Source organism: Wyeomyia smithii, chromosome 2 (assembly GCF_029784165.1).
Source record: "Wyeomyia smithii strain HCP4-BCI-WySm-NY-G18 chromosome 2, ASM2978416v1, whole genome shotgun sequence".
Lineage (NCBI taxonomy): Eukaryota > Metazoa > Arthropoda > Insecta > Diptera > Culicidae > Wyeomyia > Wyeomyia smithii.
The window spans coordinates 141,431,018-141,503,106 of NC_073695.1; the positions used below are offsets into that span (position 1 = coordinate 141,431,018).

The 72,089-nt window shown below is 40.9% G+C and overlaps 1 protein-coding gene across 1 annotated transcript; it reads left to right on the forward strand.

The window, feature by feature from the left end:
* Positions 1 to 30,888: 30,888 nt before the first annotated feature.
* On the forward strand, positions 30,889 to 37,259 carry LOC129724659 (probable serine/threonine-protein kinase clkA; the record flags this gene model as incomplete). The annotated part of the gene is made up of 2 exons (XM_055679736.1): positions 30,889 to 31,366; positions 36,949 to 37,259. Coding segments are annotated over 2 exons (789 nt in total), but the record flags the coding sequence as incomplete, so codon positions are not given.
* Between the last annotated feature and the right edge of the window lie 34,830 nt (positions 37,260 to 72,089).

The window sequence follows — 72,089 nt, forward strand, 5'->3', positions numbered from 1 at the left end:
GCGGTTTTTCAATGGTGGTACTCCAGCTAAGACCTCCAAACTCATCGTATGGGTCGACTGCATGCAACCCAAGGCGATACGCAAACAACGATATTGTATTCGCTCCAGTTTGATCAAATGTGTGTTTGCTGCGGAAGCAGAAACACCCGTATTCAATAACAGACAATATCGTTGTTTGGTAAAGCCTTATAGGTCTCCTGGGTGGGCTCCCCACCATTGTCCGGTTATTGTACGAAGAAAATTCACTCTTTGTTGACATTTTTTCATCAGATACCTCACGTGACAACCCCAGGTGCCTTTAGAGTCGAACCAGATACCAAGATATTTGTGTACCAAAACCTGAGAAATCGTTTTACCCATTAATTGTGTTTGAAGCTGAGCAGGTTCATGCTTCCTAGAAAAAACTACTATCTCAGTCTTCTCCGGAGAGAATTCGATACCTAGCTGTAAAGCCCAAGCAGACAAATTGTCCAAGGTATCTTGCAATGGTCCTTGCAAATCGGCAGCTTTGGCTCCTGTAACAGAGATTACACTGTCGTCTGCAAGTTGTCTTATCGTGCATGAATTTGCCAGACATTCGCCGATGTCATTTACATAAAAGTTGTAAAGAAGAGGGCTTAAACATGAGCCCTGGGGAAGACCCATGTAGCTATTGCGAAAAGTTGCCAAATCGCCGTGCGTAAAATGCATGTGCTTTTCGGACAACAAATTGTGCAAAAAATTGTTTAAAGTTGGAGAATATCCTTGTCGGTGAAGTTTACCCGAAAGAATGTCAATAGAAACGGAATCAAAAGCCCCCTTAATGTCCAAGAACGCAGACGCCATTTGTTCTTTGCGAGCCTACGCCAGCTGAATATCTGTTGAAAGCAGCGCAAGACAATCATTCGTCCCTTTGGCACGGCGGAAGCCAAATTGAGTATCCGATAGTAGGCCATTTGATTCGACCCAATGGTCTAAACGACGGAGTATCTTTTTTTCCATCAATTTCCGGATACAGGATAGCATTGCAATCGGCCTATAAGAGTTGTGATCAGCAGCTAGTTTCCTGGTTTTTGGATGGCGATCACCTTCACTTGCCTCCAATCCTGCGGTACAATGTTTTGCTCCAGGAACTTATTGAACAAGTTCAACAAGCGTCTCTTGGCATTGCCGGGTAGATTCTTCAACAAGTTGAATTTGATTCTATCTAACCCAGGCGCGTTATTGTTACAGGACAGGAGGGCAACTGAAAATTCTGCCATCGTAAAAGGTGATTCTATCGCGTCTATCACCGACTTGAAGACTCCTCGCTTTCGTTGACCGTTACGCGATTCCGCATTCTTCGGGCTGTGTTCCAAAGAGTGCTCATCGATGTCTCCCTCGACGTCTCGTTCACGAACCGACGCCAATATCCGCGTTTCTTTGCTTTAGCCAAACTTTTAAGCTTGGTATCAAGCTTCAAATACCGTAAATAGTCGCCTGGTAAACCTCCCTTCTGGTAGGCCAAAAACGCGTCGGATCTTTGCGTGTAGACATCGGAGCACTCTTGGTCCCACCACGGAGTGGGAGGCCGTTCTTTAATCGTTACGCCGGGATATTTCTTCGTTTGGGATTGCAACGCGGCGTCGAGAATCAAGCCCGCGAGGAGGTTGTATTCTTCAAGTGGTGGATGATGTTGAATCGAATCGACCGCTTTTGAAATCATTTCCTCGTATAACTTCCAATCGACATTCCGTGTGAGGTCATACGGAATGTCAACTGGTCGCATGCGAGTTGACCCGTTATTAATTGAAATAAGAATAGGCAGATGGTCGCTACCGTGAGGATCGAGGATTACCTTCCATGTGCAATCCAACCGTAGCGACGTCGAACATAAGGATAGATCCAAAGCGCTTGGGCGCGCTGGAGGTTTCGGGATACGTGTCATTTCGCTTTTGTTTAAAATAGTCATGTCGAAGTCATCGCAAAGGTTATAGATTAAAGAGGAGCGGTTATCATTGTAAGGGGAACCCCAAGCCACGCCATGAGAGTTGAAGTCTCCCAAAATCAAACGTGGCGAGGGAAGAAGTTCTATTAAATCAAAGAGCAGCCGTTGCCCAACCTGTGCTCTGGGAGGAATATATATTGAGGCAATACAAAGCTCTATACCTTGTATTGTCGTTTGACATGCGACAACTTCGATGCCTGGAATTGAGGGGAGGTTAATACGATAGAAAGAATAGCACTTTTTAATCCCTAAAAGTACTCCTCCATATGGGGTGTCTCGATCAAGGCGAATAATATTAAAATCATGGAAGTTGAGATCAATATTTGAAGTAAGCCAAGTTTCACAAAGGGAAAATGCATCGCATTTGTTTTTATTTATCAAAACTTTAAACGAATCAATTTTTGGTAAAATACTTCTACAATTCCACTGTAAGACAGAGATAGAATCCTTCGTATACGCAGTTGAATTAGGCATCGAAGGATACAATCGCGGCAAGGAGGGGCCATTGGGCAGTCTACTGCTTCAAAAATGATCTAACTGTTGAGAGGAATGCTGTAAGAAAAATTTTAATTGGATCGGGTACATTGAAAGTTTCAAAATCCAGTCCACAATGTCAGAAAATTTCACTAATCCAGAGTTTGTTTCATCAACTGTGGGGTGCAAAAGGAACAACTGGGGTTTTAGATGTTCCTGACAGTGCTGGGAACTCCTTCTGGGGCTTTAAGTTTGCAAGCCCAGGGGGAGTTTGCTTCGGTTTTTCCGCAGCACTGTTTGGTTTGTTTGTAACTTTCATTTCACTTTGAGAAATCTTAGGACCTGTTCTGGGAAGTTTAGGAGAGGAAATATTTTCCTCTTTCTAGACTCCCCAGGATTGGCGTAAGATGTTCCCGCTGGTGAATCGTCAGAATCGGTTTCATCAGAGGACAACAGATCAAAAGGGTTTGATGTAATGGAGGAAGTGGTAACGGTCTTCTTCAGCATCTCAGCGTAAGAACGCTTCGAACGCTCTTTGAGAGACCTCTTTATTTTATCCCTGCGCTGCATGTACACCGCACATGTCGAGAGCTCATGCTGACTCTCCCCACAGTGAATGCATTTTTCAGTTTTTTACTGCAGGAATCATCCGCATGATTCTCCCCACACTTGCCTCAACGTGCCTTATTGCAGCAGTAGGCGGCGGTGTGGCCTAACTGCTTACAATTCAGGCAGTTCATGACGCGAGGCACATATAATCGCACAGGGAGACGAACCCGGTGGATCGAGACGTAGCTTGGTAGCGCTGACCCGGCGAACGTAACTCGAAACGAGTCTGACGGAGTGTATACTGTTTTGCCACCGGTGATCGATGCTGGCCGCAATTACTTGCAGTCGAGCACCTTTACATCGGGACAGGTTTTGTTCTTAAAGCACCCTTTGGCACTTTTCAGTATACACTCGACGGACAGACTCGAATCGGTTATGACACCGTCGATCTCCACGTCTCGTGCGGGTATGTAAACGCGATACTCGCGTGTGAAGAGCTCAGAGCAAGCTATATCGTTGGCCTCTTTCAGGTTACTGACCACGACACGGAGTTTGTTAGGCCGGACCTTGGAAATTTCGGTCACGCCCTTGTACTCCTTCGTCAGGTCTTTAGAAATCTGCAAGAAGTTCAACTGTTTCGATTTCGGTCCCACCTTTGGCCGAAAATAGACAGTATAGCTGCCCTGGGCTCCGTCTGGGTAAAGCCTGGGGCGAGGGGGGACTGAAGAATGAACAGGGGAGGGGGTAACAGAAGGGTCAGGGTCAGAGGGGTTCGGGGATGGAGGCGCGGGAGGCGAGGGATCTACATCCATCCCGCTAAGTCTAGCGCACTAGCGCCAACAAGAGCACGTACCTTTTTACTTCTCCCTTCCAGTAAGTTTGGTTGTCCGATCGTTCGAAGTTGCAGCCGTTACAGCCAGCAGCACCAATACAGCAGCACCAAACAGCCACCAGCAGCGAGCCAGGTGTGAGATCACTCCACACAGCGATACAGCTCAACTGTCAACTGATGGCTTCTTCTTTTTCCTCTTTTGTGTCTCGTCCACTGCTGTAACACAATTCAGCCAGCAGCCAAATCGGCTTACGCACCAGCTGGCAGTCACGATGCGAAACAGTTGCACAAAGGCGCGACCTTGAACCCGGATTTATTTTACTCGACCAGGCAAACAATGCCAACACTTGTTCACACGTCTTTTGTTTTATATTCTATCGGAGCGATCACCAAACACGCCCGATACTGATGCGTGTTCGGCGCAGAAGGATCATTATTATTATTATTATTATTATTATTATTATTATTATTATTATTATTGTTATTATTATTATTATTATTATTATTATTATTATTATTATTATTATTATTATTATTATTATTATTATTATTATTATTATTATTATTATTATTATTATTATTATTATTATTATTATTATTATTATTATTATTATTATTATTATTATTATTACTATTATTATTATTATTATTATTATTATTATTATTATTATTATTATTATTATTATTATTATTATTATTATTATTATTATTATTATTATTATTATTATTATTATTATTATTATTATTATTATTATTATTATTATTATTATTATTGTTATTATTATTATTATTATTATTATTATTATTATTATTATTATTATTATTATTATTATTATTATTATTATTATTATTATTATCATTATGATTATTATTATTATTATTATTAGTATTATTATTATTATTATTATTATTATTATTATTATTATTATTATTATAATTATTATTATTATTATTATTATTATTATTATCATTATTATTATTATTATTATTATTATTATTATTATTATTATTATTATCATTATTATTATTATTATTATTATTATTATTATTATTATTATTATTATTATTATTATTATTATTGTTATTATTATTATTATTATAATTATTATTATTATTATTATTATTATTATTATTATTATTATTATTATTATTATTATTATTATTATTATTATTATTATTATGATTATTATTATTATTATTATTATTATTATTATTATTATTATTATTATTATTATTATTATTATTATTATTATTATTATTATTATTATTATTATTATTATTATTTTTATTTTTATTATTATTATTACTATTATTATTATTATTATTGATCAATCATTCATTCTGTGCCGAACACGCATCAGTATCGGACGTGTTTGGTGATCGCTCCGATAGAATATAAAACAAAAGACGCGCGAGCAAGTGTTGGCATTGTTTGCCTGGTCGAGTGAAGGTTCAAGGTCGCCCGCCTTTGTGCAACTGTTTCGCATCGTGGCTGTTTGCTGGTGCGTAAGCCGATTTGGCTGCTAAGTGATTTGTGCTACAGAAGTGGACGAGAATCTCAACACAAAGGAGGAAAAAGAAGAAGCCAACAGTTGACAGCAAGTTGTGTCGCTGTGCTGAGTGATCACACACCCGGCTCGCTGCTGGTGGCTGTTTGGAGCTGCTGTATTGGTGCTGCTGGCTGTAACGGCTGCAGCTTCGACCGTTCGGACAACCAACCCTGCTGAAAGGAGAAGTAAAGAGGTACGTGTTCTGTCGGCGCTAGTGCGCTAGATTCGGCGCGATGGGTGTAGATCCCTCGCCTCCCGTGCCACCATCTCCGAACCCCTCCGACCCTGTCCCTCCTGCCAACCCTTCCTCTGTTAATTCTCCAGTCCCCCCTCGCCCCAGGTTTTACCCGGACGAATCTCAGGGCAGCTTTACTGTTTTCTTTCGGCCAAAAGCAGGACCGAAATCGAAACCGTTAAACATCCTGCAGATTTCGAAAGACCTGACGGAGGGGTAGAAGGCCGTGACCGAAATATCCAAGGTCAGACCCAACAAGCTCCGGCCGGTGGTCAGCGACCTGGAACAGGCCAACGCTATTGCTCGCTCCGAGCTTTTCACACGCGAGAATCGCGTTTATATACCCGCACGAGACGTGGAGATCGACGGTGTCATAACCGATTCGAGTCTGTCGGTCGAGTGTATCTTGGCAAGCGGTTTTGGCTGCTTCAAAAATGCTTTGTGTCACGACGTAAAAGTAAAGATCATAGATTGCAAGCAATTGCGGTCTGTGTCTCTTGTCAACGGCACAAAAGTGTACACTCCGTCAGACTCGTTTCGTGTTACGTTCGCCGGATCTGCTCTCCCTAGCCACGTCTCGATCGATCGGGTTCGTCTGCCTGTGCGATTGTATGTACCCCGTATTATGAATTGCACCAATTGCAAGCAGCTAGGCCACACAGCCGCCTACTGCTGCAATAAGGCACGATGTAGTAAGTGTGGAGAAACTCATGCGGACGATTCTTGCAGTGTAAATGCTGAAAAATGTATTCACTGCGGGGAAAATCAGCATGAGCTCTCCACATGCCCGGTGTACATGCAGCGCAGAGATAAAATCAAGCGGTCACTTAAGGAGCGTTCTAAGCGATCCTACGCTGAGATGCTGAAGAAGACCGTGACCACTTCTACCATAACATCGAACCCCTTTGATCTGTTGTCCTCTGATGAAACCGATTCTGACGATTCACCAGCGGGAACAACTTATGCCAATCCTGGGGCGTTTAGAAAGAGGAAAAATATTTCCTCTCCTAAACTTCCCCGAAAAGGTCCTAGGATTTCCCAAAGTGAAATGAAAGTTACAAAAAAACCAAACAGTGCTGCGGAAAAACCGAAGCAAACTCCTCCTGGGCTTGCAAATTTAAAGTCCCAGAAGGAGTTCCCAGCACTGCCAGGAACATCTAAAACCCCAGTTGTTCCTTTTGCACTCCCAGTTGATGAAACAAACTCTGGATTAGTGAAATTTTCTGACATTGTGGACTGGATTTATGAAACTTTCAATGTACCCGATCCAATTAAAATTTTTCTTACAGCATTCCTCCCAACAGTTATATTATTTTTTAAGCAGTTGACTGCCCAATGGCCCCTCCTTGCAGCGATTGTATCATTCGATGCCTAATGCATCTGCGTATACGAAGGATTCTATCTCTGTCTTACAGTTGAATTGTAGAAGTATTTCACCAAAAATGGATTCATTTAAAGTTTTAATAAATAGAAACAAATGCGATGCATTTTCCCTTTGTGAAACTTGGCTTACTTCAAATATTGATCTCAACTTCCATGATTTTAATATTATTCGCCTTGATCGAGACACCCCATATGGAGGAGTACTTTTAGGGATTAAAAAGTGCTATTCTTTCTATCGTATTAACCTCCCCTCGATTCCAGGCATCGAAGTTGTCGCATGTCAAATGACAATACAAGGTAAAGAGCTATGTATTGCCTCAATATATATTCCTCCCAGAGCACAGGTTGGGCAACGGTTGCTCTTTGATTTAATAGAACTTCTTCCCTCACCACGTTTGATTTTGGGAGACTTCAACTCTCATGGTGTGGCTTGGGGTTCCCCCTACAATGATAACCGCTCCTCTTTAATCTATAACCTTTGCGATGACTTCGACATGACTATTTTGAACAACGGTGAAATGACACGTATCCCGAAACCTCCAGCGCGCCCAAGCGCTTTGGATCTATCCTTATGTTCGACGTCGTTACGGTTGGATTGCACATGGAAGGTAATCCTCGATCCTCACGGTAGCGACCATCTGCCTATTCTTATTTCAATTACTAACGGTTCAACTCGCATGCGACCATTTGACACTCCGTATGACCTCACACGGAATGTCGATTGGAAGTTATACGAGGAAATGATTTCAAAAGCGGTCGAGTCGATTCAACATCACCCACCACTTGAAGAATACAACCTCCTTGCGGGCTTCATTCTCGACGCCGCGTTGCAATCCCAAACGAAGAAATATCCCGGCGTCACGATCAAAGAGCGGCCTCCAACTCCGTGGTGGGACAAAGAGTGCTCCGATGTCTACACGCAAAGATCCGACGCGTTTTTGGCCTTCCAGAAGGGAGGTATACCCGACGACTATATGCGGTATTCGGAGCTTAATACCAAGCTTTAAAACTTGGCTAAAGCAAAGAAACGCGGATATTGGCGTCGGTTCGTGAACGAGGCGTCGAGGGAGACATCGATGAGCACTCTTTGGAACACAGCCCGAAGAATGCGGAATCGCGTAACGGTCAACGAAAGCGAGGAGTCTTCAAGTCGGTGGATATTTGATTTTGCCAGGAAAGTATGTCCGGACTCTGTTCCTGCGCAAAACTTTGTTCGCGATACGTCTCCGGGTCACGACGCGATAGAATCACCTTTTACGATGGCAGAATTTTCAGTTGCCCTCCTGTCCTGTAACAATAACGCACCTGGGTTAGATAGAATCAAATTCAACTTGTTGAAGAATCTACCCGGCAATGCCAAGAGGCGCTTGTTGAGCTTGTTCAATAAGTTCCTGGAGCAAAACATTGTACCGCAGGATTGGAGGCAAGTGAAGGTGATCGCCATCCAAAAACCAGGGAAACCAGCTTCTGATCACAACTCTTATAGGCCGATTGCAATGCTATCCTGTATCCGGAAATTGATGGAAAAAAAGATACTCCGTCGTTTAGACCACTGGGTCGAATCAAATGGTCTACTATCAGATACTCAATTTGGCTTCCGCCGTGCCAAAGGGACGAATGATTGTCTTGCGTTGCTTTCAACAGATATTCAGCTGGCGTATGCTCGCAAAGAACAAATGGCGTCTGCGTTCTTGGACATTAAGGGGGCTTTTGACTCCGTTTCTATTGACATTCTTTCGGGTAAACTTCACCGACAAGGATTTTCTCCAATTTTGAACATTTTTTTGCACAATTTGCTGTCCGAAAATCACATGCATTTTACGCACGGCGATTTGGCAACTTTTCGCAATAGCTACATGGGTCTTCCCCAGGGCTCATGTTTAAGCCCCCTTCTTTACAACTTTTATGTAAATGACATCGGCGAATGTCTGGCAAATTCATGCACAATAAGACAACTTGCAGACGACAGTGTAATCTCTGTTACAGGAGCCAAAGCTGCCGATTTGCAAGGACCATTGCAAGATACCTTGGACAATTTGTCTGCTTGGGCTTTACAGCTAGGTATCGAATTCTCTCCGGAGAAGACTGAGATAGTAGTTTTTTCTAGGAAGCATGAACCTGCTCAGCTTCAAACACAATTAATGGGTAAAACGATTTCTCAGGTTTTGGTACACAAATATCTTGGTGTCTGGTTCGACTCTAAAGGCACCTGGGGTTGTCACGTTAGGTATCTGATGAAAAAATGTCAACAAAGAGTGAATTTTCTTCGTACAATAACCGGACAATGGTGGGGAGCCCACCCAGGAGACCTATAAGGCTTTACCAAACAACGATATTGTCTGTCATTGAGTACGGGTGTTTCTGCTTCCGTTCCGCAGCAAACACACATTTGATCAAACTGGAGCGAATACAGTATCGTTGTTTGCGTATCGCCTCGGGTTGCATGCAGTCGACCCATACGATGAGTTTGGAGGTCTTAGCTGGAGTACTACCATTGAAAAACCGCTTCTGGAGCCTGTCTTCTCGCATTCTTATCAAATGTGAGGTCTTGAACCGTCCTGTGATTGAAAATTTTGAAAGGGTAATCGAACTTAATTCTCAAACCCGTTTTATGACATTGTATTTCAATCACATGTCCCATAATATTAACCCTTCTTCGAATATTCCAAATCGTGTCGACTTAACAAATACTTCTGATTCTACTGTGTTTTTCGATACATCCATGATAGAAGAAACTCGTGGAATCCCGGATCATTTACGCGTGCAGCAGATCCCCAAAATTTTTTCCAATAAATATCGAAACATCAACTGCGACAATATGTTCTACACTGACGGATCACTTCTTGATGGGTCCACTGGCTTCGGTATTTTCAATAACAATTCAACCGTCTCCCATAAGCTTGATAATCCTGCTTCTGTTTACGTCGCAGAATTGGCTGCAATTCAGTACACCCTAGGGATTATCGAAAAAATGCCCACGGACTATTATTTCATCTCTACGGACAGTCTCAGTTCCATTGAGGCTCTCCGATCGATGAAAGATGTTAAGCACTCTCCGTATTTCCTGGGGAAAATACGGTAACATCTGAGTGCTTTATCCGAAAAATCGTATCAGATTACCTTAGCGTGGGTCCCTTCTCACTGCTCGATACCGGGCAATGAGAAAGCGGACTCTTTGGCTAAGGTGGGCGCAACAAACGGTGGAATTTATGAAAGACCAATTGCCTTTAATGAATTTTTCGCATTTGTACGTCAGAATACGATCATCAGTTGGCAAAATGCTTGGACCAGAGGGGAATTGGGAAGGTGGTTACATTCCATAATCCCCAAAGTATCGACGAACCCGTGGTTCAAGGGGTTGGATGTAGGTCGGGATTTCATTTGCGTGATGTCCCGGCTTATGTCCAATCACTGTAGATTTGACGCGCATCTCCGTCGTGTTGGGCTCGGGGAAAGTGGTATCTGTGCCTGTGGTGAAGGTTATCACGACATAGAGCACATTGTTTGGTCATGCCCTGTACACCGTGACGCCAGGTCTAAATTAATAGCTTCCCTGCAGGCCGAAGGTAGGCAGTCGGCTGTTCCTGTTCGTGATGTCTTGGCGAGCCGTGACCTATCCTACATGTCCCTTATATACGTTTTCCTGAAATCCATCCACGCCCCAGTTTAGTCCCACCCCAATCCGCCTGCATCCAGCCTAACGACAAGAACACGTTAAGACCCCGGATCCGGAAACAGCAATCAGACCCGCACGATACTCTCAAGGCCCGAGGGAGACAACCCAATATGCCAGTCCGTAATATCTTGGCCCAGCAGCGGAGCAAATTTAATATGCTGCTTACCTATGGCAGTGGAAACCATCAAACAGCAAACCTGTGCTTTTAATGCAAAATATTCTAGCTTTAAGTTTCATTTAGTTTCAGCTCGTAGACGGCAGCGAGGATAAAAAATTTGCTTTTAGTTATTAAGATACTTTAGAAAGTAAGCTACCAGATATAATTGGCGCCGTTAAACATTAAATTGTATTTGTGCCGTGTCAAATAAATTATAGATGAACAAAACAAAAAATTATTATTATTATTATCAGTGCGTCTTGAACTGTCCTACAGATCAGACGTTTTTCGGTTGCTTGTGGACTGGTCTTTGACTGCCTATAGCTTCAAAGTTTGTGTTTTGTCAGTGTGTCTTTTAAAGACTACCTGAAAGTTATTTCCCATCAGTCTTTCTCAAGACTACCTACATTTGAATTTAACATTTGTTTTAACTTTTTTCGTATCACCTGAAATGGCTGGACGGAAAAAGAAACCCCGCATCGCTGTGGGGAGGAAAAGAGAGGCATCTCTTTCTGACACTTCGAGTGTCTGTAGTGACAATCCTTTTGATATTTTGCCTGAGCAAGAAGCTGGTGAAATGGAAGTTACCAATAATGAAACTATACAAAATATAAAATCTTTAAAAAAGGAGAAAGTTCCACCTATTGTGGTAACTATTTCTTCTGAATTTAATATATTCAAAAAGGAACTTTCAACGTTTGTTTCTGACGTTAAAGTTACCTATCAAATTGGCCGTAGAGGTGAATGCCGCTTATTAGCCGACTCAGTAAAGGGTCGTGATCGTCTTGTTCAGTATTTAACTGACAAGATGTACAAATTTTTTCCATATGACACCAAGAACGCCAAGCCGTTCAAGGTTGTCTTGAAAGGTCTCACCAACGATCAAACCGTTGATGAGATCAAACTTACTTTAACAGAATTACTTGGCATAACCCCTACCCAAGTAATTCTAAAGAAACAAAAATCACGAGGCGAAAACAGTCAGAGAACTAGAATTTCCCTTGTTAATTATTTAATTCATTTTAACCGCAATGAGGTTAACAACTTAAATTTTTTTGAAAAAGCACATGCTTTGTATAATGTGCGTGTAAAGTGGGAAATTTATAGGAAGTATGGCGGAGGTGAAAAGCATATCACCCAATGCCGTACTTGCCAACGTTATGGCCATGATTCCAAATTCTGTAACATGGACCAAAAATGTCTTAATTGTGGAGACTCTTCTCACAAAAAGGACACATGTCCTGTGAAAGAGAGTAAAAATTTTCGCTGTGCGAATTGTAACGGCAACCATATGTCAAATTTTTATCAAAGCCCAGTCCGTTTAGCAATAGTTAAGGCAAGGCAAGGTAAACAAAATTCAATTTCTCAATTAAAACCAACTTCAAAACAAAATTCTCCAAGCGTACCAGTGACGCATAGTGGGGCCTATTACGGCAGGTAAACTTTCTTTTTTGCAACAGGCAATGTTCGATCTTATGAACGCCATGTTGCAGGCAAAATCAATGTTTGAAGCCATTCAAATAGGCACAAATTTTTCTATTAAAATTGTTTCTAATTTAAAATTTAGCAATGATTTTAAATAAAACAATTAAAGTATTAAATTGGAATGCTCGCTCATTGAAGGCCAATGAGAATGAGCTTTTTAATTTTTTAACAGTAAATAATGTGCATATTGCAATTATTACTGAAACATTTTTGAAACCTAACATAAAATTAAAATATGATCTCAATTACCTGGTTCATAGATATGATAGGATTCAGGGTTCCGGCGGTGGAGTTGCAATTGTTATTCATCGCCGAATCAAACATCGTGCTCTTCCCCATCTTGAGACGAAAGTTATTGAAACTTTGGGAATTGAAGTTCAAACTGAACTTGGGATTTTATTTATTGCCGCAGCATATTTACCATTTCAATGCACACGCGAGCTCAAAAATTATTTTAAAGGTGATTTACAAAAACTCACCAGAAATCGTTCGAAATTTTTCATAATCGGCGATTTTAACGCTGGACATCGTTCATGGAATAATTCTCAAAGTAATTCCAATGGCAAAATTTTATTCAATGATTGTTCTTCAGGATACTATTCTATTTTGTCTCCGAATAGTCCTACATGCTTTTCTTCTGTAAGAAACCCTTCAACAATTGATTTGGTGCTAACAGATCAAAGTCATGTATGTAGTGATTTGATCACACATGCTGACTTTGATTCTGACCATCTTCCAATAACTTTCTCTTTATCACATGAATCAGTTTTAAACCCTATGAGCTCTGTTTTTAATTATAACAAGGCTAATTGGGAAAGATACAAAACTCATATTGAGAGAAATTTCAATAATGAGCTTGATTTGCAAAACGAAGTGAATATTGATTCCGCTTTGGAAGCATTAAAATGTGCAATTGTTGATGCCAGGAATTATTCTGTTCCAAAGGCTCAAGTGAAATTTGATTCATCAATAATTGACGAAAATCTTCAACTTCTAATTCGTTTGAAAAATGTCCGCAGACGTCAATATCAACGTTCTCGTGACCCTGTTTTTAAAACTATTTATAAAGATTTACAGAAAGAGATTCAACATAGATTTACTCTTCTGAGAAATCAAAATTTTGGGACTAAAGTTGAAAAATTGAAACCATATTCAAAACCTTTTTGGAAGCTGTCGAAGATTCTTAAGAAACCTTCAAAGCCTATTCCAGTTTTAAAAGATGGTGAACGTTTTCTTGTATCCAATGCACAAAAGGCTCAAAGACTTGCTCAGCAGTTTGAGAGTGTTCATAACTCAAATTTGAATTTTGTGAGTCCAATTGAAAATGAAGTCACACGTCAATTTGATTTAATTTCTTCCCAGAATTTTTTACCTGCAGAAATAATTGAAACTAACTTGAATGAGATTAAATCAATTATTGAAAATTTCAAAAATATGAAAGCACCTGGTGACGATGGAATCTTTAATATACTAATCAAACATCTCCCTGAGAGCACAATGGAATTTTTAGTGAAAATTTTCAATTGCTGCTTCAAAATTGCATATTTTCCCAAATTATGGAAAAATGCAAAAATTACTCCCATTTTAAAACCGGATAAGAACCCAGCTGAAGTTTCAAGTTATCGACCAATCAGTTTGCTTTCTTCAATAAGTAAACTGTTTGAGAGAATTATTCTTAACAGAATGATGTCACACATCAACGAAAATTCAATTTTTGCAAATGAACAGTTTGGATTTCGCCATGGGCATTCCACAACTCATCAATTGCTCAGAGTTACTAATATGATACGAGCCAACAAATCTGAAGGTTATTCCACTGGAGCTGCTCTTTTAGACATAGAAAAAGCATTCGACAGTGTTTGGCATAAAGGTTTGATTGCGAAATTGCAAACTTTTAATTTTCCAATTTTCCTAATCAAAATTTTAAAAAATTATCTTACTGATCGAACTCTGCAGGTTGTCTATCAGAATTCAAAATCTGATAGATTTCCTGTCAGAGCAGGTGTACCTCAAGGTTCAGTCTTGGGTCCAGTCCTGTACAACATATTCACTTCAGATCTTCCTGATTTGCCTCCAGGATGCACAAAGTCATTGTTCTGCGATGACACAAGCATTTCCGTAAAAGGAAAAAGTCTTCGTGTCATATGCAGTCGATTGCAGAAAAGTTTAGATATTTTTTCTTCCTACTTGCAAAAGTGGAAAATCTCTCCCAATGCTTCTAAACCTCAAATGATAATTTTTCCGCATAAGCCTAGGGCTTCTTTCCTCAAGCCAAACAATAATCACGTTGTCAAGATGAATGGGGTTATTTTAAGTTGGTCCGACAAGGTTAAGTACTTGGGACTAATTTATGATAAAAAACTTATTTTCAAAGAGCACATTGAGAGCATACAAGCCAAGTGCATCAAATATACGAGATGTTTATATCCTCTCATTAACAGGAATTCAACAGGAATTGTTTAAAGAACAAACTTTTGATTTACAAACAAATTTTCAGACCAGCAATGCTTTATGCTGTACCGATCTGGTCAAGTTGCTGTTCAACAAGGAAGAAAACGCTCCAAAGGATTCAGAATAAAATTCTGAAAATGATTTTGAAGCGTCCTCCTTCATTATTATTATTATTATTATTATTATTATTATTATTATTATTATTATTATTATTATTATTATTATTATTATTTTTATTATTATTATTACTATTATTATTATTATTATTGATCAATCATTCATTCTGTGCCGAACACGCATCAGTATCGGACGTGTTTGGTGATCGCTCCGATAGAATATAAAACAAAAGACGCGCGAGCAAGTGTTGGCATTGTTTGCCTGGTCGAGTGAAGGTTCAAGGTCGCCCGCCTTTGTGCAACTGTTTCGCATCGTGGCTGTTTGCTGGTGCGTAAGCCGATTTGGCTGCTAAGTGATTTGTGCTACAGAAGTGGACGAGAATCTCAACACAAAGGAGGAAAAAGAAGAAGCCAACAGTTGACAGCGAGTTGTGTCGCTGTGCTGAGTGATCACACACCCGGCTCGCTGCTGGTGGCTGTTTGGAGCTGCTGTATTGGTGCTGCTGGCTGTAACGGCTGCAGCTTCGACCGTTCGGACAACCAACCCTGCTGAAAGGAGAAGTAAAGAGGTACGTGTTCTGTCGGCGCTAGTGCGCTAGATTCGGCGCGATGGGTGTAGATCCCTCGCCTCCCGTGCCACCATCCCCGAACCCCTCCGACCCTGTCCCTCCTGCCAACCCTTCCTCTGTTAATTCTCCAGTCCCCCCTCGCCCCAGGTTTTACCCGGACGAATCTCAGGGCAGCTTTACTGTTTTCTTTCGGCCAAAAGCAGGACCGAAATCGAAACCGTTAAACATCCTGCAGATTTCGAAAGACCTGACGGAGGGGTAGAAGGCCGTGACCGAAATATCCAAGATCAGACCCAACAAGCTCCGGGTGGTGGTCAGCGACCTGGAACAGGCCAACGCTATTGCTCGCTCCGAGCTTTTCACACGCGAGAATCGCGTTTATATACCCGCACGAGACGTGGAGATCGACGGTGTCATAACCGATTCGAGTCTGTCGGTCGAGTGTATCTTGGCAAGCGGTTTTGGCTGCTTCAAAAATGCTTTGTGTCACGACGTAAAAGTAAAGATCATAGATTGCAAGCAATTGCGGTCTGTGTCTCTTGTCAACGGCACAAAAGTGTACACTCCGTCAGACTCGTTTCGTGTTACGTTCGCCGGATCTGCTCTCCCTAGCCACGTCTCGATCGATCGGGTTCGTCTGCCTGTGCGATTGTATGTACCCCGTATTATGAATTGCACCAATTGCAAGCAGCTAGGCCACACAGCCGCCTACTGCTGCAATAAGGCACGATGTAGTAAGTGTGGAGAAACTCATGCGGACGATTCTTGCAGTGTAAATGCTGAAAAATGTATTCACTGCGGGGAAAATCAGCATGAGCTCTCCACATGCCCGGTGTACATGCAGCGCAGAGATAAAATCAAGCGGTCACTTAAGGAGCGTTCAAAGCGATCCTACGCTGAGATGCTGAAGAAGACCGTGACCACTTCTACCATAACATCGAACCCCTTTGATCTGTTGTCCTCTGATGAAACCGATTCTGACGATTCACCAGCGGGAACAACTTATGCCAATCCTGGGGCGTCTAGAAAGAGGAAAAATATATCCTCTCCTAAACTTCCCCGAAAAGGTCCTAGGATTTCCCAAAGTGAAATGAAAGTTACAAAAAAACCAAACAGTGCTGCGGAAAAACCGAAGCAAACTCCTCCTGGGCTTGCAAATTTAAAGTCCCAGAAGGAGTTCCCAGCACCGCCAGGAACATCTAAAACCCCAGTTGTTCCTTTTGCACTCCCAGTTGATGAAACAAACTCTGGATTAGTGAAATTTTCTGACATTGTGGACTGGATTTATGAAACTTTCAATGTACCCGATCCAATTAAAATTTTTCTTACAGCATTCCTCCCAACAGTTATATTATTTTTTAAGCAGTTGACTGCCCAATGGCCCCTCCTTGCAGCGATTGTATCCTTCGATGCCTAATGCATCTGCGTATACGAAGGATTCTATCTCTGTCTTACAGTTGAATTGTAGAAGTATTTCACCAAAAATGGATTCATTTAAAGTTTTAATAAATAGAAACAAATGCGATGCATTTTCCCTTTGTGAAACTTGGCTTACTTCAAATATTGATCTCAACTTCCATGATTTTAATATTATTCGCCTTGATCGAGACACCCCAGGGATTAAAAAGTGCTATTCTTTCTATCGTATTAACCTCCCCTCGATTCCAGGCATCGAAGTTGTCGCATGTCAAATGACAATACAAGGTAAAGAGCTATGTATTGCCTCAATATATATTCCTCCCAGAGCACAGGTTGGGCAACGGTTGCTCTTTGATTTAATAGAACTTCTTCCCTCACCACGTTTGATTTTGGGAGACTTCAACTCTCATGGTGTGGCTTGGGGTTCCCCCTACAATGATAACCGCTCCTCTTTGATCTATAACCTTTGCGATGACTTCGACATGACTATTTTGAACAACGGTGAAATGACACGTATCCCGAAACCTCCAGCGCACCCAAGCGCTTTGGATCTATCCTTATGTTCGACGTCGTTACGGTTGGATTGCACATGGAAGGTAATCCTCGATCCTCACGGTAGCGACCATCTGCCTATTCTTATTTCAATTACTAACGGTTCAACTCGCATGCGACCATTTGACACTCCGTGTGACCTCACACGGAATGTCGATTGGAAGTTATACGTGGAAATGATTTCAAAAGCGGTCGATTCGATTCAACATCACCCACCACTTGAAGAATACAACCTCCTTGCGGGCTTGATTCTCGACGCCGCGTTGCAATCCCAAACGAAGAAATATCCCGGCGTAACGATCAAAGAGCGGCCTCCAACTCCGTGGTGGGACAAAGAGTGCTCCGATGTCTACACGCAAAGATCCGACGCGTTTTTGGCCTTCCAGAAGGGAGGTATACCCGACGACTATATGCGGTATTCGGAGCTTAATACCAAGCTTTAAAACTTGGCTAAAGCAAAGAAACGCGGATATTGGCGTCGGTTCGTGAACGAGGCGTCGAGGGAGACATCTATGAGCACTCTTTGGAACACAGCCCGAAGAATGCGGAATCGCGTAACGGTCAACGAAAGCGAGGAGTCTTCAAGTCGGTGGATATTTGATTTTGCCAGGAAAGTATGTCCGGACTCTGTTCCTGCGCAAAACTTTGTTCGCGATACGTCTCCGGGTCACGACGCGATAGAATCACCTTTTACGATGGCAGAATTTTCAGTTGCCCTCCTGTCCTGTAACAATAACGCACCTGGGTTAGATAGAATCAAATTCAACTTGTTGAAGAATCTACCCGGCAATGCCAAGAGGCGCTTGTTGAGCTTGTTCAATAAGTTCCTGGAGCAAAACATTGTACCGCAGGATTGGAGGCAAGTGAAGGTGATCGCCATCCAAAAACCAGGGAAACCAGCTTCTGATCACAACTCTTATAGGCCGATTGCAATGCTATCCTGTATCCGGAAATTGATGAAAAAAAGATACTCCGTCGTTTAGACCACTGGGTCGAATCAAATGGTCTACTATCAGATACTCAATTTGGCTTCCGCCGTGCCAAAGGGACGAATGATTGTCTTGCGTTGCTTTCAACAGATATTCAGCTGGCGTATGCTCGCAAAGAACAAATGGCGTCTGCGTTCTTGGACATTAAGGGGGCTTTTGACTCCGTTTCTATTGACATTCTTTCGGGTAAACTTCACCGACAAGGATTTTCTCCAATTTTGAACATTTTTTTGCACAATTTGCTGTCCGAAAATCACATGCATTTTACGCACGGCGATTTGGCAACTTTTCGCAATAGCTACATGGGTCTTCCCCAGGGCTCATGTTTAAGCCCCCTTCTTTACAACTTTTATGTAAATGACATCGGCGAATGTCTGGCAAATTCATGCACGATAAGACAACTTGCAGACGACAGTGTAATCTCTGTTACAGGAGCCAAAGCTGCCGATTTGCAAGGACCATTGCAAGATACCTTGGACAATTTGTCTGCTTGGGCTTTACAGCTAGGTATCGAATTCTCTCCGGAGAAGACTGAGATAGTAGTTTTTTCTAGGAAGCATGAACCTGCTCAGCTTCAAACACAATTAATGGGTAAAACGATTTCTCAGGTTTTGGTACACAAATATCTTGGTATCTGGTTCGACTCTAAAGGCACCTGGGGTTGTCACGTGAGGTATCTGATGAAAAAATGTCAACAAAGAGTGAATTTTCTTCGTACAATAACCGGACAATGGTGGGGAGCCCACCCAGGAGACCTATAAGGCTTTACCAAACAACGATATTGTCTGTCATTGAGTACGGGTGTTTCTGCTTCCGTTCCGCAGCAAACACACATTTGATCAAACTGGAGCGAATACAATATCGTTGTTTGCGTATCGCCTTGGGTTGCATGCAGTCGACCCATACGATGAGTTTGGAGGTCTTAGCTGGAGTACTACCATTGAAAAACCGCTTCTGGAGCCTGTCTTCTCGCATTCTTATCAAATGTGAGGTCTTGAACCGTCCTGTGATTGAAAATTTTGAAAGGTTAATCGAACTTAATTCTCAAACCCGTTTTATGACATTGTATTTCAATCACATGTCCCATAATATTAACCCTTCTTCGAATATTCCAAATCGTGTCGACTTATCAAATACTTCTGATTCTACTGTGTTTTTCGATACATCCATGATAGAAGAAACTCGTGGAATCCCGGATCATTTACGCGTGCAGCAGATCCCCAAAATTTTTTCCAATAAATATCGAAACATCAACTGCGACAATATGTTCTACACTGACGGATCACTTCTTGATGGGTCCACTGGCTTCGGTATTTTCAATAACAATTTAACCGTCTCCCATAAGCTTGATAATCCTGCTTCTGTTTACGTCGCAGAATTGGCTGCAATTCAGTACACCCTAGGGATTATCGAAAAAATGCCCACGGACCATTATTTCATCCCTACGGACAGTCTCAGTTCCATTGAGGCTCTCCGATCGATGAAAGATGTTAAGCACTCTCCGTATTTCCTGGGGAAAATACGGTAACATCTGAGTGCTTTATCCGAAAAATCGTATCAGATTACCTTAGCGTGGGTCCCTTCTCACTGCTCGATACCGGGCAATGAGAAAGCGGACTCTTTGGCTAAGGTGGGCGCAACAAACGGTGGAATTTATGAAAGACCAATTGCCTTTAATGAATTTTTCGCATTTGTACGTCAGAATACGATCATCAGTTGGCAAAATGCTTGGACCAGAGGGGAATTGGGAAGGTGGTTACATTCCATAATCCCCAAAGTATCGACGAACCCGTGGTTCAAGGGGTTGGATGTAGGTCGGGATTTCATTTGCGTGATGTCCCGGCTTATGTCCAATCACTATAGATTTGACGCGCATCTCCGTCGTGTTGGGCTCGGGGAAAGTGGTATCTGTGCCTGTGGTGAAGGTTATCACGACATAGAGCACATTGTTTGGTCATGCCCTGTACACCGTGACGCCAGGTCTAAATTAATAGCTTCCCTGCAGGCCGAAGGTAGGCAGTCGGCTGTTCCTGTTCGTGATGTCTTGGCGAGCCGTGACCTATCCTACATGTCCCTTATATACGTTTTCCTGAAATCCATCCACGCCCCAGTTTAGTCCCACCCCAATCCGCCTGCATCCAGCCTAACGACAAGAACACGTTAAGACCCCGGATCCGGAAACAGCAATCAGACCCGCACGATACTCTCAAGGCCCGAGGGAGACAACCCAATATGCCAGTCCGTAATATCTTGGCCCAGCAGCGGAACAAATTTAATATGCTGCTTACCTATGGCAGTGGAAACCATCAAACAGCAAACCTGTGCTTTTAATGCAAAATATTCTAGCTTTAAGTTTCATTTAGTTTCAGCTCGTAGACGGCAGCGAGGATAAAAAATTTGCTTTTAGTTATTAAGATACTTTAGAAAGTAAGCTACCAGATATAATTGGCGCCGTTAAACATTTAATTGTATTTGTGCCGTGTCAAATAAATTATAGATGAACAAAACAAAAAATTATTATTATTATTATCAGTGCGTCTTGAACTGTCCTACAGATCAGACGTTTTTCGGTTGCTTGTGGACTGGTCTTTGACTGCCTATAGCTTCAAAGTTTGTGTTTTGTCAGTGTGTCTTTTAAAGACTACCTGAAAGTTATTTCCCATCAGTCTTTCTCAAGACTACCTACATTTGAATTTAACATTTGTTTTAACTTTTTTCGTATCACCTGAAATGGCTGGACGGAAAAAGAAACCCCGCATCGCTGTGGGGAGGAAAAGAGAGGCATCTCTTTCTGACACTTCGAGTGTCTGTAGTGACAATCCTTTTGATATTTTGCCTGAGCAAGAAGCTGGTGAAATGGAAGTTACCAATAATGAAACTATACAAAATATAAAATCTTTAAAAAAGGAGAAAGTTCCACCTATTGTGGTAACTATTTCTTCTGAATTTAATATATTCAAAAAGGAACTTTCAACGTTTGTTTCTGACGTTAAAGTTACCTATCAAATTGGCCGTAGAGGTGAATGCCGCTTATTAGCCGACTCAGTAAAGGGTCGTGATCGTCTTGTTCAGTATTTAACTGACAAGATGTACAAATTTTTTCCATATGACACCAAGAACGCCAAGCCGTTCAAGGTTGTCTTGAAAGGTCTCACCAACGATCAAACCGTTGATGAGATCAAACCTACTTTAACAGAATTACTTGGCATAACCCCTACCCAAGTAATTCTAATGAAACAAAAATCACGAGGCGAAAACAGTCAGAGAACTAGAATTTCCCTTGTTAATTATTTAATTCATTTTAACCGCAATGAGGTTAACAACTTAAATTTTTTTGAAAAAGCACATGCTTTGTATAATGTGCGTGTAAAGTGGGAAATTTATAAGAAGTATGGCGGAGGTGAAAAGCATATCACCCAATGCCGTACTTGCCAACGTTATGGCCATGATTCCAAATTCTGTAACATGGACCAAAAATGTCTTAATTGTGGAGACTCTTCTCACAAAAAGGACACATGTCCTGTGAAAGAGAGTAAAAATTTTCGCTGTGCGAATTGTAACGGCAACCATATGTCAAATTTTTATCAATGCCCAGTCCGTTTAGCAATAGTTAAGGCAAGGCAAGGTAAACAAAATTTAATTTCTCAATTAAAACCAACTTCAAAACAAAATTCTCCAAGCGTATCAGTGACGCATAGTTTACCTACTCCTTTGCATACCCGTTTAACTTATGCACAGGTTACATGTAGTTCGAACATTATACCGCCTAGTGTTGGTAGTTCGAAAATGACCGTTAATATGGGTAAGCAAAACACGCTAGAAAATAATTGTACACCTATTACTCCAGCTAATATTGCTGCCGAAAATATTTTCTCTAATGTCAACTGCCTGGGGCCTATTACGGCAGGTAAACTTTCTTTTTTGCAACAGGCAATGTTCGATCTTATGAACGCCATGTTGCAGGCAAAATCAATGTTTGAAGCCATTCAAATAGGCACAAATTTTTCTATTAAAATTGTTTCTAATTTAAAATTTAGCAATGATTTTAAATAAAACAATTAAAGTATTAAATTGGAATGCTCGCTCATTGAAGGCCAATGAGAATGAGCTTTTTAATTTTTTAACAGTAAATAATGTGCATATTGCAATTATTACTGAAACATTTTTGAAACCTAACATAAAATTAAAATATGATCTCAATTACCTGGTTCATAGATATGATAGGATTCAGGGTTCCGGCGGTGGAGTTGCAATTGTTATTCATCGCCGAATCAAACATCGTGCTCTTCCCCATCTTGAGACGAAAGTTATTGAAACTGTGGGAATTGAAGTTCAAACTGAACTTGGGATTTTATTTATTGCCGCAGCATATTTACCATTTCAATGCACACGCGAGCCCAAAAATTATTTTAAAGGTGATTTACAAAAACTCACCAGAAATCGTTCGAAATTTTTCATAATCGGCGATTTTAACGCTAAACATCGTTCATGGAATAATTCTCAAAGTAATTCCAATGGCAAAATTTTATTCAATGATTGTTCTTCAGGATACTATTCTATTTTGTCTCCGAATAGTCCTACATGCTTTTCTTCTGTAAGAAACCCTTCAACAATTGATTTGGTGCTAACAGATCAAAGTCATGTATGTAGTGATTTGATCACACATGCTGACTTTGATTCTGACCATCTTCCAATAACTTTTCTTTATCACATGAATCAGTTTTTAACCCTATGAGCTCTGTTTTTAATTATAACAAGGCTAATTGGGAAAGATACAAAACTCATATTGAGAGAAATTTCAATAATGAGCTTGATTTGCAAAACGAAGTGAATATTGATTCCGCTTTGGAAGCATTAAAATGTGCAATTGTTGATGCCAGGAATTATTCTGTTCCAAAGGCTCAAGTGAAATTTGATTCATCAATAATTGACGAAAATCTTCAACTTCTAATTCGTTTGAAAAATGTCCGCAGACGTCAATATCAACGTTCTCGTGACCCTGTTTTTAAAACTATTTATAAAGATTTACAGAAAGAGATTCAACATAGATTTACTCTTCTGAGAAATCAAAATTTTGGGACTAAAGTTGAAAAATTGAAACCATATTCAAAACCTTTTTGGAAGCTGTCGAAGATTCTTAAGAAACCTTCAAAGCCTATTCCAGTTTTAAAAGATGGTGAACGTTTTCTTGTATCCAATGCACAAAAGGCTCAAAGACTTGCTCAGCAGTTTGAGAGTGTTCATAACTCAAATTTGAATTTTGTGAGTCCAATTGAAAATGAAGTCACACGTCAATTTGATTTAATTTCTTCCCAGAATTTTTTACCTGCAGAAATAATTGAAACTAACTTGAATGAGATTAAATCAATTATTGAAAATTTCAAAAATATGAAAGCACCTGGTGACGATGGAATCTTTAATATACTAATCAAACATCTCCCTGAGAGCACAATGGAATTTTTAGTGAAAATTTTCAATTGCTGCTTCAAAATTGCATATTTTCCCAAATTATGGAAAAATGCAAAAATTACTCCCATTTTAAAACCGGATAAGAACCCAGCTGAAGTTTCAAGTTATCGACCAATCAGTTTGCTTTCTTCAATAAGTAAACTGTTTGAGAGAATTATTCTTAACAGAATGCTGTCACACATAAACGAAAATTCAATTTTTGCAAATGAACAGTTTTGATTTCGCCATGGGCATTCCACAACTCATCAATTGCTCAGAGTTACTAATATGATACGAGCCAACAAATCTGAAGGTTATTCCACTGGAGCTGCTCTTTTAGACATAGAAAAAGCATTCGACAGTGTTTGGCATAAAGGTTTGATTGCGAAATTGCAAACTTTTAATTTTCCAATTTTCCTAATCAAAATTTTAAAAAATTATCTTACTGATCGAACTCTGCAGGTTGTCTATCAGAATTCAAAATCTGATAGATTTCCTGTCAGAGCAGGTGTACCTCAAGGTTCAGTCTTGGGTCCAGTCCTGTACAACATATTCACTTCAGATCTTCCTGATTTGCCTCCAGGATGCACAAAGTCATTGTTCTGCGATGACACAAGCATTTCCGTAAAAGGAAAAAGTCTTCGTGTCATATGCAGTCGATTGCAGAAAAGTTTAGATATTTTTTCTTCCTACTTGCAAAAGTGGAAAATCTCTCCCAATGCTTCTAAAACTCAAATGATAATTTTTCCGCATAAGCCTAGGGCTTCTTTCCTCAAGCCAAACAATAATCACGTTGTCAAGATGAATGGGGTTATTTTAAGTTGGTCCGACAAGGTTAAGTACTTGGGACTAATTTATGATAAAAAACTTATTTTCAAAGAGCACATTGAGAGCATACAAGCCAAGTGCATCAAATATACGAGATGTTTATATCCTCTCATTAACAGGAATTCAACAGGAATTGTTTAAAGAACAAACTTTTGATTTACAAACAAATTTTTAGACCAGCAATGCTTTATGCTGTACCGATCTGGTCAAGTTGCTGTTCAACAAGGAAGAAAACGCTCCAAAGGATTCAGAATAAAATTCTGAAAATGATTTTGAAGCGTCCTCCTTGGTTTGGTACACTCGAATTACATAGACTTACTGGTGTTGAACCATTAGAAGCTATGTCAAATAAAATTATTAACAATTTTCGACAAAAATCGTTGCAATCCTCAATTGCTACGATAAGCTCTCTTTATAGCCAAAAAGTTAGCAATTAAGTTAGTTGTAAGCTTACTTCCCCTTTTCTGACAAGTAGGTTTAAATCCCTACGAATGATAAGTCCTAATTGCGAAAGCAAACAAATCCTAACAATTAAAATTACAAATTTCTAAGAGTGTTGAGAAGTCACCATTTGTGATTGGACACACATACTCATTATTTACTAATATTTATCATAAATACTTAAGCTACTAACAAATCCCCCCTTAAAACAAAAATTATTATTATTATTATTATTATTATTATTATTATTATTATTATTATTATTATTATTATTATTATTATTATTATTATTATCATTATTATTATTATTATTATTATTATTATTATTATTATTATTATTATTATTATTATTAATATTATTATTATTATTATTATTATTATTATTATTATTATTATTATTATTATTATAATTATTGTTTTTATTATTATTATTATTATTATTATTATTAGTATTATTATTATTATTCTTATTATTATTATTATTATTATTATTACTATTATTATTGTTATTATTATTATTATTATTATTATTATTATTATTATTTTTATTATTATTATTATTATTATTATTATTTTTTTTTTTTTCATCTATAATTTATTTGACACGGCACAAATACAATTTAATGTTTAACGGCGCCAATTATATCTGGTAGCTTACTTTCTAAAGTACCTTAATAACTAAAAGCAAAGTTTTTATCCTCGCTGCCGACTACGAGCTGAAACTAAATCTAACTCAAAGCTAGAATGTTTTGCATTAAAAGCACTGATTTGTTGTTTGATGGTTTTCCATCGCTATAGGTAAGCAGCATATTGAATATGTTCCGCTGCTGGGCCAAGATATTACGGACTGGCATATTGGGTTGTCTCCCTCGGGACCTGAGAGTATCGTGCGGGTCTAGTTGCTGTTTCCGGATCCGGGGTCTTAACGTGTTCTTGTCGTTTGGTTGGATGTAGGCGGAAGGGAATAGGATTAAACTGGGGCGTGGATGGATTTCAGGAAAACGAATATAAGGGACATGTAGGATAGGTCACGGCTCGCCAAGACATCACGAACAGGAACAGCCGGCTGCCTACTTTCGGCCTGCAGGGAAGCTATTAATTTAGACCTGGCGTCACGGTGTACAGGGCATGACCAAACCACATGCTCTATGTCGTGATAACCCTCACCACAGGCACAGATACCACTTTCCCCGAGCCCAACACGACGGAGATGCGCGTCAAATCTATAGTGATTGGACATAAGCCGGGACATCACGCAAATGAAATCCCGACCTACATCCAACCCCTTGAACCACGGGTTCGTAGATACTTTGGGGATTATGGAAAGTAACCACCTTCCCAATTCCCCTCTGGTCCAAGCATTTTGCCAACTGATGATCGTATTCTGACGTACAAGTGCGAAAAATTCATTAAAAGCAATTGGTCTTTCATAAATATCACCGTTTGTTGCGCCCACCTTAGCCAAAGAGTCCGCTTTCTCATAGCCCGGTATCGAGCAGTGAGAAGGGACCCACGCTAAGGTAATCTGAAACGATTTTTCGGATAAAGCACTCAGATGTTCCCGTATTTTCCCCAGGAAATACGGAGAGTGCTTAACATCTTTTATCGATCGGAGAGCCTCAATGGAACTGAGACTGTCCGTAAAGATGAAATAATGGTCCGTGGGCATTTTTTCGATAATCCCTAGGGTGTACTTAATTGCAGCCAATTCTGCGACGTAAACAGAAGCAGGATTATCGAGCTTATGGGAGACGGTTAAATTGTTATTGAAAATACCGAAGCCAGTGAACCCATCAAGAAGTGATCCGTCAGTGTAGAACATATTGTTGCAGTTGATGTTTCGATATTTATTGGAAAAAATTTTGGGGATCTGCTGCACGCGTAAATGATCCGGGATTCCACGAGTTTATTCTATCATGGATGTATCGAAAAACACAGTAGAATCAGAAGTATTTGATAAGTCGACACGATTTGGAATATTCGACGAAGGGTTAATATTTTGGGACATGTGATGGAAATAAAATGTCATAAAACGGGTTTGAGAATTAAGTTCGATTAACCTTTCAAAATTTTCAATCACGGGACGGTTCAAGACCTCACATTTGATAAGAATACGAGAAGACAGGCTCCAAAAGCGGTTTTTCAATGGTAGTACTCCAGCTAAGATCTCCAAACTCATCGTATGGGTCGACTGCATGCAACCCAAGGCGATACGCAAACAACGATATTGTATTCGCTCCAGTTTGATCAGATGTGTGTTTGCTGCGGAGCGGAAGCAGAAACACCCGTATTCAATAACAGACAATATCGTTGTTTGGTAAAGCATTATAAGGTCTCCTGGATGGGCTCCCCACCATTGTCCGGTTATTGTACGAAGAAAATTCACTCTTTGTTGACATTTTTTCATCAGATACCTCACGTGACAACCCCAGGTGCCTTTAGAGTCGAACCAGATACCAAGATATTTGTGTACCAAAACCTGAGAAATCGTTTTACCCATTAATTGTGTTTGAAGCTGAGCAGGTTCATGCTTCCTAGAAAAAACTACTATCTCAGTCTTCTCCGGAGAGAATTCGATACCTAGCTGTAAAGCCCAAGCAGACAAATTGTCCAAGGTATCTTGCAATGGTCCTTGCAAATCGGCAGCTTTGGCTCCTGTAACAGAGATTACACAGTCGTCTGCAAGTTGTCTTATCGCGCATGAATTTGCCAGACATTCGTCGATGTCATTTACATAAAAGTTGTAAAGAAGGGGGCTTAAACATGAGCCCTGGGGAAGACCCATGTAGCTAATGCGAAAAGTTGCCAAATCGCCGTGCGTAAAATGCATGTGCTTTTCGGACAACAAATTGTGCAAAAAATTGTTTAAATTTGGAGAAAATCCTTGTCGGTAAAGTTTACCCGAAAGAATGTCAATAGAAACGAAATCAAAAGCCCCCTTAATGTCCAAGAACGCAGACGCCATTTGTTCTTTGCGAGCATACGCCAGCTGAATATCTGTTGAAAGCAGCGCAAGACAATCATTCGTCCCTTTGGCACGGCGGAAGCCAAATTGAGTATCCGATAGTAGGCCATTTGATTCGACCCAATGGTCTAAACGACGGAGTATCTTTTTTTCCATCAATTTCCGGATACAGGATAGCATTGCAATCGGCCTATAAGAGTTGTGATCAGCAGCTAGTTTCCTGGTTTTTGGATGGCGATCACCTTCACTTGCCTCCAATCCTGCGGTACAATGTTTTGCTCCAGGAACTTATTGAACAAGTTCAACAAGCGCCTCTTGGCATTGCCGGGTAGATTCTTCAACAAGTTGAATTTGATTCTATCTAACCCAGGCGCGTTATTGTTACAGGACAGGAGGGCAACTGAAAATTCTGCCATCGTAAAAGGTGATTCTATCGCGTCGTGGCCCGGTGACGCATCACGAACAATATTTTGCTCAGGAACAGAGTCCGGACATACTTTCCTGGCAAAATCAAATATCCACCGACTTGAAGACTCCTCGCTTTCATTGACCGTTACGCGATTCCGCATTCTTCGGGCTGTGTTCCAAAGAGTGCTCATCGATGTCTCCCTCGACGTCTCGTTCACGAACCGACGCCAATATCCGCGTTTCTTTGCTTTAACCAAGCTTTTAAGCTTGGTATCAAGCTCCGAATACCGTGAATAGTCCCACCACGGAGTGGGAGGCCGTTCTTTAATCGTTACGCCGGGATATTTCTTCGTTTGGGCTTGCAACGCGGCGTCGAGAATCAAGCCCGCGAGGAGGTTGTATTCTTCAAGTGGTGGATGATGTTGAATCGAATCGACCGCTTTTGAAATCATTTCCTCGTATAACTTCCAATCGACATTCCGTGTGAGGTCATATGGAATGTCAACTGGTCGCATGCGAGTTGACCCGTTATTGATTGAAATAAGAATAGGCAAATGGTCGCTACCGTGAGGATCGAGGATTACCTTCCATGTGCAATCCAACCGTAGCGACGTCGAACATAAGGATAGATTCAAAGCGCTTGGGCGCGCTGGAGGTTTCGGGATACGTGTCATTTCGCCGTTGTTTAAAATAGTCATGTCGAAGTCATCGCAAAGGTTATAGATTAAAGAGGAGCGGTTATCATTGTAAGGGGAACCCCAAGCCACGCCATGAGAGTTGAAGTCTCCCAGAATCAAACGTGGCGAGGGAAGAAGTTCTATTAAATCAAAGAGCAGCCGTTGCCCAACCTGTGCTCTGGGAGGAATATATATTGAGACAATACAAAGCTTTTTACCTTGTATTGTCATTTGACATGCGACAACTTCGATGCCTGGAATCGAGGGGAGGTTAATACGATAGAAAGAATAGCACTTTTTAATCCCTAAAAGTACTCCTCCATATGGGGTGTCTCGATCAAGGCGAATAATATTAAAATCATGGAAGTTGAGATCAATATTTGAAGTAAGCCAAGTTTCACAAAGGGAAAATGCATCGCATTTGTTTTTATTTATCAAAACTTTAAACGAATCAATTTTTGGTAAAATACTTCTACAATTCCACTGTAAGACAGAGATAGAATCCTTCATATACGCAGTTGCATTAGGCATCGAAGGATACAATCGCTGCAAGGAGGGGCCATTGGGCAGTCAACTGCTTCAAAAATGATCTAACTGTTGGGAGAAATGCTGTGAGAAAAATTTTATTTGGATCGGGTACATTGAAAGTTTCAAAAATCCAGTCCACAATGTCAGAAAATTTCACTAATCCAGAGTTTGTTTCATCAACTGGATGTGCAAAAGAAACAACTGGGGTTTTGGATGTTCCTGGCAGTGCTGGGAACTCCTTCTGGGACTTTAAATTTGCAAGCCCAGGAGGAGTTTGCTTCGGTTTTTCCGCAGCACTGTTTGGTTTTTTTGTAACTTTCATTTCACTTTGAGAAATCTTAGGACCTTTTCTGGGAAGTTTAGGAGAGGAAATATTTTTCTTCTTTCTAGACTCCCCAGGATTGGCGTAAGATGTTCCCGCTGGTGAATCGTCAGTATCGGTTTCATCAGAGGACAACAGATCAAAAGGGTTTGATGTAATGGAGGAAGTGGTAACGGTCTTCTTCAGCATCTCAGCGTAAGAACGCTTCGAACGCTCTTTGAGAGACCTCTTTATTTTATCCCTGCGCTGCATGTACACCGCACATGTCGAGAGCTCATGCTGACTCTCCCCACAGTGAATGCATTTTTCAGCATTTTTACTGCAGGAATCATCCGCATGATTCTCCCCACACTTGCCACAACGTGCCTTATTGCAGCAGTAGGCGGCGGTGTGGCCTAACCGCTTACAATTCAGGCAGTGCATGACGCGAGGCACATATAATCGCACAGGGAGACGAACCCGGTGGATCGAGACGTGGCTTGGTAGCGCTGACCCGGCGAACGTAACTCGAAACGAGTCTGACGGGGTGTACACTGTTTTGCCACCGATGATCGATGCTGACCGCAATTGCTTGCAGTCGAGCACCATTACATCGGGACAGGGTTTGTTTTTAAAGCACCCTTTAGCACTTGCCAGTATACACTCGACGGACAGACTCGAATCGGTTATGACACCGTCGATCTCCACGTCTCGTAATAATAATAATAATAATAATAATAATAATAATAATAATAATAATAACAATAATGATAATAATAACAATAATAATAATAATAACAATAATAATAATAATAATAATAATAATAATAATAATAATAATAATAATAATAATAATAATAATAATAATAATAATTATAATAATAATAATAATAATAATAATAATAATAATAATAATAATAATAATAATAATAATAATAATAATAACAATAATAATAATAATAATAATTATAATAATAATAATAACAATAATAATAATAATAACAATAATAATAATAATTACAATAATAATAATAATCATAATAATAATAATAATAATAATAATAATAATAATAATAATAATAATAATAATAATAATAATAATAATAATAATAATAATAATAATAATAATAATAATAATAATAATAATAATAATAATAATAATAATAATAATAATAATAATAATAATAATAATAATAATAATAATAATAATAATAATAATAATAATAATAATAATAATAATAATAATAATAATAATAATAATAATAATAATAATAATAATAATAATAATAATAATAATAATAATAATAATAATAATAATAATAATAATAATAATAATAATAATAATAATAATAATAATAATAATAATAATAATAATAATAATAATAATAATAATAATAATAATAATAATAAAAATAATAATAATACATCATTCTGTGCCGAACACGCATCAGTATCGGACGTGTGATCGGTGATCGCTCCGATAGAATATAAAACAAAAGACGTGTGAACAAGTGTTGGCATTGTTTGCCTGGTCGAGTGAAATAAATCCGGGTTCATGGTCGCGCCTTTGTGCAACTGTTTCGCATCGTGACTACCAGCTGGTGTGTAAGCCGATTTGGCTGCTGGCTGAATTGTGCTACAGCAGTGGAAGAGACACAAAAGAGGAAAAAGAAGAAGCCATCAGTTGACAGTGAGTTGTATCGCTGTGTGGAGTGATCTCACACCTGGCTCGCTGCTGGTGGCTGTTTGGTGCTGCTGTATTGGTGCTGCTGGCTGTAACGGCTGCAACTTCGAACGATCGGACAATCAACCTTACTGGAAGGGAGAAGTAAAAAGGTGCGTGCTCTTGTCGGCGCTAGTGCGCTAGACTTAGCGGGATGGATGTAGATCCCTCGCCTCCCGCGCCTCCATCCCCGAACCCCTCTGACCCTGACCCTTCTGTTACCCCCTCCCCTGTTCATTCTTCAGTCCCCCCTCGCCCCAGGCTTTACCCAGACGGAGCCCAGGGCAGCTATACTGTCTATTTTCGGCCAAAGGCGGGACCGAAATCGAAACAGTTGAACCTCATGCAGATTTCTAAAGACCTGACGAAGGAGTACAAGGGCGTGACCGAAATTTCCAAGGTCCGGCTTAACAAGCTCCGTGTCATGGTCAGTAACCTGAAAGAGGCCAACGATATAGCTGGCTCTGAGCTCTTCACACGCGAGTATCGCGTTTACATACCCGCACGAGACGTGGAGATCGACGGTGTCATAACCGATTCGAGTCTGTCCGTCGAGTGTATACTGAAAAAAGCCAATGGGTGCTTTAAGAACAAAACCTGTCCCGATGTAAAGGTGCTCGACTGCAAGCAATTGCGGTCAGCATCGATCATCGGTGGCAAAACAGTATACACCCCGTCAGACTCGTTTCGAGTTACGTTCGCCGGGTCAGCGCTACCAAGCTACGTCTCGATCCACCGGGTTCGTCTCCCTGTGCGATTATATGTGCCTCGCGTCATGAACTGCCTGAATTGTAAGCAGTTAGGCCACACCGCCGCCTACTGCTGCAATAAGGCACGTTGAGGCAAGTGTGGGGAGAATCATGCGGATGATTCCTGCAGTAAAAAACTGAAAAATGCATTCACTGTGGGGAGAGTCAGCATGAGCTCTCGACATGTGCGGTGTACATGCAGCGCAGGGATAAAATAAAGAGGTCTCTCAAAGAGCGTTCGAAGCGTTCTTACGCTGAGATGCTGAAGAAGACCGTTACCACTTCCTCCATTACATCAAACCCTTTTGATCTGTTGTCCTCTGATGAAACCGATTCTGACGATTCACCAGCGGGAACATCTTACGCCAATCCTGGGGAGTCTAGAAAGAGGAAAAATATTTCCTCTCCTAAACTTCCCAGAAAAGGTCCTAAGATTTCTCAAAGTGAAATGAAAGTTACAAGCAAACCAAACAGTGCTGCGGAAAAACCGAAGCATACTCCTCCTGGGCTTGCAAATTTAAAGTCCCAGAAGGAGTTCCCAGCACTGCCAGCAACATCTAAAACCCCAGTTGTTCCTTTTGCACATCCAGTTGATGAAACAAACTCTGGATTAGTGAAATTTTCTGACATTGTGGACTGGATTTTTGAAACTTTCAATGTACCCGATCCAATTAAAAATTTTCTTACAGCATTTCTCCCAACAGTTAGATCATTTTTGAAGCAGTTGACTGCCCAATGGCCCCTCCTTGCAGCGATTGTATCCTTCGATGCCTAATGCAACTGCGTATATGAAGGATTCTATCTCTGTCTTACAGTGGAATTGTAGAAGTATTTTACCCAAAATTGATTCGTTTAAAGTTTTGATAAATAAAAACAAATGCGATGCATTTTCCCTTTGTGAAACTTGGCTTACTTCAAATATTGATCTCAACTTCCATGATTTTAATATTATTCGCCTTGATCGAGACACCCCATATGGAGGAGTACTTTAAGGGATTAAAAAGTGCTATTCTTTCTATCGTATTAACCTCCCCTCGATTCCAGGCATCGAAGTTGTCGCATGTCAAATGACAATACAAGGTAAAGAGCTTTGTATTGCCTCGATATATATTCCTCCCAGAGCACAGGTTGGGCAACGGCTGCTCTTTGATTTATTAGAACTTCTTCCCTCGCCACGTTTGATTTTGGGAGACTTCAACTCTCATGGCGTGGCTTGGGGTTCCCCTTACAATGATAACCGCTCCTCTTTAATCTATAACCTTTGCGATGACTTCGACATGACTATTTTAAACAACGGCGAAATGACACGTATCCCGAAACCTCCAGCGCGCCCAAGCGCTTTGGATCTATCCTTATGTTCGACGTCGCTACGGTTGGATTGCACATGGAAGGTAATCCTCGATCCTCACGGTAGCGACCATTTGCCTATTCTTATTTCAATTAATAACGGGTCAACTCGCATGCGACCAGTTGACGTTCCGTATGACCTCACACGGAATGTCGATTGGAAGTTATACGAGGAAATGATTTCAAAAGCGGTCGATTCGATTCAACATCATCCACCACTTGAAGAATACAACCTCCTCGCGGGCTTGATTCTCGACACCGCGTTGCAAGCCCAAACGAAGAAATATCCCGGCGTAACGATTAAAGAACGGCCTCCCACTCCGTGGTGGGACCAAGAGTGCTCCGATGTGTACACGCAAAGATCGACGCGTTTTTGGCCTACCAGAAGGGAGGTATATATGTCGGTAAAGTTTACCCGAAAGAATGTCAATAGAAACGGAATCAAAAGCCCCCTTAATGTCCAAGAACGCAGACGCCATTTGTTCTTTGCGAGCATACGCCAGCTGAATATCTGTTGAAAGCAGCGCAAGACAATCATTCGTCCCTTTGGCACGGCGGAAGCCAAATTGAGTATCCGATAGTAGGCCATTTGATTCGACCCAATGGTCTAAACGACGGAGTATCTTTTTTTCCATCAATTTCCGGATACAGGATAGCATTGCAATCGGCCTATAAGAGTTGTGATCAGCAGCTAGTTTCCTGGTTTTTGGATGGCGATCACCTTCACTTGCCTCCAATCCTGCGGTACAATGTTTTGCTCCAGGAACTTATTGAACAAGTTCAACAAGCGCCTCTTGGCATTGCCGGGTAGATTCTTCAACAAGTTGAATTTGATTCTATCTAACCCAGGCGCGTTATTGTTACAGGACAGGAGGGCAACTGAAAATTCTGCCATCGTAAAAGGTGATTCTATCGCGTCGTGGCCCGGTGACGCATCACGAACAATATTTTGCTCAGGAACAGAGTCCGGACATACTTTCCTGGCAAAATCAAATATCCACCGACTTGAAGACTCCTCGCTTTCGTTGACCGTTACGCGATTCCGCATTCTTCGGGCTGTGTTCCAAAGAGTGCTCATCGATGTCTCCCTCGACGTCTCGTTCACGAACCGACGCCAATATCCGCGTTTCTTTGCTTTAGCCAAACTTTTAAGCTTGGTATCAAGCTCCGAATACCGTAAATAGTCGCCAGGTATACCTCCCTTCTGGTAGGCCAAAAACGCGTCGGATCTTTGCGTGTAGACATCGGAGCACACTTGGTCCCACCACGGAGTGGGAGGCCGTTCTTTAATCGTTACGCCGGGATATTTCTTCGTTTGGGCTTGCAACGCGGCGTCGAGAATCAAGCCCGCGAGGAGGTTGTATTCTTCAAGTGGTGGGTGATGTTGAATCGAATCGACCGCTTTTGAAATCATTTCCTCGTATAACTTCCAATCGACATTCCGTGTGAGGTCATATGGAATGTCAACTGGTCGCATGCGAGTTGACCCGTTATTGATTGAAATAAGAATAGGCAAATGGTCGCTACCGTGAGGATCGAGGATTACCTTCCATGTGCAATCCAACCGTAGCGACGTCGAACATAAGGATAGATCCAAAGCGCTTGGGCGCGCTGGAGGTTTCGGGATACGTGTCATTTCGCCGTTGTTTAAAATAGTCATGTCGAAGTCATCGCAAAGGTTATAGATTAAAGAGGAGCGGTTATCATTGTAAGGGGAACCCCAAGCCACGCCATGAGAGTTGAAGTCTCCCAAAATCAAACGTGGCGAGGGAAGAAGTTCTATTAAATCAAAGAGCAGCCGTTGCCCAACCTGTGCTCTGGGAGGAATATATATTGAGACAATACAAAGCTCTTTACCTTGTATTGTCATTTGACATGCGACAACTTCGATGCCTGGAATCGAGGGGAGGATAATACGATAGAAAGAATAGCACTTTTTAATCCCTAAAAGTACTCCTCCATATGGGGTATCTCGATCAAGGCGAATAATATTAAAATCATGGAAGTTGAGATCAATATTTGAAGTAAGCCAAGTTTCACAAAGGGAAAATGCATCGCATTTGTTTTTATTTATCAAAACTTTAAACGAATCAATTTTTGGTAAAATACTTCTACAATTCCACTGTAAGACAGAGATAGAATCCTTCATATACGCAGTTGCATTAGGCATCGAAGGATACAATCGCTGCAAGGAGGGGCCATTGGGCAGTCAACTGCTTCAAAAATGATCTAACTGTTGGGAGAAATGCTGTGAGAAAAATTTTAATTGGATCGGGTACATTGAAAGTTTCAAAAATCCAGTCCACAATGTCAGAAAATTTCACTAATCCAGAGTTTGTTTCATCAACTGGATGTGCAAAAGAAACAACTGGGGTTTTAGATGTTCCTGCCAGTGCTGGGAACTCCTTCTGGGACTTTAAATTTGCAAGCCCAGGAGGAGTATGCTTCGGTTTTTCCGCAGCACTGTTTGGTTTTTTTGTAACTTTCATTTCACTTTGAGAAATCTTAGGACCTTTTCTGGGAAGTTTAGGAGAGGAAATATTTTTCTTCTTTCTAGACTCCCCAGGATTGGCGTAAGATGTTCCCGCTGGTGAATCGTCAGTATCGGTTTCATCAGAGGACAACAGATCAAAAGGGTTTGATGTAATGGAGGAAGTGGTAACGGTCTTCTTCAGCATCTCAGCGTAAGAACGCCTCGAACGCTCTTTGAGAGACCTCTTTATTTTATCCCTGCGCTGCATGTACACCGCACATGTCGAGAGCTCATGCTGACTCTCCCCACAGTGAATGCATTTTTCAGCATTTTTACTGCAGGAATCATCCGCATGATTCTCCCCACACTTGCCACAACGTGCCTTATTGCAGCAGTAGGCGGCGGTGTGGCCTAACGGCTTACAATTCAGGCAGTTCATGACGCGAGGCACATATAATCGCACAGGGAGACGAACCCGGTGGATCGAGACGTGGCTTGGTAGCGCTGACCCGGCGAACGTAACTCGAAACGAGTCTGACGGGGTGTACACTGTTTTGCCACCGATGATCGATGCTGACCGCAATTGCTTGCAGTCGAGCACCATTACATCGGGACAGGGTTTGTTTTTAAAGCACCCTTTAGCACTTGCCAGTATACACTCGACGGACAGACTCGAATCGGTTATAACACCGTCGATCTCCACGTCTCGTAATAATAATAATAATAATAATAATAATAATATTAATAATAATAATAATAATAATAACAATAATGATAATGATAACAATAATAATAATAATAACAATAATAATAATAATAATAATAATAATAATAATAATAATAATAATAATAATAATAATAATAATAATAATAATAATAATAATAATAATAATAATAATAATAATAATAATAATAATAATAATAATCATAATAATAATAATAATAATAATAATAATAATAATAATAATAATAATAATTACAATAATAATAATAATCATAATAATAATAATAATAATAATAATAATAATAATAATAATAATAATAATAATAATAATAATAATAATAATAATAATAATAATAATAATAATAATAATAATAATAATAATAATAATAATAATAATAATAATAATAATAATAATAATAATAATAATAATAATAATAATAATAATAATAATAATAATAATAATAATAATAATAATAATAATAATAATAATAATAATAATAATAATAATAATAATAATAATAATAATAATAATAATAATAATAATAATAATAATAATAATAATAAAAATAATAATAATAATAATAATAATAATAATAATAATAATAATAATAATAATAGTAATAATAATAATAATAATAATAATAATAATAATAATAATAATAATAATAATAATAATAATAATAATAATAATAATAATAATAATAATAATAATAATAATAATAATAATAATAATAATAATAATAATAATAATAATAATAATAATAATAATAATAATAATAATAATAATAATAATAATAATAATAATAATAATAATAATAATAATAATAATAATAAAAATAATAATAATACATCATTCTGTGCCGAACACGCATCAGTATCGGACGTGTGATCGGTGATCGCTCCGATAGAATATAAAACAAAAGACGTGTGAACAAGTGTTGGCATTGTTTGCCTGGTCGAGTGAAATAAATCCGGGTTCATGGTCGCGGGTTTGTGCAACTGTTTCGCATCGTGACTACCAGCTGGTGTGTAAGCCGATTTGGCTGCTGGCTGAATTGTGCTACAGCAGTGGAAGAGACACAAAAGAGGAAAAAGAAGAAGCCATCAGTTGACAGTGAGTTGTATCGCTGTGTGGAGTGATCTCACACCTGGCTCGCTGCTGGTGGCTGTTTGGTGCTGCTGTATTGGTGCTGCTGGCTGTAACGGCTGCAACTTCGAACGATCGGACAATCAACCTTACTGGAAGGGAGAAGTAAAAAGGTGCGTGCTCTTGTCGGCGCTAGTGCGCTAGACTTAGCGGGATGGATGTAGATCTTCAGTCCCCCCTCGCCCCAGGCTTTACCCAGACGGAGCCCAGGGCAGCTATACTGTCTATTTTCGGCCAAAGGCGGGACCGAAATCGAAACAGTTGAACCTCATGCAGATTTCTAAAGACCTGACGAAGGAGTACAAGGGCGTGACCGAAATTTCCAAGGTCCGGCTTAACAAGCTCCGTGTCGTGGTCAGTAACCTGAAAGAGGCCAACGATATAGCTGGCTCTGAGCTCTTCACACGCGAGTATCGCGTTTACATACCCGCACGAGACGTGGAGATCGACGGTGTCATAACCGATTCGAGTCTGTCCGTCGAGTGTATACTGAAAAAAGCCAATGGGTGCTTTAAGAACAAAACCTGTCCCGATGTAAAGGTGCTCGACTGCAAGCAATTGCGGTCAGCATCGATCATCGGTGGCAAAACAGTATACACCCCGTCAGACTCGTTTCGAGTTACGTTCGCCGGGTCAGCGCTACCAAGCCACGTCTCGATCCACCGGGTTCGTCTCCCTGTGCGATTATATGTGCCTCGCGTCATGAACTGCCTGAATTGTAAGCAGTTAGGCCACACAGCCGCCTACTGCTGCAATAAGGCACGTTGAGGCAAGTGTGGGGAGAATCATGCGGATGATTCCTGCAGTAAAAATGCTGAAAAATGCAATCACTGTGGGGAGAGTCAGCATGAGCTCTCGACATGTGCGGTGTACATGCAGCGCAGGGATAAAATAAAGAGGTCTCTCAAAGAGCGTTCGAAGCGTTCTTACGCTGAGATGCTGAAGAAGACCGTTACCACTTCTCCCATTACATCAAACCCTTATGATCTGTTGTCCTCTGATGAAACCGATTCTGACGATTCACCAGCGGGAACATCTTACGCCAATCCTGGGGAGTCTAGAAAGAGGAAAAATATTTCCTCTCCTAAACTTCCCAGAAAAGGTCCTAAGATTTCTCAAAGTGAAATGAAAGTTACAAGCAAACCAAACAGTGCTGCGGAAAAACCGAAGCAAACTCCTCCTGGGCTTGCAAATTTAAAGTCCCAGAAGGAGTTCCCAGCACTGCCAGCAACATCTAAAACCCCAGTTGTTCCTTTTGCACATCCAGTTGATGAAACAAACTCTGGATTAGTGAAATTTTCTGACATTGTGGACTGGATTTTTGAAACTTTCAATGTACCCGATCCAATTAAAATTTTCTTACAGCATTTCTCCCAACAGTTAGATCATTTTTGAAGCAGTTGACTGCCCAATGGCCCCTCCTTGCAGCGATTGTATCCTTCGATGCCTAATGCAACTGCGTATACGAAGGATTCTATCTCTGTCTTACAGTGGAATTGTAGAAGTATTTTACCAAAAATTGATTCGTTTAAAGTTTTGATAAATAAAAACAAATGCGATGCATTTTCCCTTTGTGAAACTTGGCTTACTTCAAATATTGATCTCAACTTCCATGATTTTAATATTATTCGCCTTGATCGAGACACCCCATATGGAGGAGTACTTTAAGGGATTAAAAAGTGCTATTCTTTCTATCGTATTAACCTCCCCTCGATTCCAGGCATCGAAGTTGTCGCATGTCAAATGACAATACAAGGTAAAGAGCTTTGTATTGCCTCAATATATATTCCTCCCAGAGCACAGGTTGGGCAACGGCTGCTCTTTGATTTATTAGAACTTCTTCCCTCGCCACGTTTGATTTTGGGAGACTTCAACTCCCATGACGTGGCTTGGGGTTCCCCTTACAATGATAACCGCTCCTCTTTAATCTATAACCTTTGCGATGACTTCGACATGACTATTTTAAACAACGGTGAAATGACACGTATCCCGAAACCTCCAGCGCGCCCAAGCGCTTTGGATCTATCTTTATGTTCGACGTCGCTACGGTTGGATTGCACATGGAAGGTAATCCTCGATCCTCACGGTAGCGACCATTTGCCTATTCTTATTTCAATTAATAACGGGTCAACTCGCATGCGACCAGTTGACATTCCGTATGACCTCACACGGAATGTCGATTGGAAGTTATACGAGGAAATGATTTCAAAAGCGGTCGATTCGATTCAACATCATCCACCACTTGAAGAATACAACCTCCTCGCGGGCTTGATTCTCGACACCGCGTTGCAAGCCCAAACGAAGAAATATCCCGGCGTAACGATTAAAGAACGGCCTCCCACTCCGTGATGGGACCAAGAGTGCTCCGATGTCTACACGCAAAGATCCGACGCGTTTTTGGCCTACCAGAAGGGAGGTATACCTGGCGACTATTTACGGTATTCGGAGCTTGATACCAAGCTTAAAAGCTTGGTTAAAGCAAAGAAACGCAGATATTGGCGTCGGTTCGTGAACGAGGCGTCGAGGGAGACATCGATGAGCACTCTTTGGAACACAGCCCGAAGAATGCGGAATCGCGTAACGGTCAACGAAAGCGAGGAGTCTTCAAGTCGGTGGATATTTGATTTTGCCAGGAAAGTATGTCCGGACTCTGTTCCTGAGCAAAATATTGTTCGTGATGCGTCACCGGGCCACGACGCGATAGAATCACCTTTTACGATGGCAGAATTTTCAGTTGCCCTCCTGTCCTGTAACAATAACGCGCCTGGGTTAGATAGAATCAAATTCAACTTGTTGAAGAATCTACCCGGCAATGCCAAAAGGCGCTTGTTGAACTTGTTCAATAAGTTCCTGGAGCAAAACATTGTACCGCAGGATTGGAGGCAAGTGAAGGTGATCGCCATCCAAAACCCAGGGAAACCAGCTTCTGATCACAACTCTTATAGGCCGATTGCAATGCTATCCTGTATCCGGAAATTGATGGAAAAAAGATACTCCGTCGTTTAGACCACTAGGTCGAATCAAATGGCCTACTATCGGATACTCAATTTGGCTTCCGCCGTGCCAAAGGGACGAATGATTGTCTTGCGCTGCTTTCAACAGATATTCAGCTGGCGTATGCTCGCAAAGAACAAATGGCGTCTGCGTTCTTGGACATTAAGGGGGCTTTTGATTCCGTTTCTATTGACATTCTTTCGGGTAAACTTCACCGACAAGGATTTTCTCCCATTTTGAACAATTTTTTGCACAATTTGCTGTCCGAAAAGCACATGCATTTCACGCACGGCGATTTGGCAACTTTTCACATTAGCTACATGGGTCTTTCCCAGGGCTCATGTTTGAGCCCCCTTCTTTACAACTTTTATGTAAATGACAACGACGAATGTCTGGCAAATTCATGCACGATAAGACAACTTGCATTTGCAAGATTTGCAACGACCATTGCAAGATACCTTGGACAATTTGTCTGCTTGGGCTTTACAGCTAGGTATCGAGTTCTCTCCTGAGAAGACTGAGATAGTAGTTTTTTCTAGGAAGCATGAACCTGCTCAGCTTCAAACACAATTAATGGGTAAAACGATTTCTCAGGTTTTGGTACACAAATATCTTGGTATCTGGTTCGACTCTAAAGGCACCTGGGGTTGTCACGTGAGGTATCTGATGAAAAAATGTCAACAAAGAGTGAATTTTCTCCGTACAATAACCGGACAATGGTGGGGAGCCCATCCAGGAGACCTTATAAGGCTTTACCAAACAACGATATTGTCTGTTATTGAATACGGGTGTTTCTGCTTCCGCTCCGCAGCAAACACACATCTGATCAAACTGGAGCGAATACAATATCGTTGTTTGCGTATCGCCTTGGGTTGCATGCAGTCGACCCATACGATGAGTTTGGAGGTCTTAGCTGGAGTACTACCATTGAAAAACCGCTTCTGGAGCCTGTCTTCTCGTATTCTTATCAAATGTGAGGTCTTGAACCGTCCCGTGATTGAAAATTTTGAAAGGTTAATCGAACTCAATTCTCAAACCCGTTTTATGACATTTTATTTCCATCACATGTCCCAAAATATTAACCCTTCTTCGAATATTCCAAATCGTGTCGACTTATCAAATACTTCTGATTCTACTGTGTTTTTCGATACATCCATGATAGAAGAAACTCGTGGAATCCCGGATCATTTACGCGTGCAGCAGACCCCCAAAATTTTTTCCAATAAATATCGAAACATCAACTGCAACAATATGTTCTACACTGACGGATCACTTCATGATGGGTCCACTGGCTTCGGTATTTTCAAAAACAATTTAACCGTCTCCCATAAGCTCGATAATCCTGCTTCTGTTTACGTCGCAGAATTGGCTGCAATTAAGTACACCCTAGAGATTATCGAAAAAATGCCCACGGACCATTATTTCATCTTTACGGACAGTCTCAGTTCCATTGAGGCTCTCCGATCGATGAAAGATGTTAAGCACTCTCCGTATTTCCTGGGGAAAATACGGGAACATCTGAGTGCTTTATCCGAAAAATCGTTTCAGATTACCTTAGCGTTGGTCCCTTCTCACTGCTCGATACCGGGCAATGAGAAAGCGGACTCTTTGGCTAAGGTGGGCGCAACAAACGGTGATATTTATGAAAGACCAATTGCTTACAATGAATTTTTCGCACTTGTACGTCAGAATACGATCATCAGTTGGCAAAATTCTTGGACCAAGGGGAATTGGGAAGGTGGTTACATTCCATAATCCCCAAAGTATCGACGAACCCGTGGTTCAAGGGGTTGGATGTAGGTCGGGATTTCATTTGCGTGATGTCCCGGCTTATGTCCAATCACTATAGATTTGACGCGCATCTCCGTCGTGTTGGGCTCGGGGAAAGTGGTATCTGTGCCTGTGGTGAGGGTTATCACGACAGAGAGCATGTGGTTTGGTCATGCCCTGTACACCGTGACGCCAGGTCTAAATTAATAGCTTCCCTGCAGGCCGAAAGTAGGCAGCCGGCTGTTCCTGTTCGTGATGTCTTGGCGAGCCGTGACCTATCCTACATGTCCCTTATATACGTTTTCCTGAAATCCATCCACGCCCCAGTTTAATCCTATTCCCTTCCGCCTACATCCAACCAAACGACAAGAACATGTTAAGACCCCGGATCCGGAAACAGCAACTAGACCCGCACGATACTCTCAGGTCCCGAGGGAGACAACCCAATATGCCAGTCCGTAATATCTTGGCCCAGCAGCGGAACATATTCAATATGCTGCTTACCTATGGCGAAGGAAAACCATCAAACAACAAATCAGTGCCTTTAATGCAAAACATTCTAGCTATAAGTTAGATTTAGTTTCAGCTCGTAGTCGGTAGCGAGGGTAAAAAATTTGCTTTTAGTTATTAAGATACTTTAGAAAGTAAGCTACCAGATGAAATTGGCGCCGTTAAACATTAAATTGTATTTGTGCCTTGCCAAATAAATTATAGATGAAGAAAAAAAAGACAACTTGCGGACGACAGTGTAATCTCTGTTACAGGAGCCAAAGCTGCCGATTTGCAAGGACCATTGCAAGATACCTTGGACAATTTGTCTGCTTGGGCTTTACAGCTAGGTATCGAATTCTCTCCGGAGAAGACTGAGATAGTAGTTTTTTCTAGGAAGCATGAACCTGCTCAGCTTCAAACACAATTAATGGGTAAAACGATTTCTCAGGTTTTGGTACACAAATATCTTGGTGTCTGGTTCGACTCTAAAGGCACCTGAGGTTGTCACGTGAGGTATCTGATGAAAAAATGTCAACAAAGAGTGAATTTTCTTCGTACAATAACCGGACAATGGTGGGGAGCCCACCCAGGAGACCTTATAAGGCTTTACCAAACAACGATATTGTCTGTTATTGAATACGGGTGTTTCTGCTTCTGCTCCGCAGCAAACACACATTTGATCAAACTGGAGCGAATACAATATCGTTGTTTGCGTATCGCCTTGGGTTGCATGCAGTCGACCCATACGATGAGTTTGGGGGTCTTAGCTGGAGTACTACCATTGAAAAACCGCTTCTGGAGCCTGTCTTCTCGTATTCTTATCAAATGTGAGGTCTTGAACCGTCCCGTGATTGAAAATTTTGAAAGGTTAATCGAACTTAATTCTCAAACCCGTTTTATGACATTGTATTTCAATCACATGTCCCAAAATATTAACCCTTCTTCGAATATTCCAAATCGTGTCGACTTATCAAATACTTCTGATTCTACTGTGTTTTTCGATACATCCATGATAGAAGAAACTCGTGGAATCCCGGATCATTTACGCGTGCAGCAGATCCCCAAAATTTTTTCCAATAAATATCGAAACATCAACTGCGACAATATGTATTACACTGACGGATCACTTCTTGATGGGCCCACTGGCTTCGGTATCTTCAATAACAATTTAACCGTCTCCCATAAGCTCGATAATCCTGCTTCTGTTTACGTCGCAGAATTAGCTGCAATTCAGTACACCCTAGGGATTATCGAAAAAATGCCCACGGACCATTATTTCATCTTTACGGACAGTCTCAGTTCCATTGAGGCTCTCCGGTCGATGAAAGATGTTAAGCACTCTCCGTATTTCCTGGGGAAAATACGGGAACATCTGAGTGCTTTATCCGAAAAATCTACTCAGATTACCTTAGCGTGGGTCCCTTCTCACTGCTCGATACCGGGTAATGAGAAAGCGGACTTTTTGGCTAAGGTGGGCGCAACAAACGGTGATATTTATGAAAGACCAATTGCCTTTAATGAATTTTTCGCATTTGTACGTCAGAATACGATCATCAGTTGGCAAAATTCTTGGACCAAGGGGGAACTGGGAAGGTAACCACCTTCCATAATCCCCAAGGTATCGACGAACCCGTGGTTCAAGGGGTTGGATGTAGGTCGGGATTTCATTTGCGTGATGTCCCGGCTTATGTCCAATCACTATAGATTTGACGCGCATCTCCGTCGTGTTGGGCTCGGGGAGAGTGGTATCTGTGCCTGTGGTGAAGGTTATCACGACATAGAGCACGTTGTTTGGTCATGCCCTGTTCACCGTGACGCCAGGGCTAAACTTGTAGCTTCCCTTCGGGCCGGAGGTAGACGGCCAGCTGTTTCTGTTCGTGATGTCTTGGCGAGCCGTGACCTACCCTACATGACCCTTATATACGTTTTCCTTAAATCCATCCATGCCCCAGTCTGGTCCCGTTCCCCTCCGTCTACACCCAACAAAACGACAAGAACACGTTTGAACCTTAAGCACAAAACCAGCAACCAGACCCCGCACAATAGAACCAGGACCCAAGGACTACGAGCCTCTGTCCCAACTCACGACATCGTGGCTCAGCAGTACGAATCCATACATGCCATTCGACGATTATCAGACGACCATTGAACAACAAAACACAGATTGGAAATTCCATGCTAGTTTTAAGTTAGACTTAATTTCAGCTCGTAGTCGGCAGCGAGGATAAAAAATTTGCTTTAGTTTTTAAGTCATCAGATATAATTGGCGCCGTTAAACATTAAATTGTATTTGTGCCGTGTCAAATAAATGTTATGTGAAAAAAAAAAATTATTATTATTATTATTATTATTATTATTATTATTATTATTATTATTATTATTATTATTATTATTTTTATTATTATTATTATTATTATTATTATTATTATTATTATTATTATTATTATTATTATTATTATTATTATTATTAGTATTATTATTATTATTATTATTATTATTATTATTATTATTATTATTATTATGATTATTATTATTATTATTATTATTACTATTATTATTATTATTATTATTATTATTATTATTATTATTATTATTATTATTATTATTATTATTATTATTATTATTATTATTATTATTATTATTATTATTATTATTATTATTATTATTATTATTGTTTTTATTATTATTATTATAATTATTATTATTATTATTATTATTATTATTATTATTATCATTATTATTATTATTATTATTATTATTATTATTATTATTATTATTATTATTATTATTATTATTATTATTATTATTATTATTATTATTATTATTATTATTATTATTATTATTATTATTATTATTATTAGTATTAGTATTAGTATTAGTATTACTGTCTTTTTTTATTTTGATGCATTGTAGTTTGAAAAATTGTTTTTAACATTTAATATCAACTACTTGACCCCCCCCCCCACATTCGAATATTTATCGTTTGTGTGCGGTAGAGCGTAACGCTCCTGCAAAATGGACGACATGCAGGTGCAACTATTCCTGGATGTGGAAACAAATGGAGAAGAGATTGATATCTCCCCCATCAATTTCCATCTACCTTCCCCGCTACCTAGCCCCGTACCAAGGGTACCGGCCACACGGGTGAAAGCTTACCCAGATGCTTCGAAAGGTCCGTTAGTAGTTTTCTTTAGGCCCATAAAGAAACCTCTTAACATTATACAAATAGGCAAGGACCTGGCAAAATAGTTTTCGGACGTAACCGATATTACAAAGGTTAGACCGAACAAACTGCGAGTTGTCGTGAGTAGCTTGAAGCAAGCAAACGCAACTGCTAGCTACGTGCTCTTCATGAGAGAGTACCGCGTGTACATCCCTGCCAAGGACGTGGAGATCGACGGTGTGGTTACCGAAGGAAGCCTCACGGTCGATGACATTTTGAACTACATCTCTTTGGACAGGGTTCGTCTGCCTGTACGCCTGTTCGTACCGCGGGTCATGCATTGCCAAAACTGCTGAGACCGCTTGCAGTGAGGACCAAAAACCCCTCGTGCACCCACTTCTCGATCAGAAGATAAAAAAGGAACAGGGCTCGTAAAATTTTCTGATATTGTGGACTGGATATTTAAAACATTCAACATACCAGATCCCCTACAAAATATTCTTTTTGCTCTTCTTCCTACAGTGAATACCTTTTTGAAGCAACTAGCAGCAACTTGGCCCCTCATTTCAGCTATCATATCTTCCGATGACTAATACGGCGGAAAAGGTTAGGAATTTTATCACTGTATTACAGTGGAATTGCAGAAGTATCATCCCCAAATTCGATCTATTTTCTCATTTGATAAACACATACAATTGTGACGCATTTGCGCTCTGTGAAACCTTTCTCAATTCAAACGATCAACTTAATTTCCACGATACTAACATAATTCGTCGAGATCGAGACTCACACTGTGGAGGAGTACTCTAAGGGATTAAAAAGTGCTATTACTTCTTCAGAATCGACCTACCCTCGATCTCGAATATTGAAGTCGTTGCCATTCAAACGAATATGAATGAAAAAGACCTATGCCTTGTTTCGTTATATATCCCTCCATCCGCGCGGATTGAACAGAGGCGTCTCACTGATATAGCAGAATTGCTTCCCGTGCCTTTTTTGATATTGGGAGATTTTAATTTTCACTGTTCGTTATGGGGGTCGCTGTACGACGACAACCGATCTTCTTTAATCTGTTACTCAATCGTCGACTTCAATATGACACTTTTGAATACTGGGGAAGCGAAACGTGTACCTAATCCTCCAGCTCGTGAAAGCGTGCTTGACCTATCCCTTTGCTCGACATCACTAGCGTTAGATTGCCAGTGGAAAGTAATCAACGATCCCGACGGTAGTGATCACCTATCAATCGTTATCTCAATTGCTAATGAGTCAACTCCAACGGATCCAATCAATATTGCGTATGACCTCACACGTAACATTGATTGGAAGTCTTATGAGACCATAATATCGCAAAGAATCGAGTCCCACGTGAAACTTCCTCTGGAGGAAGAATACGCGTTCCTTTCTGGCTTGATCATCGACGCCGCGACTCAAGCTCAGACGAAACCGATACCCGGGGTAACGATTAGACAACGCCCTCCCAACAAATGGTGGGACAAAGAGTGCTCAGACCTGTACGCGCGAAGGTCCTCGGTGTATTTGGCCTTCCGAGAACAAGGCACTATCGATTTGATCCGAAAGTACGATATTCTGGATAGACAGATGAAGTGCTTGATAAAAGTAAAAAAACGCGGATACTGGCGGCGGTTTGTAAACGCGTTGTCGAGGGAAACAGCGACGAGCACTCTTTGGGATACCGCCAAACGCATGCGGAATCGTAACGGTTCGAATTAGTCCCAGGAGTATTGAGATCGCTGGATACTCAATTTCGCCAAAAAGGTCTGTCCGGACTCTGTCCCCGAACAGAAGACCTTTCGCGACGCGATTTTAGTAGCTACGGAAGAGCCTCCATTTTCGATGTTGGAATTTTCAATGGCTCTCCTTTCGTGCAACAATATAGCTCCAGCGTTGGATAGAATTCAATTCAACTTGTTGAAGAATCTACCCGACTCTGAAAAAAGACTTGTTCAACAAGTTTCTTGAGCTAAACATTGTTCCGCACGACTGGAAGGAGGTAAAAGTCATTGCTATTCAAAAACCCGGAGAACCTGCTTTTGATCACAATTCTTATAGGCCGATTGCTATGCTCTCTTGCCTCCGGAAAATAATGGAGAAAATGATCCTCTTACGGTTAGACAAATGGGTCGAAACAAACGGTTTACTTTCAGATACTCAATTTGGCTTTCGCCGGCGCAAAGGGACGAACGATTGCCTAGCGTTGCTTTCTACCGAAATTCAACTCGCCTTTGCTCGAAAATAGTAAATGGCTTCTGCATTTTTGAACATTAAGGGGGCATTTGACTCTGTCTCTGTAGAAGTTTTAAGCGCGAAACTTCATTGGCAGGGACTTTCACTAAATTTGAATAATTTTTTGCTCAATTTGTTGTCAGAAAAGAATATGTGTTTCTCACATGGTGATTCGACAACTTCCCGAATTAGTTACATGGGCCTTCCCCAGGGCTCATGTTTAAGCCCTCTCTCATATATATTTTACGTCAATGACATCGATAAATGTCTAGCAAATTCTTGCACGCTACGGCAACATGCAGACGATAGCGTTGTATCCATAACTGGAAGCGAGGCTGACGATCTGCAAGGACCATTGCAAGATACCTTAGACAATTTGTCTGAATGGGCTCTTAAGCTGGGTATCGAATTCTCTCCGGAGAAAACTGAGCTGGTCGTTTTTTCTAGGAAGCATAACCCAGCTCAGCTGCAACTCCTACAAACGGGCGAAACAATCACTCAGGTTTTTGTCGCTAAATATCTCAGGGTCTGGTTCGACTCTAAATGCACCTGGGCTTGCCATATTAGGTATCTGACACGAAAATGCCAATAGTGGATTAATTTTCTTCGTACGATTACGGGAACCTGGTCAGGAGCCCACCCAGGAGACCTTCTAAGGCTTTACCAAACAACGATATTGCCTGTAATTGAGTACGGGTGTTTCTGCTTCCGCTCCGCAGCAAACACACATTTGATCAAACTGGAACGAATACTATATCGTTGTTTGCGTATTGCCTTAGGTTGCATGCAGTTGAGCCATACGATGAGTCTTGAAGTGCTAGCGGGTAATCTTCCGTTGAAACATCGCTTTTGGAATCTCTCCTATCGGTTGCTAATTCGATGCACAGTTATGAACCCATTAGTAATTGAAAATTTTGAGTGGTTGGTCGATCTCAATCTCAATCCAGATTTATGACTTTATATTTTGACTATATGACACTTTTAGATACTTCTAATGATGCTATATTCTTCGACACCACCATGAAAGAAAACATTTCTGGTATCCCGGATCAACTGCGACCCCAAGAGATCCCTAAGATTTTTTCCAATAAGTTTGAACATGTTAGTTGTGATAAAAGGTTTTACACTGACGGATCTAATCTAGATGAGTCCACTGGCTTCGGTGTTTTTCACGAAAACTTTACCGCCTCCTACAAACTCGATGCTCCTGCTTCCGTGTACGTCGCAGAACTTGCTGCTATTCAGTACTCCCTTGGTATCATCGAAACTCTACCCATAGACCACTACTTCATCTTCACAGATAGTCTCAGTGCCATTGAGGCTCTGCGATCGATGAAGACTGTTAAGCACACCCCGTATTTCCTGGGGAAAATACGGCGTTTTTTAAGTGCTTTAACAGATAAAAATTACCGGGTTACCTTAGCGTGGGTCCCTTCTCATTGTTCCATTCCGAACAATGAAAAGGCTGACGCTTTAGCTAAGGTGGGTGCTATTGATGGCGATATTTATAGTAGACCAATTGCTTATGATGAATTTTATAGCATTTTGCGTCAGAGAACACTCAACAGTTGGCAATCATCATGGAATTTAGATGAACTGGGACGGTGGCTACATTCCATTTTTCCTAAGGTATCGACGAAAGCATGGTTCAAGGGGTTGGATGTAGGTCGGGACTTCATTCGCGTGATGTCCAGACTTATGTCCAATCACTACACGTTAAACAAGCACCTCTTTCGTATAGGGCTTGTGGACAGTAATCACTGCGTTTGTGGCGATGGCTACCATGACATCGAGCATGTTGTTTGGTCGTGTACCGAATACTGTGGTGTTAGGTCCGAGCTTATAGATTCCCTTCGGGCCCGAGAAAAACAACCGAACGTACCCGTTAGAGACATTCTGGGAAGCAGTGATCTCCAGTACATGACACAGCTATACGGGTTTATAAAAAATGCTGGCATCAAAATTTGATTTTTTTATCTATTTGTTAGAATACAATTCCCGTCACAAACTGAAAGAAAATGATGCACCAGGCTGGAGACACTAAAACGAAGACTCGGCATCTCTGTGTTATCGCAGATACCTCAGACCAAAACTGCTCAAATAGAATATCACTGGTTAGCCACGTACAAATGAGTACATTCTGTAATATAAAATAGTTAAAAACAAAATTGTAACTCCACTCCTCTCACCTTAAATCCCCACTAGCTCGTAGTCGGCCGCGAGATATGAAAAATGTGCCTCCCTCTTTTCCCTGCTAATTTAGAATTAAAAAAAATGCACTTGGCTCAGTTGAACATAAATTGTATCGTGCCGTGTCAAATAAACTATTTAAAAACTAAAAAAAAACATTCAAGTGTCTATATCTAAAATTTTGGCGCAATATCATGAAATCTGAATTTTTTACGACTTTTCAAAGCTTGGCATACTGAAGATTTTTGACATTTTTGTGAAAAAAGTATATTACTTTGAAACGCTCTGTAGCTTCAATGATAGCTTGGATTTTTTGACGTCAAGTTGTAAATATTGTGTAAAACAAACCCCTTCCATTAGATGTTGTAAAATTTGGTCATAGTAGGCCTGACACTAAAAAAAATGAAAAAAAAACGTGATTTTTTGTAGAAAAGTAGCTTTAAAGTTTAGTTGCCGCAGTTTTCCACGGTTATGACTACATTCAAAATTTAGGTTAAAACGTAAGCTTTCAAAAGCGTACTGTCCGCTGTAGCGCAAAACTGCGCAAATTGTCACTTTAGTGAAAAAAGCGATAGCAGATTTTTTAAATTCTTCTTTTCTTAATTTGAAATTCCATCCAGGATTAATTTTAACCATGATACCGCAAAAATGAAAATTTATGATAGCAAACTCAATCCGTAAAAATAAAATGAAATCCTAATTATGTCAAACTGATTTATAACTTTCTGCATATTCAAAACAATATTGAAAACATCTAGCCCTTTTCAATTTATGATCATAAAATTCGCTAAACTGATTAAAGTGTCAAATCCTAGAGGCAAGTTCATACCATCAAACTCCGACTAACAATAGCCCGTTTTCTTTTGCTTCGCACACGATTGCATACAGAGTAAAGCACACAGTTTGCTGTATGAGAGAAAACACAAAAAACATTCGTCGCCTTCCTCATCTTTTTGAATTCATTCAGAACGTGATTCCAGTGTCTTGGTTTTTGAATTCAGAAATTAGGTTAATTTTATTATGGAGTTTTCAACTTCAGCGGCACCACCTAATTCAATGTCTAGTAAGTTTTCAATTCATGGTTTTATATGTGTATTAGAATGTCCTCTTTTAACCATAGAAACCGGATTAGAAAGACAACATATGTACGAAACAATGAATCATCGTAAATCACTAGAAGAACTGAAAATAGCAGCGAAAGAAATTTTTCCTGCTGATAATTATAACGAATTTCAAATTTTCTGGAAACAATTCAACAGGAGATTTCAACAATCACACAGATGATGATGATGATTTTTCTCAATTTTTAATTAGTTTGTATTACTTATGTTGTTTAAATTAATAAAAAAGATATATATATATATATATATATATATATATATATATATATAATATATATATATATATATATATATATATATATATATATATATATATATATATATATATATATATATATATATATATATATATATATATATATATATATATATATATATATTTTTTTTTTTTTTTTTTTTTTTTTTTTTTTTCAGGTGGAGGGGAAATTTGCATCCAAACCCCTGAGGTGACCAACCTCAGGGAGTGTGGGGTTGGTTTGAATCAGTGACCGGACCCACTAAAACCCCTCCAGTCTCCAGCCCATAATACTCCTCGGGACCACCGCTAGGTATTGCTTCGGGGAGCGGCTTTTGTGCTCTGTGCACCCTCTTGGTTCTATAGATCTCTTTGCTAACTTAGCTAACTAACCTGGAGACTGGCAGTTAGCTAACACTGGCGTGTCGGTGGTCAACCTGTCGCCTGTTTTGCAATTCTAAAACTATTTGAGAGGCGGCTGTACAAACCGCCCTCCAAATGTTTGGGTCTTTACACATCCTCCGAACTAGGTTGTCCGGAGTGGTGTCTGGCCCGCTCACTACCATCATGTCGCTCCGCGCATGCACAAAACGAGGGCACACGAAGAAGACATGCTCAGCAGTTTCTTCCGCATCCGCGCACTCGGGACACATGGGGGACCCCGCATGCCCGAATCTGTGTAGATACTGCCTGAAGCAACCATGACCTGACAGAATCTGTGTCAAGTGGAAGTTAACTTCTCCATGGCGCCTCCCGACCCATCCGGATACGTCCGGAATAAGTCGATGCGTCCATCTACCCTTTGCGGAATTGGACCATTCCTGCTGCCATCTGATCATCGAGAATGACCTTCTGGTGCCTCGTACACCCCTTGTGTCACGTTGATCGAAGCATTCTACGTCCTCCTTAATGGCTATGCTGATAGGCATCATGCCGAACAGGACGCAGATTGCGTCGTATGACACTGTACGGTACGCGCTCACAACCCTCAGGCACATGAGCCTGTAGGTACTTTCCAGTTTTCGACGATGACTGTTGGTACCTAACGCTTTGGACCACGCTGGCCCACCATACCTAAGTATGGACGAAACCACGCTGGCAAGAAGTTTACGCTTGCTGCCATATACCGCTGGGCTATTGGACATCATTCGAGATAGTCCTGCAGCGGCCGTTGAAGCCCTCTTACAGGCATAGTCGACGTGACTCTTAAATGTGAGCTTATCGTCAACCATAACCCCCAAGAGCTTCAAGGAACGCCTTGAGGTAATGGTGCAGTCACCGACTCTGACCACCGCCTGTTGCTCTAATTTGCGGTTGTTCACAACCGTAACCTCCGTTTTATGGTGCGCTAACTCCAGTTTCCTAGAGTGCATCCAGTCTTCGACCTTGCGTATGCAGTGCGCGGCCGTCAACTCGACCTCTTCGATCGACTCGCCGTAGACCTCTAGCGTGATGTCGTCTGCGAAACCGACGATCACAACCCCCACAGGGAACTTTAGTTTCAACACCCCGTCATACATGACATTCCACAACACCGGGCCCAGGATGGAACCTTGCGGTACCCCTGCGGTGATTGGAACGCACTTCTGACCCTCCTCCGTGTTGTAAACTAGTACCCGATTCTGGAAATAATTTTCCAAAATCTTGTACAACGACACCGGTACGTGGATGCTCCTAAGCGCGAGCGCTATGGAGTCCCAACTGGCGCTATTGAATGCATTCTTCACGTCAAGCGTGACGATTGCGCAATAGCGAATGCCCCAACTCTTACGCTGGAGTGCTACCTCTGCCGTCTTGGTGACAGAGAGAATAGCATCCAGCGTGGATCTACCTTTCCGGAAGCCGAACTGGTTACTTGCCAGACCGTTTACACCCTCTGTGTACTTCACCAGTCTGTTGAGGATAATCCTCTCAAGCACCTTGCCCGTAGTGTCCAGCAGACAGATAGGTCTGTATGCCGATGGGTCCCCTGGCGGTTTCCCAGCCTTCGGCAACAGCACCAATCTCTGTCACTTCCACCTGTCCGGAAAGAGGCAGTCATCCAGGCACTTCTGCATGACTGCTCGAAATAGATCGGGGGCCACTTTCATGGCCGTCCTGATGGCCAAGTTCGGGATTCCATCCGGTCCCGGTGCCTTGCTCACCTTTAGGGAGTTGGCGATCACGATGAGTTCCTCATTCGTAACCCTTACCTCCTCCACAACCTCTGCACGGCTGCCGTCTCTCACGGATTGGATGCCCGGCAGGTTGGCCGACCATCCCTGGTCTGTGTCTGAGATACTGGAACGTCGGACGTGAGACTCAGCAACCGGAGGCCAAGGATTTGGCTCGTGTCGTGGAAAGAGTCCCTCGATGATACGCTCCAGCATCGCTGGTGATCGCTCTGCAGGCGCCAACACGCCTTTGGTCTTCGCCATTACGACTCTGTAGGCGTTGCCCCACGGATTCGTATTGGCACTCGCGCATAGCCTATCGAAGCAGGCCCTTTTGCTCGCCTTTATCGCACTTTTAAGCGCCGATCTTGCAGATCCGAATACTACACGGCGCTCTACCCTCTGTGCATCGGTACGTGCACGTTGCAACATCCGTCTTGCACGGGGGCACGCGCTACGGAGGTCCGCTATCGCGTCGGTCCACCAGTATACCGGTGACTTACCATTCCTAGGTTGGCGGGTCCTAGGCATTGTGGCGTCGCACGCCCGCGATAATGTGGCAACTAATTGGTCAGCACTCGGGCGGAGCCAACTGCCCCCCTCGCGCTCTCTTCTCATTGCTTCTGCAAATACCTCGGCATCGAAATGCGATGTCTTCCACCCGCGGACGGTCGGAGTATTGGCTCTACCCGTCACCTGCCGCACCACGTTATGGACTACGCTATAACAGACCGACTGGTGGTCACTATAGGTGTAACCATCGTCTACCCTCCAGTTCACGATCAGTCCTGGGCTGGAGAACGTCACGTCGATGATCGACTCCGCACCATTTCTGCTGAATGTACACTTGGTTCCAACGTTGGCCAGATCTAGGTTGAGCTTTGCCAAAGCTTCCAACAAGATCTGACCCCTCCGGTTCGTGCGGCGGCTTCCCCACTCAACAGCCCAAGCGTTGAAGTCGCCCGCCACTACTAAGGGTGTTAGTCCCGTCAGCTCCATAGATAACAAATCGACCATCTGGGTGAACCTTTCGATAGACCAACGCGGCGGAGCATAACAACTGCAGTAGAACACTCCGTCCACCTTGGCAACCGCGTATCCTTCATTTGAGGTTGACACAACCTCCTGAACCGGGAACTTGCAGGTCGTGCATATGGCCGCCGTACTGGACTTATCTGCAACCCAATTACCGTTTCCGGGAGGAATGCAGTAGAGGTCCGATACGATTGCGATGTCCGACCGCGACTCAGACGCTGCTTGGTATAGCAGCTGCTGTGCCGCATAGCAATGGTTCAGGTTCAATTGTGTCACCCTCACGCCCGTGGTTTCGTGGCCGCCTTACCGGCTGGGCACCGTGGGCCTCCCATAAAGTGCTTGGCGTCCCGTTTTCCAGTACATACCAAGCACTTGGGAGGCTCCCCGCAGTCTTTAGCTTTATGGCCAGCACCACCACAACGCCTACATAACTGGCTCCTATCGGGCCCCTTGCAGGTCCAGGACTTGTGTCCTCCCTCGAAACACCTGAAGCAAACGTCCGGCTGCTGGAGTATGCTCAGGGGACATACTGACCAGCCAACCTTAAGTTTGGCTGTCTTCAGGGCCAGAGTTGCATCGGCCGATGCAAGCCGGAAAGTGGCCACCTGGGTCCCCGCTGGACCCTTTCGGAGGCGAATTACCTCAGTGGCTACTTCCACTCCGCACTTCTCCTTGAGGGCCTGTGCAATATCGCACCTCTCGGTGATTTCATCCAGGTTTCTGAGCTGGAGAGTCACCTCTGAGGTGAGTGCCCGAATTTGCACATCTTTCCCAAGGACCTGCTCGGCTACCGTCTTGTAGGCAGCGCCCTTGTTTTTAGCATCCTTACGGAGCTCAAGGATCATCTCGCCGGTGCGAGAACGACGGATGGTCCGCACATCCGCTCCCAGATCCTTGAGCTGGGTTTCGCCTCTCATTTTCTTCAAGACTTCGGAGTACTTGGACCCCTCCGTCTTGAGTATGAGAGCGTCGCCCCTGCTTCGCGCCTTCTTTCCCATTTTTGGACGATTTGTCGCCTTCTCGTCGTTGCGCTTGCTGTTTTTTTGGCGCTTCCTTCCTCCCACGGTAACCCAAGGGTTTCCCGTAGCTGCCACTTCGGCAGACTTTTCGGCGGACTTGGAGGCCGTTGGTGTGCTATCTCGCGGGCTTAGCACAACCAACCGTTTCTTGCTGTTCTCGGGGGCTTCCCCCGGAGACTGCCTTGCTCTTTTTGCGGCTGACCCGGAGGCGCAAACCGCTGCAAACGTGCAGGTGTCCGTTTGGACCGACTTCGTCGCCATTCCGGTCACCTCCGTTGCATTCTTCTCTGCAGCCACCGCTCTTGCCTTGAGCTCGGCGTGCTCCTTCTTCGCAGCATCGTCGGAGGACCGAAGCATGTAGAGAGCCTGCTTCAGGTACTTCGTCGTGTTGGTGCGACTTTTCGCAAACTCGATTATGGCATCGAGCTGCTCCGACAGCGCTACTACCTTCGGTAGCGTGTCTCGCTGTCTTCCGACCGCCTTTATCAACAGTGGACCAGCCACTGCGATGTCTTGCGTCGATCCGGTAGGCGTACTGCCTTTGCCGTCTTCGCAGGCGTCCTTTACTGCATCCATCTCCGCCTTTCTCGGCGGAGACCTCTGGATGCCTCCTCGTGCAAACGGGTTTTTCAACCCATATATATATATATATATATATATATATATATATATATATATATATATATATATATATATATATATATATATATATATATATATATATTTGTTTGGGTCGTCGCGAAATTTTTTTGGGTCGTCCATAAATCACGTAATTTTTTTCAATGGCGAGGACGCCCAGTGGTAGTACTTTAGGTCAAAGATCATATAACTCTATAAAAAAAATATAAAGGAAAAAGTGCCAAAAAACATTAAAAATTTAATTTTGTGCTTGATGAATGGCCCCAAACAAAAAATGGATGCCAGATTCGTGTTCAGCGTCCAAAAAGTTTTTGTCGCATTTATCGACACTTTTTTTTGATTGGCCAGCCTTTGTATGAAGACGCCCCACTGTGATTTGGAGCGTTTTCTTCCTTGTTGAACAGCAACTTGTCCAGATCGGTTTAGCATAAAGCATTGCTGGTCTAAAAATTTGTTTGTAAATCAAAAGTTTGTTCTTTAAACAAAGTTTAGAATTCCTGTTTATGAGAGGATATAAACGTCTCGTATGCACGTCGTAAACTTTGCGGATGCACTTGTCTTGTATACTCTCAATGTGCTCTTTGGAAATAAGTTTTTATCGTAAATTTTTTTTTTATAGGGGGGATTTGTTAGTAGTTTAAGTATTTATGATAAATATTAGTAAATAATGAGTATGTGTGTCCAATCACAAATGGTGACTTCTCAACACTGTTAGAAATTTGTAATTTCAATTGTTAGGATTTGTTTGCTTTCGCAGTTAGGACTTATCATTCGTGGGGATTTAAACCTACTTGTCAGAAAAGGGGAAGTAAACTTACAACTAACTTAATTGCTAACTTATTGGCTATAAAGAGAGCTTATCGTAGCAATTGAGGATTGCAACGATTTTTGTCGAAAATTGTTAATAATTTTGTTTGACATAGCTTCTAATGGTTCAACACCAGTAAGTCTATGTAATTCGAGTATACTAAACCAAAGAGGACGCTTCAAGATCATTTTCAGAATTTTATTCTGAATCCTTTGGAGCGTTTTCTTCCTTGTTGAACAGCAACTTGACCAGATCGGTACAGCATAAAGCATTGCTGGTCTAAAAATTTGTTTGTAAATCAAAAGTTTGTTCTTTAAACAAAGTTTAGAATTCCTGTTAATGAGAGGATATAAACATCTCGTATATTTGATGCACTTAGCATATATACTCCCAATGTGCTATTTCAAAATAAGTTTTTTATCATAAATTAGTCCCAAGTACTTAACCTTGTCGGACCAACTTAAAATAACCCCATTCATCTTGACAACGTGATTATTGTTTGGCTTGAGGAAAGAAGCCCTAGGCTTATGCGGAAAAATTATCATCTGAAATTTAGAAGCATTGGGAGAGATTTTCCACTTTCGCAAGTAGGAAGAAAAAATATCTAAACTTTTCTGCAATCGACTGCATATGACACGAAGACTTTTTTCTTTTACGGAAATGCTTGTGTCATCGCAGAACAATGACTTTGTGCATCCTGGAGGCAAATCAGGAAGATCTGAAGTGAATATGTTGTACAGGACTGGACCCAAGACTGAACCTTGAGGCACACCTGCTCTGACAGGAAATCTATCAGATTTTGAATTCTGATAGACAACCTGCAGAGTTCGATCAGTAAGATAATTTTTTAAAATTTTGATTAGGAAAATTGGAAAATTAAAAGTTTGCAATTTCGCAATCAAACCTTTATGCCAAACACTGTCGAATGCTTTTTCTATGTCTAAAAGAGCAGCTCCAGTGGAATAACCTTCAGATTTGTTAGCTCGTATCATATTAGTAACTCTGAGCAATTGAAGAGTTGTGGAATGCCCATGGCGAAATCCAAACTGTTCATTTGCAAAAATTGAATTTTCGTTTATGTGTGACAGCATTCTGTTAAGAATAATTCTCTCAAACAGTTTACTTATTGAAGAAAGCAAACTGATTGGTCGATAACTTGAAACTTCAGCTGGGTTCTTATCCGGTTTTCAAATTGAAGTAATTTTTGCATTTTTCCATAATATGGGAAAATATTCAATTTTGAAGCAGCAATTGAAAATTTTCACTAAAAATTCCATTGTGCTCTCAGGGAGATGTTTGATTAGTATATTAAAGATTCCATCGTCACCAGGTGCTTTCATATTTTTGAAATTTTTAATAATTGATTTAATCTCATTTAAGTTAGTTTCAATTATTTCTGCAGGTAAAAAAATTCTGGGAAGAAATTAAATCAAATTGACGTGTGACTTCATTTTCAATTGAACTCACAAAATTCAAATTTGAGTTATGAACACTCTCAAACTGCTGAGCAAGTCTTTGAGCCTTTTGTTCATTGGATACAAGAAAACGTTCACCATCTTTTAAAACTGGAATAGGCTTTGAAGGTTTTTTAAGAATCTTCGACAGCTTCCAAAAAGGTTTTGAATATGGTTTCAATTTTTCAACTTTAGTCTCAATATTTTGATTTCTCAGAAGAGTAAATCTATGTTTAATCTCTTTCTGTAAATCATTATAAATAGTTTTAAAAACAGGGTCACGAGAACGTTGATATTGACGTCTGTGGACATTTTTCAAACGAATTAGAAGTTGAAGATTTTCGTCAATTATTGGTGAATCAAATTTCACTTGAGCCTTTGGAACAGAATAATTCCTGGCATCAACAACTGCACATTTTAATGCTTCCAAAGCGGAATCTATATTCACTTCGTTTTGCAAACCAAGCTCATTATTGAAATTTCTCTCAATATGAGTTTTGTATCTTTCCCAATTAGCCTTGTTATAATTAAAAACAGAGCTCATAGGGTTTAAAACTTAATCATGTGATAAAGAAAAAGTTATTGGAAGATGGTCAGAATCAAAGTCAGCATGTGTGATCAAATCACTACATACATGACTTTGATCTGTTAGCACCAAATCAATTGTTGAAGGGTTTCTTACAGAAGAAAAGCATGTAGGACTATTCGGAGACAAAATAGAATAGTATCCTGAAGAACAATCATTGAATAAAATTTTGCCATTGGAATTACTTTGAGAATTATTCCATGAACGATGTTCAGCGTTAAAATCGCCGATTATAAAAAATTTCGAACGATTTCTGGTGAGTTTTTGTAAATCACCTTTAAAATAATTTTTGGGCTCGCGTGTGCATTGAAATGGTAAATATGCTGCGGCAATAAATAAAATCCCAAGTTCAGTTTGAACTTCAATTCCCAAAGTTTCAATAACTTTCGTCTCAAGATGGGGAAGAGCACGATGTTTGATTTGGCGATGAATAACAATTGCAACTCCACCGCCGGAACCCTCAATCCTATCATATCTATGAACCAGGTAATTGAGATCATATTTTAATTTTATGTTAGGTTTCAAAAATGTTTCAGTAATAATTGCAATATGCACATTATTTACCGTTAAAAGATTAAAAAGTAGGAGGGTGGTATTCAAGACACGACCGCATGACGTTGACTACCGTATTCTTATAAAAAAAAAAAATTCCATTGAAGCAAATAGTAGAGGGAAATGCAACGCTTATTTTACAAAACTTCTGTAACAAAATTTCGAGGCACCAAAAGGTACCAGTTGCCGATTATTCTCGTTTACTGGTTAATCCGTCCAGAATTCCAGCCATTTTAGTATTTTGCAGTAGCCATTTATTACTAACAGCCACCAGCATAACGGGTGAAACCGGCACGAGATGACCGGTACTATTTTGTCTTTCCTCCTTTCAGCTGCTAACACCTAGCGCTGTTGTGAAATTAACATCAACACAAACATGCATTTTTGCAAGGTTTTTTCCGCTAGCAGCAGCATTTTGTAAAACAGAAAATTCAACTAACCGCTTCTGTTATAAAACTGCGAGGCACCAAAAGGTACCAGTTGCCGATTATTCTCGTTTACTGGTAGTCCGTCCAGAATTCCAGCCATTTTAGTACTTTGCAGTAGCTATTTTTTACTAACAGCCACCAGCATCACGGGTGAAACCGGCACGAGATGACCGGTACTATTTTGTTTTTCCTCCTTTTAGCTGCTAACACCGAGCGTCCGTATGTATCCGGTACGGTTTAATAATGAAACTGATGGGGTGAAATGTTAGAACAATACGTTTTATACCAAGGCTTCGTCAGATAATTAGAAAGAAGGAGGGGCTACATAGATGATGGAATGGTAGAGACAAATGTTTCTTGAAAGCTGCGCCGGCCGCTGTCGTAATATTAACACCAACACAAACATGCATATTTGCAAGGTTTTTTCCGCTAGCAGCAGCATTTGGTAAAACAGAAAATTCAATTAGCCGCTTCTGTACCAAAATTTCGAGGCACCAAAAGGTGCCAGATGCCGATTATATTGTTGTTTTTTGGTTAGTCCGTCCAGAATTCCAGCCATCTAAGTGTTTTGCAGTAGCCATTTACTACTAAAGCCATCAGCATAACGGGTGAAACCGGCACGAGATGACCGGTACTATTTTGTCTTTCCTGCTTTCAGCTGCTAACACCTAGCGCTGTCGTGAAATTAACATCAACATAAACATGCATTTTTGCAAGGTTTTTTTCCGCTAGCAGCAGCATTTTGTAAAACAGAAAATTCAACTAACCGCTTCTATTATAAAACTGCGAGGCACCAAAAGGTGCCAGTTGCCGATTTCTTGTTTACTGGTTTCCGTCCAGAATTCCAGCCATTTTAGTATTTTGCAGTAGCCACCAGCATCAAGGGTCAAACCGGCACAAGATGACCGGTACTATTTTGTTTTTCCTCCTTTTAGCTGCTAACACCGAGCGTCCGTATGTATCCGGTACGGTTTAATAATGAAACTGATGGGGTGAAATGTTCGAACGATACGTTTTATACCAAGGCTTCGTCAGATAATTAGAAAGAAGGAGGGGCTACATAGATGATGGAATGGTAGAGACAAATGTTTCTTGAAAGCTGCGCCGGCCGCTGTCGTAATATTAACACCAACACAAACATGCATTTTTGCAAGGTTTTTTCCGCTAGCAGCAGCATTTGGTAAAACAGAAAATTCAATTAGCCGCTTCTGTACCAAAATTTCGAGGCACCAAAAGGTGCCAGTTGCCGATTATAGTTTCCTGGTTAGTCCGTCGAGAATTCCAGCCATTTAAGTGTTTTGCAGTAGCCATTTACTACTAAAGCCACCAGCATAACGGGTGAAACCGGCATGAGATGACCGGTACTATTTTGTATTTCCTCCTTTCAGCTGCTATCACCTAGCGTCCGCATGTCACTGGTGCGGTTTTGGAATCAGAATGATGGGGCGCCGGCCGCTGTCGTAAAATTAACACCAACAAAAAGATGCATATTTGCAAGGTTTTTTCCGCTAGCAGCAGCATAAACATCGGAAACAGAAAGTGACAACAACAATAACAACAAAGTCAGATCGGTTGTATCCGTTAGTGTCGACTGTGCTTGGGAAGAGAGGTAGTGATTGGCTGCGCGGTATGATTTAGACAATCGATATTAATTACCAATTTTTCAATAGTGTATCTCAAACAATAGTTTGTTTTTGTTACAAAAATTTAACCGTAAAAGAATTTCTGATCGATTGATGCCAAAACCTCGAAAACCTGATTATAGATGACTGCAAAATAAGCGCTCATTCCGCGTCGAACACTCGACAGAAACGGACGTGCAAAGTGGTCGTTCTATTACAATCCGGTCCGTGTGTACGAATAGCCAAACAAAAGAGTGTATTATTCGCGCTAAAGGCCAACTAGATTGTGAGTTGTGTCGATACGTTCTGTACCCGACTCACAACTTTGGCTGTATTGGTCGCCCCAGGCTTTACCGGACGGATCTCAACAGGGCAGCTATACTGTTTATTTTCGTCCAAAGGCAGGAGTGAATTCAAAGCGTTTAAACATACTGCAAATTGCTAAAGACCTGACGAAGGGGTACAAGGCCGTGACCGAAATTTCCAAGGTCCGACCTAACAAGCTCCGTGTCGTGGTCAGTGATCTGGCAAAGGCCAATGCTATCGCTTGCTCTGAGCTCTTCACACGCGAGTATCGCGTCTACATACCCGCACGAGACGTGGAGATCGACGGTGTCATAACCGATTCGAGTCTGTCTGTCGAGTGTATCCTAAAAAGCGCAACCGGTTGCTTCAAAAATACCGAAACACAGGCGAAGATTTTGGATTGTAAGCAATTGCGGTCCATGTCTCTCGTCGGCGGTAAAAAAAGTTTACACTCCGTCAGACTCGTTTCGCGTTACGTTTGCCGGATCTGCACTCCCTAGCCACGTCTCGATCGACCGGGTTCGTCTGCCTGTGCGATTGTATGTACCCCGTGTTATGAATTGCACCAATTGCAAGCAGTTAGGCCACACAGCCGCCTACTGCTGCAATAAGGCATGATGTAGCAAGTGTGGGGAGACTCATGCGGAAGATTCTTGCAGTGTTAATGCTGAAAAATGTATTCACTGTGGGGAAAACCAGCATGAGCTCTCCACATACCCGGTGTACATGCAGCGCAGAGATAAAATCAAGCGGTCACTTAAGGAGCGTTCAAAGCGTTCTTACGCTGAGATGCTGAAGAAGACCGTGACCACTTCTACCATAACATCGAACCCCTTTGATCTGTTGCCCTCTGATGAAACCGATTCTGACGATTCATCAGCGGGAACATCTTATGCCAATCTTGGGGAGTCTAGGAAGAGGAAAAATGTTTCTTCTCCTAAACTTCCCCGTAAAGGTCCTAAGATTTCCCAAAGTGTAATGAAAAGTACGAAGAAACCAAACAGTGCTGCGGAAAAACCGAAGCAAACTCCTCCTGGGCTTGCAAATTTAAAGTCCCAGAAGGAGTTCCCAGCACTGCCAGGAACATCTAAAACCCCAGTTGTTCCTTTTGCACATCCAGTTGATGAAACAAACTCTGGATTAGTGAAATTTTCTGACATTGTGGACTGGATTTTTGAAAATTTCAATGTACCCGATCCAATTAAAATTTTTCTTACAGCATTCCTCCCAACAGTTAGATCATTTTTGAAGCAGTTGACTGCCCAATGGCCCCTCCTTGCAGCGATTGTATCCTTCGATGCCTAATTCAACTGCGTATATGAAGGATTCTATCTCTGTCTTACAGTGGAATTGTAGAAGTATTTTACCAAAAATTGATTCGTTTAAAGTTTTGATAAATAAAAACAAATGCGACGCATTTTCCCTTTGTGAAACTTGGCTTACTTCAAATATTGATCTCAACTTCCATGATTTTAATATTATTCGCCTTGATCGAGACACCCCATATGGAGTACTTTTAGGGATTAAAAAGTGCTATTATTTCTATCGTATTAACCTCCCCTCGATTCCAGGCATCGAAGTTGTCGCATGTCAAATGACAATACCAGGTAAAGAGCTTTTTATTGCCTCAATATATATTCCTCCCAGAGCACAGGTTGGGCAACGGCTGCTCTTTGATTTAATAGAACTTCTTCCCTCGCCACGTTTGATTTTGGGAGACTTCAACTCTCATGGCGTGGCTTGGGGTTCCCCATACAATGATAACCGCTCCTCTTTAATCTATAACCTTTGCGATGACTTCGACATGACTATTTTAAACAACGGTGAAATGACACGTATCCCGAAACCTCCAGCGCGCCCAAGCGCTTTGGATCTATCCTTATGTTCGACGTCGCTACGGTTGGATTGCACATGGAAGGTAATCCTTGATCCTCACGGTAGCGACCATTTGCCTATTCTTATTTCAATTAATAACGGGTCAACTCGCATGCGACCAATTGACATTCCGTATGACCTCACACGGAATGTCGATTGGAAGTTATACGAGGAAATGATTTCAAAAGCGGTCGAGTCGATTCAACATCATCCACCACTTGAAGAATACAACCTCCTCGCGGGCTTGATTCTCGACGCCGCGTTGCAAGCCCAAACGAAGAAATATCCCGGCGTAACGATCAAAGAACGGCCTCCCACTCCGTGGTGAGACCAAGAGTGCTCCGATGTCTACACGCAAAGATCCGACGCGTATCTGACCTTCCGGGATACAGACGACTTTAAACGTTATTCGGAGCTTGATACCAAGTTTAAAAGCTTGACTAAGGCAAAAAACGCGGATATTGGCGTCGGTTCGTAAACGAGACGTCGAGGGAGACATCAATGAGCACTCTTTGGAACACAGCCCGAAGAATGCGGAATCGCGTAACGGTCAACGAAAGCGTGGAGTCTTCAAGTAGGTGGATATTTGATTTTGCCAGGAAAGTATGTCCGGACTCTGTTCCTGAGCAAAACATTGTTCGCGATGCGTCTCCGGGCCACGACGCGATTGAATCACCTTTTACGATGGCAGAATTTTCAGTTGCCCTCCTGTCCTGTAACAATAACGCGCCTGGGTTAGATAGAATCAAATTCAACTTGTTGAAGAATCTACCCGGCAATGCCAAGAGGCGCTTGTTGAACTTGTTCAATAAGTTCCTGGAGCAAAATATTGTACCGCAGGATTGGAGGCAAGTGAAGGTGATCGCCATCCAAAAACCAGGGAAACCAGCTTCTGATCACAACTCTTATAGGCCGATTGCAATGCTATCCTGTATCCGGAAATTGATGGAAAAAATGATACTCCGTCGTTTAGACCATTGGGTCGAATCAAATGGTCTACTATCAGATACTCAATTTGGCTTCCGCCGTGCCAAAGGGACGAATGATTGTCTTGCGTTGCTTTCAACAGATATTCAGCTGGCGTATGCTCGCAAAGAACAAATGGCGTCTGCGTTCTTGGACATTAAGGGGGCTTTTGATTCCGTTTCTATTGCATTCTTTCGGGTAAACTTCACCGACAAGGATTTTCTCCAATTTTGAACAATTTTTTGCACAATTTGTTGTCCGAAAAGCACATGCATTTTACGCACGGCGATTTGGCAACTTTTCGCATTAGCTACATGGGTCTTCCCCAGGGCTCATGTTTAAGCCCCCTTCTTTACAACTTTTATGTAAATGACATCGACGAATGTCTGGCAAACTCATGCACGATAAGACAACTTGCAGACGACAGTGTAATCTCTGTTACAGGAGCCAAAGCTGCCGATTTGCAAGGACCATTGCAAGATACCTTGGACAATTTGTCTGCTTGGGCTTTACAGCTAGGTATCGAATTCTCTCCGGAGAAGACTGAGATAGTAGTTTTTTCTAGGAAGCATGAACCTGCTCAGCTTCAAACACAATTAATGGGTAAAACGATTTCTCAGGTTTTGGTACACAAATATCTTGGTGTCTGGTTCGACTCTAAAGGCACCTGGGGTTGTCACGTGAGGTATCTGATGAAAAAATGTCAACAAAGGGTGAATTTTCTTCGTACAATAACCGGACAATGGTGGGGAGCCCACCCAGGAGACCTTATAAGGCTTTACCAAACAACGATATTGTCTGTTATTGAATACGGGTGTTTCTGCTTCCGCTCCGCAGCAAACACACATTTGATCAAACTGGAGCGAATACAATATCGTTGTTTGCGTATCGCCTTAGGTTGCATGCAGTCGACCCATACGATGAGTTTGGAGGTCTTAGCTGGAGTACTACCATTGAAAAACCGCTTCTGGAGCCTGTCTTCTCGTATTCTTATCAAATGTGAGGTCTTGAACCGTCCCGTGATTGAAAATTTTGAAAGGTTAATCGAACTTAATTCTCAAACCCGTTTGATGACATTGTATTTCAATCACATGTCCCAAAATATTAACCCTTCTTCGAATATTCCAAATCGTGTCGACTTATCAAATACTTCTGATTCTACTGTGTTTTTCGATACATCCATGATAGAAGAAACTCGTGGAATCCCGGATCATTTACGCGTGCAGCAGATCCCCAAAATTTTTTCCAATAAATATCGAAACATCAACTGCGACAATATGTATTACACTGACGGATCACTTCTTGATGGGCCCACTGGCTTCGGTATCTTCAATAACAATTTAACCGTCTCCCATAAGCTCGATAATCCTGCTTCTGTTTACGTCGCAGAATTAGCTGCAATTCAGTACACCCTAGGGATTATCGAAAAAATGCCCACGGACCATTATTTCATCTTTACGGACAGTCTCAGTTCCATTGAGGCTCTCCGGTCGATGAAAGATGTTAAGCACTCTCCGTATTTCCTGGGGAAAATACGGGAACATCTGAGTGCTTTATCCGAAAAATCTACTCAGATTACCTTAGCGTGGGTCCCTTCTCACTGCTCGATACCGGGTAATGAGAAAGCGGACTTTTTGGCTAAGGTGGGCGCAACAAACGGTGATATTTATGAAAGACCAATTGCCTTTAATGAATTTTTCGCATTTGTACGTCAGAATACGATCATCAGTTGGCAAAATTCTTGGACCAAGGGGGAACTGGGAAGGTAACCACCTTCCATAATCCCCAAGGTATCGACGAACCCGTGGTTCAAGGGGTTGGATGTAGGTCGGGATTTCATTTGCGTGATGTCCCGGCTTATGTCCAATCACTATAGATTTGACGCGCATCTCCGTCGTGTTGGGCTCGGGGAGAGTGGTATCTGTGCCTGTGGTGAAGGTTATCACGACATAGAGCACGTTGTTTGGTCATGCCCTGTACACCGTGACGCCAGGTCTAGATTAATAGCTTCCCTGCAGGCCGAAGGTAGGCAGCCGGCTGTTCCTGTTCGTGATGTCTTGGCGAGCCGTGACCTATCCTACATGTCCCTTATATACGTTTTCCTGAAATCCATCTACGCCCCAGTTTAGTCCTATCCCCTTCCGCCTACATCCAACCAAACGACAAGAACACGTTAAGACCCCGGATCCGGAAACAGCAAGTAGACCCGCACGATACTCTCAGGCCCCGAGGGAGACAACCCAATATGCCAGTCCGTAATATCTTGGCCCAGCAGCGGAACATATTCAATATGCTGCTTACCTATGGCGATGGAAAACCATCAAACAACTATTCAGTGCTTTTCATGCAAAACATTCTAGCTTAAGTTAGATTTAGTTTCAGCTCGTAGTCGGCAGCGAGGATAAAAAATTTGCTTTTAGTTATTAAGATACTTTAGAAAGTAAGCTACCAGATATAATTGGCGCCGTTAAACATTGAATTGTATTTGTGCCGTGTCAAATAAACTATAGATGAGGAAAAAAAAAAATAAGCGCTCAAAACCTGACCACTTTTCTCTGGTTTTCCCTGGTTGAATTACTAGATTTTCAAATTCAGTGGCCTAACTTCGATATAGACGTTAGTCAACGTCAAAAAGCTCATTCTCATTGGCCTTCAATGAGCGAGCATTCCAATTTAATATTTTAATTGTTTTATTTAAAATCCTTGCTAAGTTTTAAATTAGAAACAATATTAATAGAAAAATTTTTTGCCTATTTGAATGGCTTCAAACATTGATTTTGCCTGCAACATGGCGTTCATAAGATCGAACATTGCCTGTTGCAAAAAAAAAGTTTACCTGCCGTAATAGGCCCCAGGCAGTTGACATTAGAAAAAATATTTTCGGCAGCAATATTAGCTGGAGTAATAGGTGTACAATTATTTTCTAGCGTGTTTTGCTTACCCATATTAACGGTCATTTTCGAACTACCAACACTAGGCGGTATAATGTTCGAACTACCTGTAACCTGTGCATAAGTTAAACGGGTATGCAAAGGAGTAGGTAAACTATGCGGCACTGGTACGCTTGGAGAATTTTGTTTTGAATTTTGTTTACCTTGTCTTGCCTTAACAATTGCTAAACGGGCTGGGCATTGATAAAAATTCGACGTATGGTTGCCGTTACAATTCGCACAGCGAAAATGTTTACTCTCTTTCACAGGACATGTGTCCTTTTTGTGAGAAGAGTCTCCACAAATCAGGCATTTTTGGTCCATGTTACAGAACTTTGAACCATGGCCATAACGTTGGCAAACACGGCATTGGGTGATATGCTTTTCACCTCCGCCAAACATACTATAAGCTTCTCATTTTACACGCACGTTATATGAAGCATGTGCTTTTTCAAAAAATTTTAAGTTATTAACCTCACTGCGGTTAAAATGAATTAAATAGTTTACAAGGGAAATTCCAGTTCGCTGACTGTTTTCGCCTCGTGATTTTTGTTTCATCAGAATTACTTGGGTAGGGGCTATACCAAGTAATTCTGTCAAAGTAATTTTGATCTCATCAACGGTTTGATCGTTGGTGAGGCCTTTCAATACGACCTTGAACGGGTTGGCGCTCTTCGTATCATATGTAAAAAATTTATACATCTTTTCAGTTAAATACTGAATAAGACGATTCCAATCTTTTAATGTTTGGGCCAGTAAACGGCATTCACCTCTTCGGCCAATTTGATAAGTAACTTTGACGTCGGATTTTATCGTAAATTAGTCCTATGTACTTTACTGTGACTTCAAGTGACTTGACAGACCAACTTAAAATAACCCCATTCATCTTGACAACGTGATTATTGTTTGGTTTGAGGAAAGAAGCCCAAGTCTTATGCGGAAAAATTGGAAGCATTGGGAGAGATTTTCCACTTTTGCAAGTAGGAAGAAAAAATATCCAAACTTTTCTGCAATCGACTACATATGACACGAAGACTTTTTCCTTCTACGTAAATGCTTGTGTCATCACAGAACAATGAGTCACCCCTTTAGGTAATTTTTCGAATTTCAAAAAGGCCAACCTTCAATTGCCCACGGGTGGGCCTACGACCCCATTTGAGCTGAAATTTTGCACAGGGTGTGTTTACGGGCAGGTGAACATTTTGTATTTTTTTTTTTTTTGAAAATCGAGGTGACCATTTTGACCATTTTTCGATGATACCACGATAATAAAATGTCGCATCATATAGTTAAAACATTTTTATTTAATGTTATTTTCACGTGTATGTGCTAATGTGTGAATGTTATGTTTAAAATGTTCGGTATAGTTGTGCTTTTGATTACCAGAAATTCGTTGTTTTTACTGAAAAATAAATCCAGTAGAAATCATCAAGGCGTATATTTTTCTCTATAAATTGAAGTGCTCGTGTAAATCTTTTTAAATAAACAATAAGTTGGAATGAAAACGGCTGGGTTTCACCGCTAGGTTTATTAATTCAGGATTTTATGAGGCATTATCAATTCCCTGCAACTCCCTTTCAGGTAGTTTTTCTACACAACCAAAGGTTTTTGAGCTACAATGCATTGAATAAAATTTATATTTAAATGCATATGCCCTTTTGAAATATAACTCGATTTTGCTCATAAATTGGATGAGCGCACTGCGGTGTTTCTGATCAACCTATTATGGAATTCTCTTATCCAATCGATTTTGATTTTAAAATACTCTGACATTATAACAATATTAAAGAAAATAATATTACGAATAATAATAAATATTAAAATTACCTACCTGGCACGACTTAAAACCAATGCCATATCTTCCACAGATGTCATGTTGACTCGTGATCGTCTATTGATGACTTCCCCGCGTAAGTTTTCTACAGATGCTTCCAGATCACATAAATCCTTTTCTAGTCGAATAACTTCTTGTTTATATATTTCCTCTTCTCTAGTCATTGTACTCTGATCGATATTTCAAATTTCATGCAACGGAAAAATACTATCATTAGAGAAATTGCAAATCGTGATGTGTATGAGATAATGTTGATATATGTATATATACTAGCTGATACCCGGCCAGCGTTTCTGCGCCTCTTAGGCTATGACGACAATTATATATCTCTCAAATGTGCTATAATTTCAAACATATAATAACATTACCACGCAGGAATGAAACGCGTTTACATACAAATTTATATATCATTACATGCACATAAAGCGAACATTTAAAACCAAAACATGGTGTGGTAGAAACCATTATGGGTTTTCATTTGTAATAAAATTTTTCGGAAATTCTGGCATGTTCGTTTGTTACATACATAGCATTGTCTTAATCTTTAATCAAGCAGCAAGTGAAAATAGATTAAGGTGCCAAATGTAAACAAATAGAAATCAATTTTTTCGATTCAAGATAATTTAAGAAGTGTTTTTGTTTTACAAATAAAACCTAAATTAATCCACCTAGCGGTCAGACCAAGCCTTTCTCATTTTCTCATCTCATTATTTCTCATTATTTGTTAAAATAGATTTACACGAAACACTTCATTTCAGAAAAAAATACTTCTTGATAATATTTGCTGGATTTATTTATCACTCTACAATAACAAATCATTGGTACCAGTGAAACCATACCGAACATTTAAAACATAATCTTCAAACAGATATGAACTTACATTAACACATGCGAATAACATGAAATAAATATGTTTCAAATATATGGCGCGAATTCTTTTTTGTTTTATCGTGGTATAATCGAAACGTCTTTGTACTCATATATAGTTGGACTCGATTATATGTAGATTCGATATATCGTTCGTTAAAATATAATTTTTGATTCGATTGTTTATAGTAAGATTTTTTTTATATCAAATATGACTTGCTTTTCACAACTTTTGAACCACGTGCACAATCATAATAATTCGTCAGTTAACCCTTAACTAGCCCGTTCATCTGAAATCAGTCTTGTTTAAATCGGTTGTGTATTTTCTTAGATAATGAAGTTTCGTGATTTTCACATTTTGTTTCAATACAGACGAAGTTAAATTCCGATTACAGTAATATTAAATAGGGTGTTATGAGGACCTTTCGCTAGACCTTTCGTTTGACACTAATTTTGTGGAAATCGGTTCAACATTCTCTTAGAAAAGTGAATGAGTTTGAGTAGTCATCGGAATTTTTTTTTCTTTTCAAAGCTGCAATTTAAACACAATAGGCAAAGTAATAGTCCGATTGCAGAAAAAATCAATAGGGTATCATGGGGCCACTGGACCTTCCATATGACACTGATTTTATGAAAATCGG